The sequence below is a fragment of the Eulemur rufifrons genome, chromosome 8 (genome assembly GCF_041146395.1).
Source record: "Eulemur rufifrons isolate Redbay chromosome 8, OSU_ERuf_1, whole genome shotgun sequence".
NCBI lineage: Eukaryota > Metazoa > Chordata > Mammalia > Primates > Lemuridae > Eulemur > Eulemur rufifrons.
Genome location: NC_090990.1, coordinates 123,756,104 through 123,827,766, shown reverse-complemented (window position 1 = coordinate 123,827,766; position 71,663 = coordinate 123,756,104). Strand labels below are relative to the sequence as shown.

At 43.5% G+C, this 71,663-nt stretch overlaps 2 protein-coding genes across 3 annotated transcripts; one reads left to right on the top strand and one right to left on the bottom strand.

The window, feature by feature from the left end:
- The first annotated feature begins 12,137 nt into the window (after positions 1-12,137).
- On the top strand, positions 12,138-34,389 carry MGST3 (microsomal glutathione S-transferase 3). The gene is made up of 6 exons (XM_069479116.1): positions 12,138-12,221; positions 29,581-29,704; positions 30,752-30,825; positions 31,762-31,819; positions 33,338-33,410; positions 34,139-34,389. Exons 2-6 carry the CDS (start codon positions 29,588-29,590, stop codon positions 34,273-34,275), a joined length of 459 nt encoding a protein of 152 aa, XP_069335217.1. The 5' UTR covers positions 12,138-12,221; positions 29,581-29,587; the 3' UTR covers positions 34,276-34,389.
- A 6,852-nt stretch (positions 34,390-41,241) lies between these two features.
- ALDH9A1 (aldehyde dehydrogenase 9 family member A1) lies at positions 41,242-71,451 on the bottom strand. 2 transcript variants are annotated; one of them, XM_069480908.1, is made up of 11 exons: positions 71,236-71,451; positions 69,056-69,201; positions 61,466-61,595; positions 60,681-60,815; positions 59,122-59,318; positions 58,318-58,458; positions 51,638-51,826; positions 51,299-51,386; positions 47,769-47,910; positions 44,841-44,953; positions 41,242-43,341 (listed from the first exon to the last, which is right to left on the bottom strand). In XM_069480908.1, the coding sequence occupies exons 1-11, from the start codon at positions 71,414-71,416 to the stop codon at positions 43,247-43,249; spliced, it is 1,557 nt and encodes a 518-aa protein (XP_069337009.1). In that variant the 5' UTR covers positions 71,417-71,451; the 3' UTR covers positions 41,242-43,246. The 2 variants fall into 2 exon arrangements, with proteins under 2 accessions (XP_069337009.1, XP_069337011.1); XM_069480910.1 differs by having other exon boundaries at positions 71,266-71,451.
- Between the last annotated feature and the right edge of the window lie 212 nt (positions 71,452-71,663).

Sequence of the window (71,663 nt, the reverse complement as noted above, 5' to 3'; positions counted from 1 at the left end):
CTCCCCTGACACCAAACCTGCCAGCAGCCTGACCCTGGACTTCTCAGCCTCCAGAACTGTGTTTGTTTGTTTTTTTTTTTTTTTTTTATGAATGACCTATTCTAAGGTATTCTGTTACAGCAGCCCAAACAGACTAAGACAAGCAGCATTGATGGCCTCCAGCCAAGAGACGCAAGAGGCATCCTCCCAGTTGTGACAACCCAACATGTATCCAGACATTGCCGAATGTCCCCTGGGAGGTGAAATCGCCCTACTGTGCAAGCCACTTCAGCCCTGGCTGAAGGTGAGGGACGCCACAAGGTCCCTTGTGGGAATGGGGTGTGGGACTCGAAGCCCAAGGCAACAGCTCCCTTCTCATCCATCTGTAGCTCGACCTTGGCCTTTCCAATCTCTTCTATACTCTCAAGTAGCGAAGGCCCGAGGGTTGCAACACCAGTTTTCAGAAACCCCCTTTCTGAGTAATGCAGAGGTCCCCTGCCATTTCCCTGGGAAACAGAGAGTATTTGGAACTCGGAGTCCCGGCACCTCAGTCAAAACAGAGACGGAAACAGTCCCATTCTCACATCTTATTATGCAATTATTTTTGTCGGGGGAAGGGGGGATAAGGAGCACACACACACATCACACCCACAGTTACTAGCACAGTCTCTGCAGAGAGTATCTCTGGGAGGACTCACAAGAGACTTGAATAATTGTATTTGTATTTTTTGGGAGGAAGGGACCCAGGTGACTGGACAATCAAAGGTAGAGACTTTCACTCTTACAACTTTTGAATTATAAATCATTTCATCTACAAAGTTACTTTTAAAAGGGAAAAGAAGCCAAGAATTTAGAAAATTAAAAAACAGTTTCAGGACCTTGCAAGGAGAGACAGATTACGTAAGAAAAAGCCCATGTGAGGAGCCTCATTCTCGGCATGCGAGAAGGCCTGGCTGCTCTGTGGCCCTAGTGTGTCCTGGGGAAATACTGCAGCGAATAAAAGCAATTCGTGTAATTTTTATACAGATATCGCAGGCCCACGAGACTCTCCCTCTGGAAGATGGATTCAAACATTGATTATTCCTTCCAGAAGGCTACAAAATCAATCAATCCATTTTTCCTTCCTTCCTTCCTTCCTTCCTTCCAATATCTGAGTGCCCACTATGTGCCAAGCACTGTTCTCAGAGCTGAAGATACCACAGTGACTAAAACAAAACCCCTGGCCCTCATATATTCCAATGCAGGGAGAGGACAGAAAATGTGGAATAAGTAAGTAAATTGTACCGTGACTTAGAGGGTGGGAGATGCCACAGAGAAAATGGTAAGAGGGATACAAGGAGTTCCAGGGTGGGACGTGGGTACTGAAGCTTTAAATAGGGTGGTCAGGGAAGGAGGAGTCAATGAGAAGGTGACTAGTGAACACATTCCTGAGTTGCCGAGGGAGGGAGACTTTCACACAGGGTGTGGTGCTCAGAAGAGCTCCACACGGGGTTTAATTCTCTGCTTTCACCATCTTGAAATTGTTAATGATTTTTTAACAAGAAGCCCCACATCTTGTATTGTGCACTGCGCCCCACATGTTATGTAGCCAGTCCTGCTTGCAGATATAAGTAACTGGAGGAAGAGTCTTTCAGGCCAAGAGAACAGCAAAGAGCATAACTGGAGTTTCCAAAGAGCTAGGAGAGCAGGGTGACCAGAGACGGGGTCAGGGGTGATGTGCCCATAACGCAAGGCTATCCTGAGAGCCAGGCTTTCCTCGGGGTGAGACAGAACACAAGCTACGGGCAGAGGACCGACCCAACACATGTTTTTTTTTTTTTTTTTTTTGAGACAGAGTCTCACTCTGTTGCCCAGGCTAGAGTGAGTGCTGTGGCGTCAGCCTAGCTCACAGCAACCTCAGACTCCTGAGCTCAAGCGATCCTCCTGTCTCAGCCTCCCGAGTAGCTGGGACTACAGGCATGCACCACCATGCCCGGCTAATTTTTTCTGTATATATTTTTAGTTGTCCATATAATTTCTTTCTATTTTTAGTAGAGATGGGGTCTCGCTCTTGCTCAGGCTGGTCTCGAACTCCTGAGCTCAAACGATCCGCCCACCTCGGCCTCCCAGAGTGCTAGGATTACAGGCGTGAGCCACCGCGCCCGGCCCCAATACATGTTTTAAAAGGACCACTCTGGATTTTTCTTGAGACTCGGTTGCAGATGGGCAAGAATGGAATGAAGGAGGCCAGTTAGGAGGCTGTTGCAATAATCCAAGAGAGACATGGCTTAGACGCAGGTGTTGTTGGGGTGAAGGCAGTCAGAGTGGTCAAATTCTAGATGCATTTTGGAGACAGAGTTGGCAGCATTTGCCAGATTTTATATAGGGTAAGAGATTAAAAGAAGAGTCAAGGATGACTCTAGTGTTGCCCTGAGCAACTGGAAGGATGGAGTTGCCATTTTGAAATGCAGGGGGCTATGGAGAAGCAAGTTTTCCAGGGAAGATGAAGAATTCACTTTGGGACATCTTAAGTTTGGGATAACTATTTCACCTCTAAGAGGAGACATCCCACAGGTAAGTGAATATCTACGCCAGGAGTTCAGGGGAATGTCTACACTGACGGCATATATTTAGGGGTCATTAGCTCACATAGATGATATTTAAAATTATGAGAGTAGATGATTCATCATGCAAGTGCATAAACAGAAAAGAAGTTCAAGGTCTGAATTCTGAGGTGCCCCCTGGTCGAGGGATGAAGATGAGGGAACCAGCAAAGAAAGGTTCCCAAGGTGGTTCATACAGAAAAATCACCATCCTAATGTACACTGACCGAGAAGAATGTTTTTTCATATATTGAAAAATAAGAGAAGCACAGCTCGGCAGATGCACACAGCTTGGCACCAGTCCAGGCTCCGGTTAGAGCTCACAACTCAGACAGTCCATTGGCAAACAGTGACTGACCAGCAGGAGAGCAATAAAGCCCAAGCCATGGAAACGGCTGATTATCATTATTATTCATTTTTTAAAAAACAGAGAGAGAGGTTGGACTCGGATGAACCATTCTCATTTGCCCCAAACTGAGGGGATTCCCAGGATGTAGGATTTTCAGTGTAAAACCAGGAAAGTCCCAGCCAAACTGAGATCAGTTGGTCAGCCCCACTTGGTGACCGGTCCTTCCCTGGAACTGAGCCCTCCCAGCTAATTAACTTGTATTGTCTCATCTGCAAAAATAGGGGTGATACGTGTGGTTATTAAGATAAAGCAAGAAAACTGCCTATCAGAATGCCTGACATTTACTTATTAGGAGCTCAATAAATGATGACTGCTATTAACATTAGAAGAAAATCACTCTGTGCGCCTCAGTAAACCCTATAGACACCACTGGATTGTGGTAAGCAAAACATCTGGGGTTCACTCAATTATGATCCTGAGTTGTTAAGGAACGTTAAATTAGGATCATTACATTCCTGTTTAGCACCGTTACCCATTAGGAGGCAGGGGGTCATATCAGACTTGAAATAAAGAGAGGAAGCCCAACACAATATTTGGTTCTATGTAAATGGTATTTACACTGCTGTAATAATATTTATACTAGTTATTGAATTTCAACTTATAGAATTGAACTATAGATAAATTATGGAAAAATTAACCATAGATTCAGGACAAAGTGTAAATGTTATTAATCTGGATATCATCAAAGGAGGGCTATAGTTGACATAAGTAGGGAATGGAAATGGGGTAAAGAGGGGCAAAAAGCAGTGGGAGCATCAAGATCCAAAGTTGGAAATTAAGAAATCCTGTCCCCTGTTTGTGGAATAAGTTGAGGTTTAAAGGTGCTGCTTAAAAGATGCTTTGATTCTGGCTGGGCATGGCAGCTCATGCCTGTAATCCTAGTACTTTGAGAGGCAGACATGGGAGGATTGTTTGAGTCCAGGAATTTGACACCAGCCTGGGCAATATAGTGAGACCCTGTCTCTACAAAAAAATTTTAAATTTAGCCTGGAATCGGTGGTGTGCACCTGTAGTCCCAGCTACTCAGGAGGCTGAGGCAAGAGGATCACTTGAGCCCAGGAGTTCAAGGCTGTGGTGACCTATGATCGCTCCACTGCACTCCAGCCTAGACAACAGAGCAAGACCCCATCTAAAAAAAAATGCCCTGATTCCAAGTGGAAGAAGTGAGAATAATTATATAGTATAACCATTTTGGAGGGTGGGGAAAGAGAAGTTGTGAAAAGTGTACTTTCTCTTTCTCTCTCTCTCTCTCTCCCCCACATCTGATTTTAAACATATGCATTAGTTTTATTTATGAAAATTTAAAAATAAAAAGAAGAGAAAGGATGTGAAAGTGGTTGCCCACTCAAAGTAATTTAAAGAAAGGATATTTGGGTGCACAAAGGCACTCAGCCTTTCAGAAAACTGAGCTATTCTGAAATGACTCATTCCTTAATCATGTAAGAATACCAGGATCTTACTCCACCCAGTCCCCTTTCACTCTGAATCTGGGCCATTCTCTGTACAATGGATTCCTGTACCTTGACTGCACTTGAAAGATTGACTAATCAAGCAATCACTGAGTGTGCCACCATTTTTTTTATGAAATGAGGCTTCCCCTTGGAACAACAGCTCTCAAGTCTTGGTTGCCTAACTTGTGATATCGTACATTACTCTGTATGCAGGGTGTTCCTGCCCAATTTGGATTCCCCAAGAGCTTCAAAATGTACCCTGCTAATACAACACCATCTGTACCAGGTTTCAGAGGGTTGACATTTCTCCCATTGGTCAAGACTTTCCCAAGAGCTCATCTGCATTCGGAATGTCTGTATTTGTTTTCCTTTGCTCCATAACAAATTACCTCAAACTTGTCAGCTCACACCAGCACCCATTTACTCTCTCACAACCTCTGAATGTCAGAAGTCTCGGCACAGCATGACTGGGCTCCCTGCTCAGGGTCTCATCAGCCTAAAATCAAGGTGTTGGCCGGGCTGCAGTCCCCTGGGCAGCTGCAGGTCCTCTTCCAAGCTCATCCAGGTGGTTGGCAGAATTCAGTTCCTTCCAACTGTAGGACTGAGGTCCTTGTTTTCTTTCTTGTTGTCCGGGGATCACGCTCAGCTCTAAAGTCCACCCTCGGGTTTTAGTCATGTGGCCCCTCCACAGGCAGCTCACCATGTGGCTGTTCTCTTGCTTACAGGCCAGCAGGAGCACCTCTCTCTAACCTGTCACCTTCTTTTAAAGGGCTTGAAGGATCACTTGAGCCTGGGAGTTTGAGGTTGCTGTGAGCTAGGCTGATGCCACGGCACTCTAGCCCGGGCAACAGAGCGAGACTCTGTCTCAAAAAAAAAAAAAAAAAGAGAGAGAGAGAGCAGGACACTCATTTTGTAGAAAGTCCCTCAATTTGGATTTGATATTTCCTTGTAATTACATGTAAGTTATACATTTTTGGCAGAAATACTCTAAAAGTGATGGCGTATTCTAATGGCATCCCATCAGGAAGTATACAGTGTTCACATGTCCTACTACTGGGTATATTTTAACTTTTATAAGACAGTATCTGCCTGATTTCTCTACTGTAAAATTAACTGATAAGTATTTGGTATTAACATGTAGTCTGTAGAAATAACTTTGGAATTATATAAATATCCTATTCCTTATCAATCAGTCATCCAGTAGTTTTAGCATCAATTCATGGGTCTTGCTTGAATTTTTTTTGTTTGTTTTTTGAGACAGAGTCTCACTCTGTTGCCCAGGCTAGAGTGCTCTGGCGTCATCTTAGCTCACAGCAACCTCAAACTCCTGGGCTCAAGCGATCCTCCTGCCTCAGCCTCCCGAGTAGCTGGGACTACAGACATGCACCACCATGCCTGGCTAATTTTTTCTATATATTTTTAGTTGTCCAGATAATTCCTTTCTATTTTTAGTTGTCCAGCTAATTTCTTTCTGTTTTTTTAGTAGAGACGGGGGTCTCGCTCTTGCTCAGGCTGGTCTTGAACTCCTGAGTTCAAACGATCCACCCACCTCGGCCTCCCAGAGTTCTAGGATTACAGGCGTGAGCCACCGCGCCCGGCCTGCTTGAATTAATTGTTACTATACTGATTGCAAAATGATCCCAATTCTATCATTTCCTCTATACTTGTTAGCTGGCATCTTACTGAAAGGTAGAGTTATCCATCTTGTCCAACTACTCATGTATTTATTCATGCATATATTCCTATCAGTATAAACTCATGGATTTCTATTTTATTCAGTGGATTGTATCTGTTATTATCATTGTTTTGATGCTTAAATTATCCCAGATTTGGTCAGTGGAAGCTTCATCAAGCTGATTGCTGTGTCTTTATGAATAAAAAGGATAATACCTCTTATTATTCTTCAAGCAAAAAATATCTTCCACACTAATCTTATACTTGTTTGTTCCATATCTGAAATCAGCCATTTATTCAAGGACCCCTGGTTCCTTTCATGGAAAGTGGTATTTAGAAATCAAAATCTGGGCACTACGCATGCTCATTGTTATTAGGCTATTACTGCCTGTGGAAACTGGATTCCCAAACTTGATTGCACTTGAAAGATTGACTAATCAACCAATCACTGAGTACACCACCAAATCCACTGATTGGAAATAGCATCTTTACTATGAACGAAAATGCCATGTGTATTTAGGTCTATTTCTGGATTCTCCATTCTGCTCCATTGATATGTTTTTCTTCTCCAGTAATAGACTATTTTAATTATGGCAGCACTATCTGGGCTTTTAAAAAAATATCTTTTTGATTGGTGCAGCCAACACTGTCAGCAGAGTTGGGGCTGGGGCATGGGTTGGCATGATTGGTGGCCCCTGCTCCAAAGAATCAGCCAGTGTGGCCAGGACCACTAGGGCTGATGATTTGACCGGTGTGGTTAGTGTGTTTGGTGGGACTTCAGCCAGAATGGGTGGGGCTGGCCAAGGAGACAGTCTGCGAGGCAAGAAGACAGGTTACACACTAGGGGATTGACCGAAGAAGTAAATATAAGCTAGAGTAAATGGAATCCAAGTTTCTCACTATCTGAGAAGAGAATTACAAATATGGAAAAGCAAAGCCTGGAAAAAAGTCCTGTGGTGTTTGTTGCTTAGGAGCTAGAAATATTGGTGTGAACTCATGATTTTGAGTATGTATAGATGGACTGACTTTATAAAAAAGATTTAGGCTGTGTATACGTGTGTATGTTAGAGTGTTTGTACATGCATGTATGTATGTTCATATATTTCTGGCTCTGTCTTCTGCAAAGTTGTGAGCAACATGGTGAAACCCCATCTCTGTAAAAAATAGAAAAAGCTGGGCATGGTGGTGCATACCTGTAGTCCTAGCTACTCAGGACCCTGAGACAGGAGGATTGGTTGAGCCCAGAAATTTGAAGCTGCAGTGAGCTATGATGACATCACTACACTCTGGTCAGGGCAACAGAGAGAGATGCCTGTCTGGAAAAAAAAAAAAAAAAAAAGCAAACAGATTGAACCACAACAAATTTACTCATTTCTCTTTGACCAAAAATAAATAAATAAAGCCTAAAAATCATTGATAAACTGGGGAAAGATATTTGCAGTATAGGAAAGCAAACAGCTATCTTTAATTTACAAAGTTTATATAGGTAGACAAAATCACAAATGGTAAACTCAAATAACAAATGCAAAATGCCAATAAATTTCTGTCCTTTATAAATCGCACAGTCTCAGGTATTCTGTTATCACAGCACAAAACAGGTTAAGAAAGTCACAATCTGTGATTACCTTACTGTTTTTATTGATAGAGTCCCCTATTAAAATGTAAGTTCTATTAGTACCTGGTATCCAACAGGCACTTAACAAATATTTATTAAGTTACTGTTAAATGAGAGGATTCTGGAAAAGTAGTTTGAGAGTAGACTGTGAAGGATCTTGAAATGCCATGTTCATTCTAAAGGCATTTGTCACAGTCACTGAAGAAAAGATCTGCTTTAGAAAGATAACTGCGACAACAGTTGGTGATGAATTTTGAAAGGAAAGACAGTTAAAAAGGTACTGTAATTGTTCAGGTCAGAGGTGGCTTAAGGTCTGAACTAGGGCAGAGAGACTAGAAAGGGAACTATTTTGAGATGTCATCAACAGAATTGGTAATAATAGCAACTATCATTTATTAACTGCCTACAATAGGGCCAAACTCTGTACTATTTTCAGAACAGCCACGCAGAATTGGTGTTAACGTGCTAATTTTGCAGATAAAAAGGCAAAAGAAGTTTCATAGAACTTATACAAGTTCCCCCAAAGTCACACAGCTAAGTGGCCCTTCTGCATTCTGTTGCAGGACTGCCTGATTCCCAAGTTCAAGGAGTGAAGGAGGAGTGATGTTAAGTTTCCGGCTAAGGCAATTACTTAGATGTCTTTTGCTGAAATACATAAAGGTTTGATTGGAAAGGTAATGAATGTGGCTTTGGACATTCTGTGGGTGAGAAGCCTGTAACATGGTAAGTGTGCATAGAAAGTGACTCTAGCTAACTTGCTGAATGGGATAATTCTTGGAAGGCTATCAGGGCTCACAGACTCAATGGTAGGCTGGAGGTATGGCATTCCCAAAAAGGCTGGGAACCCAGAGAGCTCCAGAGGGATAGGCAACAGAAATGAGTCATTTATTCATTCATTTAAACAGTGATTGAGTGCCTACTCTATGGAAGGCACTTAAGAGCCCTAGGGATATAGCAGTAAATAGACAGACTGTATCTCCACCTTCATGTATTTAAATTTGAGTAGGGGAGCCAGATAATAAATTAATTAGATAAAAACTATTTCAGATGGTAGAAAATAAAACAAGGAAGGGGATAAGGAATGCCTTGAGAAAAGAGAGGGTGTAATTTTTAATGGAATAGTCAGAAAAGACTCTCAGACATGTCTGGTCCGCCCACCACAGCCGCCATAATGAATGAGACCTCCAGACATCTCCGTGTTGCTGTTAATTTTCTCAAGGATCAGTGTCTTCAGAGCAAGCATCTCACTGGCAAAGCTCAAGGCACATGCCCACCCCGTTAGCACCTGTGATGTGAACAAGAGGGTGAACTGACCCTTAGAACCTACAGTAGGTACTACCTTTAAAGAACATATAAAATATGAGGAGTTTTTGCAAGAAAGAAGGAAGTGTAAACCAAAAATAAAATCCTAAGCCCCCCTTCCCCTGCCAACTGAACAGACCCCCTCTTGGCCAAGCAGACCCCAGAAAAACCTTAAAACTCAGTTCCTGGCCACAAAGGGAAGAAAGGTGAGACAAGCCCCCTTATAGCCCCTCCCTTTTGGAGCTTAGGCTACTTGCAAACTAGACCTAAGGCCATGGCAAGGCAAGATTTAAATCATGCCTGCGGGCTATCAATTTGCTTAACATCACTTTAAGTAGGTATATTATGGCCTGTTCTCTAATTAACAGACCCCCTTATCTTAACTCAAGCATATCTTTCCAGGACTCCAAGTCTTTAGATAAACCTTTCTTTCTGTAACCAATTACAACTCAAAGAATACTAAACCCACCTATAACCTTGTAAGCCCCTATTTGAGCTGTCCTGCCTTTTGAGGCCAAATCAATGTATTGATTTATGATTTTACCTACAACTCCTGTCTCCCTAAAATGTATAAAACCAAACTGTAATCTGACCATCTGGGGACCACTTACTCAAGCCTTCTTGGATTTGTGGATCCCCCAGCTGAGGTCACTCATATTTGGCTAGGAATAAACTTTTCTTTTACAGAGTTTGCTTCCTCCCCGCCCCCCAACCCCCCATTAACAGTAGTTTGGACTCTAAACACAGGAGTGGATGCAAATGTTAAGGGAGAGTCAAAGAGGAGACTCACAGAAGAGAAAATAAAAAGAAAAAAAAGAGAGGCCAGCACTCAGCAACACACATTGTAAGCAGCAAGAGATGAAGAGGAACCAGGAAGGAGCAGTGTCTGAGAATCGCAGGATGGAGAAGAGTTTACAAGGCAAATGGTGACTGTCGAGAAAGCCATCTGAGAAGAGGTTTGGAAGCACAAGCCAGATTGTAAACAGAGAAGGAATTAATGGTGGGCGAAATAAGTAGAGTAACTTCTGAGCCAAAGTGGTCCATATCCTTACTTCATGTTGTTGTAATGGGACTTGCAAACTATAGTATCCAAAATATAAAAGGGATGCAGGAGTTTTGTGTAGCACTTTGTCCTCCTTCATTTGAACTTCACAATAACCTTGTGAGAAAGGTCTTATTCTCATTTGGAGAGATGAAGAAAAATGATACCCAACATCCAGCGTTGGAGAGGATTATAGCTCTTTTCCTGGAGTGTGTCTTGTTAATAGGTATCAAAAGACTTTTAAAGGTATGTATTCTCTGATCCAGAAATTCCTCTTTAGAGGAATTTAGCCAAAAATATATATATATATATATATATATATACACACACACACACACACACACACACAGATTTATCTACAAGGTTGTACACTATAATAGGAAAGAACTGAAAACAAGTTAACTCCAACAAGACAGGACTGGTATCTCCATGCTATGAAACGACGTGTAATCATTGCCAAATCATTTTGCAAAATGAACCATTCAAGTAAATGAAATGGAAAATGTTTTACAATTTATGAAGTGAACAGAGCAGACCACAAAACAGTATATGCAGTATGACTCCAGTGTGTAATTTTTTGTGGATTTTATCTGTATTTCCCCAAATTCTACAATAAATACTATTTTGCAAAGAGATGTTTTAAACGAAGGTCCTCAGTGGCTAAGTACTTGTCTGGTCAGAGATAACTGGGAAAGAAGAGGCTAGAATTTTCCTGATTTTTGAATCATCCCTTCTCCCACCTCAGACTGCCTTTTTTTTTAATGTACAACAGTCAGCAAAGGAAGGAACCTCTCTCAATAATGCAGAAATTCTTCTTCTCTCGAACTTCTTGAGGAAAAAAAAAATGCAGAAATGTTTTTTCCATTTGCTTCCTTTCAACGTTCAAGCAAAACGAGCCCCCTACACCCAGCATTCCAGAAACCTGAAATGTAAGGCCTTCCTGTACTTGAGGAGAAAGCATAAGAATGGTTGGAAATTGCTGAAACAGCAATAGTAAAGATTTTATGAGCCCTCAAAGTACTTCTAGATGCGTGGATATAACCACCCAGCAAAAAGGAACACCCAAGCTAGAGCCTTCTAAAACCTAGATTCCAGCCTTTCCACGCCTTGACTTGAAATCACTCGGTTCCCAAGCACTGTCCCAGAGGTGAGACACGCCCCCAAATCAGAGACGCTAAAGGAGGCCCAGGCGAGGGAACCTTTGGTAAGTCAGGGGGTGTCCGGAGGAAACGGGTGCGGGGGAGGGCACTCAAGCGCAAACTGGAAACTCTGGTGCCCTCTGAGGTCAGCTCCTCCAGCTTTTACAACTCTCAGCAGCAAGTTCTCCTACTCCGTTCCGACTCCGCCCGCAGGTCTTACCCAAAACCTCCCCACCTGCAGCCCACCGCCAAGACTGGGCACAGGGGTGTCACCGACTCGCGTGTTCACTCCCAAAGGTCTGTGGACCCCGGAGGCGGTACTGTCCGGTTCTGGAGAAAGAACCCGGGACCACGCGCGGAGGCACGCAGAGGGGGTGGGCGGGGGCGGGTGCGGCCCACCGCGCGGGCGGGGCTCGGTTCCAGCTCTTGGCAAAACTAGTAACAGTAATACTTATTAGGTAAGGAAGCTCACCGGCCCTGACATCCCCAAATCCTTTCACCCAGCTAGTGCAGCAACCCACCCAGCGCCGCCGCGCCCCGGCCACGCGCCCGCACAGCGCACTGACCCGGGCGCTCCTCCTTCCGCGCACGCGCCGTGCAAGCCTGCGCCTCGCGCTTACCCCAGAGCGCCTAAAACCAAGCTACGGTGGCTCTGCTGGGGATAAATTATTAACGTGCCGCTGTTCTGCAAACCCAATCTGACAAGTACGGACTGCTGGGACAGTTTAGGAAGGCGGCCACGAAGGCACTTGGGGAACAGATGTATGGATTTGGGAGTGAGGGTTGCAAATCCGCGGATGACCAAGAGCAGGAAGAAAATTCAGTCTCCGCCTCCCAACCAGTAGCCCGGAGTCAGCAAACTTAGCGCCCCTCTGGGCCGGGAGCCCCGCCTTGGGGGCGTGGCCGCGCGCTGCCCCGGGCGGGGGCGTGGCCTGTTCCCCGCCCCGCCCCAGGCGGAGGGCGCGGCACGCACACTGCGCTGCGCAGCTTGGGTCTGCACCAGCACCAGCCGCGGGAAGGTGATCCAGGTGAGTGCCGGCACCTGCGGGCAGCAAGGGCACTGACCCTCCGGGGACACTTCAGCTTCTGCTCTGGGCACTGCCGATATCTTGGCCACCCAGAGCTGAATAGGGACTCGCTCTCTCTCTAGCGAGAGATTAAAGTTCTGCATTTTCATCCTCCTTGCCCTTCATCTGCCCTGTATCCTCTCTTTGATGGAATGGGTTTGGGGCGTCTAAGCGAGGCCGGGCCTCGCTATCTATAACTCAGGGAGATTCTCAAGGTCAACCCTTCCTCAATTCCCTCCTTTCCTCTCTTCCTCTTCTCGGGCTGTGCAGTCCTGGGGCTCGCTGTTTCTGGCCCGACCTCGCCAACTGCAGCTCTGGTGCAGGGGGTGGGCGAGCGGGACGCTGCAGGGGGAGTTGGCTGTGCAGGCCTGATCGGTAACACTGGTTTCGAAAGTGGCCTGCGAGCGCTGAGCGCTGCGCCCGCTGCGGATGCGGATGTGTTGCTAGGGAGAGTTAGAGAGCCCCGGAGGGAATTGTTCTTGTTTTCCTCCTGCCTCATAGAAACGTTCGTCCTTTTGTATTGGAACTTGTAAGTGGATCGTTTCCCGCCGCTGCCTTCGAGCAGGAGTCACCTCTGTGGGAGTGGGGGAATCTTCATTTCAGGTCCTTCCTTGGATTTCAGAAAATGTCCCTGCTTATCTGGTGTTGACAGCGGGGAGGCCCAGGGCCACAGCGGTGGGGCAGCTGCAGGGTGGTGGAAGACGTTGCAGACTCCTTACTGAGTCATTCCTCCAAGTTGTGGCTTCTGCTAATTCTTTCCTTGGGAGTCACAAGTTCACAAGCTACATTGTAGCGTCGGGGACAAGTAAGTGTGGGAAAGGAGGTAAAGGACAGCAGAGCCGAGGGTGGGTAGGACAGGAGCAACAGGGGTTGGAATCTTAGTCCCTGTACTGGGGACAGGCGTCCTGGAGGAGAAGGCCGCTTCCTGCTCCGCAGATGTGTGCCGTGGGCCTAGGTGTGGTCATGCGGAGTGGCTGCAGGTTTTAGATTCCTCGCGGGTGGGAGCCGGAGCAAGGGTTTCTCTTGGGAAATCAGTACATCACCTGGAACCTGCAGTTTCTGGGAAGCAGCCAAAGTTATTGGTCGGAGTCACAGGCTGAGTTTTATTTCAGTAGATTCAAAAAATGTATTATCTGAGTCAGGAGATCAAGAATGTTTATTCTCACAGGAGTTAAATTTAACTGAGTTAAAACTAACATCTAAAATCCAAACACTTTCACCCCTGGGAAGACGTTTTGTTAGGCTTCCCTCCTGACACAATGTTACAGAAATAGAAAACTTTGTCAAGTGATTTTTTTTTTTTGAACCAGTGTTACTATATATATAACGACAAGGATACCATGGCCGGCCATAGAAACTGTGCTCCAGAAGCCACCTTAGAGTAAGGCTGAGGTCCCCAACACCCGGGCTGCAGGCCAGCGCCAGTCCGCAGCCCGTTAGGGACCGGGCGGCAGAGCTCCACCGCCCCCCACCCTCCGTGGAAAAACTGTCTTCCATTAAACCGGTCCCTGGTGCCAAAAATGTTGGGGACCGCTGGATTAAGGAACAGAACTGGAGAAGGGCAGTCTTCTACTTTATCTAGACTTCTTCCTGCTGGCCTGGAGTTCGGAGGAGACACGGTCCTGAAACGAAAGCTCCTCACCTGAAGGTTAGCACAGAGAAGGAACATGCATGTATTTTCCAGAGAAATGCTGAAAAGCCACTGCCCCCCCCCCCAGCAGTCCGGAATGAGGTGGACGTCATGTCAATCTGTCAAAAGTAATTTAGTGCCTACTGCACATCTAGCTGTATTTAAACATATTGTTTCCTACATTTATACTTAAATATTATGAATCTGTATTCAAAACACCACTGCTGACCACAATTGATCATGAACCGTTTAGCATTTTAAAGCAATATTTGCTTAGAAGAGTATACTCCTACTGTTTTTGCAACTGAATTTATTAATGCTACTTATGAACATCTCATCTGCCTGGACAAGAAGGTAGCAGTTAGCATCAGGTAGATTATTGCTGTGTAAAATAAAATTCCTGACTGAGTTTCCCTCACTCTCTCTTACCTTGTCTTTGTGGGGAGAAAAGCGGTAATGAGGCAACAGAGAAATTGTACTACCTTTTAAATGTATTTGCAAATGCCTTTAAGGATTTCAGCATTTAGAATCATAGGTCCTCTGTTACCCTCTGAGTGCTTTTTAGAGTTGACCTGCTCAGTAACTGGAACTTGGGTGCTAAAATTCTGGTGGCTTAGTCCACTCAAAAAAAAAAAAAAAAATGTGATATTTTATTTCTCCCACTTAAGAAATGTGAATGATTGTGCCACAGCTTCATTCTCAGTACAGACAGGCATAAAACCCCTGTTTCAGGCAAAAACTAGCAGCCTAGGTGGTTCCTTCTTTTGGAATGGCTGGTACTCCAGCAGGGATTCTGCAGCTGCTAAGAATTAACTACCGTCTGCCTGCATTTCTTGTGATGGAAAATCCAGGTGGTGTCACTGTGACTCATTCGAGATTTTTTTTTTTTCCTCTTGTAGAACTCATAGCTTAGTCCCTGATTCTAGATTCTTGTGTAATCCCGGTTAAGGGACAGGTATGTGGGAATTAAGATGTAAAAAAGGAAGTACCAATTTCTGTGTTGCTTTGCTCCTTGCAAACCTGTATGTCCTGAAAGATTGGAGGACATTTTTTTCCATCCTGTAATCAATACGTTTATCATACTGCAGTGCTGATACTTATTAAAAAGAAAAAAAAATTTTTTTGGGCTATTTTCCAAGTTTTTTTTTCCTCTTTCAATTAGAAACATCTCAGACTTTAATCAGTCACTGACTTGAAGTTAATTATTAGCTCTCTCTTTTTGTTAATATATTTTATGTTCAGGAGGAGTTCTGGAGAGGTGGTAATGATTCAGAGATGTCAGGGGTGATCAAACTTGCTCTTCAACCTTACTGAGAGGCATTATAGCCAAGGGTTGAGAGCATGGACTCTGGAGCCAGACTGCCTAGAATGTGGGAATTGGGCTTTGCTCTGTGGTAGCTGTGTGACCTTGGGCAGATTACTTAACCTCTCTGATGCTCAGCTTCCTCATCTGTAAAATGGAGTTAATAGCAGGGATGCTGTAAGGATTTGGATGAATTAATATTGATGAACTGCTTAGAACAAACAGGGTTTGACCCATACTAAACAATATGCATACTAATAATACGTATTGATAATAATTGATTTCTCCTACTACTTTTCCTCTAGTCTATTATCATCACCCTTCAGACACACTGGTCTCTTTTCTCTTCCGCATACAAGTCAGGCCTTTTCTTGTCTCCAGTCTCAGCACTTGCTGTTTTCTTTCCCTGTGTTCTCTGTCACGCATCACTGTTTATGTCCTTCAGAGCCTTTACCCCAACCTGTTACCCTCCTGTTCTGTGGTCCTGCCATGTTCTTGTTGCCCCGAGACATGCACACTTGACCATGTGTTCTGGAGGGTCCGGACCTTCCTTCTCAGTCTTGATCACCACTGTCGTCCTATGCCTCGAGAGGTGCGTGGCATTCAGTAAAGGATAAACAAGGGAAGGAATCATGTCGAGAAAATACTGAAGAAGGGGGTAGAGGTAGACTTGAGGCAAGCATTCTATTTAGGTACAATGCTTTGTCCTCCATTTATTTCATCAAATCAGTTTCATTTAATGCATTGTGTGTTTGGGGTTTTGTTTTGTTTCCTTTTGTGTCCCGTGGCTTCTCCCCATTCTTTCCCTTGCTCTCTGAAGTTGTTGCCTTCACACCGTGGGGGATATCCTGAGGGCTGTCCTTGAGATCGCATCCCCTGGGAGGCTCAGCCCAAGAGGGCTCAGCAAAGCCAAAGGCTTCTAGATTAGATATCAAAGCACTCTCACCCATGGCGCCTGCCTTATGCACCGAGGATCTGTTTGGGGAAATTTGTCATCACACCAGTAGGGGAACCTGGGATTTGTTCTGTCTTGTTACAAATCTAGTATTTTTAGATTCCCGTAGAGCAGAATTACCAGTTTTTCCCAGGGAAGAGTCAGTTCTATTCAGGCATGTGTGTTTAGTGCCTTATCACATAAAGGCAAACTCCAGAGAAGAGAAGAGCAGAGAATTTGTTTCTTTGGCCTTGTAGCGTTCGTGTCAGTACAAGCTTGTCCCCTATAACCGAGAACCATTCACTTGGACCTGAGCAGCATGCTGATCTTCTCTCCTCCACTGCCAGCCAGCGCAGTAATGTATCAAACAATTGTTTTCAGAACTAACAATTCACCAAAGTATTGGAATAAAAACAACATCTGAGGCCAGGCGTGGCTCGTGCCTGTAATCCTAGCACTTTGGGAGGCCTGGGCAAGAGGATCACTTGAGGCCAGGAGTTCAAGACCTGCTTGGACAACATAGCAAGACCCCATCTCTTAAAAAAAAAAAATCTGAAACTTGAGTATTTTATATGACCAACCTATGGCCATTTAACTATACAGCTGAATATATTTGCATCATAACACATTTATCTCTTAAAGGGACAGATTTTCTATCCTCCTAACTTATAGTTAGCTTCTACTTTCCAAATATTCTGCCAGCAACACTGATGAGGAATCGAAGAATATGAGGTAGTAGGAAAGATCTACTTTATGACCTGCCCGCTGCTATTTGCCTCACTTGAATTAATTATCAAGTGCTGGACAAATGAAGTTGTTTCTACTCAACTAACTTCATTTTTAGTCCTCGGAGCACTGTCCACTGAACATGCGGTGCAGTCGTGGGGGAACAGTTACTTTTCATCACCTGGATTTTTTATTCCTTCTCTTAAATGTCTTTCAAATCTGTCAGTCATTTGAAGGTTTGACACTCACACAGATTTTATTATGTGTTTAAAGCATTTTAAAAATGTAGTCTGAACCGAAGAAATCCCTCATCTCTCCTTTTTCTCTCCTCTCACAGAAACAGAGAATTACTTTCTTTTAGGTTTTATTTTGTTTTTAATTAACACATCATAATTGGACATATTTATGGGGCACAATGTGATATTTTGATACATATATACATTGTGTAATGATCAAGAGAATTGCTTTTGTGTAACTTCCCTCCAGGCTCTTTCCTTTCGCCATTGAGCTTTGTATGGGCTCAGGAGCGTCAGGTACCCTGGCTGAAGATAATTTTGAGGCCTGTTTCTTTGTGAAAACATCTGGAGGCAGAAAGTGAGGCCAGGCAGCTATTCGGGGAGCTGTAAGTGAGCCAGACGAACCCCCAGCACGACTTTAGAATTGTCTGAGCTGCTCTCCGGTGTTTGGGACTCAGGGAAGTCCATTTAATATGATCAGACTAGCCCTTTAAATTACTGTCCTTGCATGTTATGCTCATTAAAATGTTGGATTTTGCCACTTAAAATAAGGTACACTCTGCAGGGAAGATTGAATTAATAGCACAGGCAGCCAAATAAGGATTTTAATGAAACATTGGGGAATGGCTCCAAGTGGATCTGTGAATGCTTTGTCATTGTCCCGTTCCTGAATGCATTAAAACAGAAAAGCAGCTGAGAAATTGCAGTACAATCTGAGGAGAACAATATCACTACTGGAAGAAGAGGTTGCCATTGTCCGAGCTGGACTTGACTTATTTGGTTGGGAGTAAAAGGAGAGCTTAAAGGCAAAATCTCTCTCTTAAAAGTCTGGTTAATTGTCATTTAGTAAAAGATAAGGTGGTGTAACTTCATGACTCAGAAGTGGTAAATTATTGCGACAAGTGCCCAGAGCCATAAAGCCTGCCTTTTGCTCCACTGAGGAATGCTGATTGTGCCCTGGGGAAATTCTGTTGGACAGCCAAGAGGGAGTTGTGTAAATAGTGAAGGCGAATTTTACCCTGGGAGTGTTCCATTGAATGAAGTTACAGAGGCTTTCTGGGCAAGCCTTCCTCCTGCCAAAGGAACCCTGCTCCAGTGAGATAAGGTAAATGGTGGCAGAAGCAGGAATTAAAGGAGAGGTTGAGTGAAGCTTTGGCACTAGAATTGTTATGTTCCCAGGAGACTCTGTCAGTAAAATTGCTGGAGATAGGTACCTTGGCCAAATATCCTAATGAAACTCTCTGTTGCTAACTCAAGTCCTGGAATGTAGTATATCTTCTAGGGGTTAGACCAACATTGCCTCATTGTAAGCCCAATTGGATCACTCCTAAAGTGAGGCTTTGCAGTGGTGCCTTGTAGCTTACTTAAAACCCACTAGGCATCCCCTGACTCTGGCTACACTGAGGAGCTGTTGCCCTGAGTGTTGTTCCAACCACCTGCAGGCCTCAAGGTCCTGCTGGTTACCAGGGCACGCTCTCCTCTCCTAGAAACCCACTGTGGCCTGGGGCTTTTCTGCTGCCCCAAGTGCCATACCCCACCTGCTTCAAAATAAGCTTCCTAGTTTTCTTCCTCCAACCTGAGATGGCCTCAAAAAAAAAAAAAAAAAATTATATGTGGCAAGTAATACATTGATAAATTTAAAAGTTGCAGGTAGAAGTGCTACTGTGTTTAGAAATAATTAGGTTTCTAAAGTATTTTCAAAAGGGACATCTATGAAAACCTACCACTATCATATTTAATGGTGAAAGGCTGAATATGCCCCCCGCCCCGCCCCCACCAATATGGGGAATAAGGCAAGGGTGTCCTCTCTGCCACTTCTGTTGAACACTGCATTGGTTCTAGCCTTCTAGGGCAACAAGTCGAGAAAAAAGTACAATAAAAGGCATTCACATTGGAAGTGAAGAAGTAAAACTGTCTTTCTTTGCAGATGGCATGGTCCTGTATATAGAACATTCCAAAGATCCTGCATCTAGCTCTCCCTCCCCCTTGCCCGGGCTCTGTTTCTGTTTGTTCCTGGAGCAGAAGCCCAGGGTGTGGCAGTGCTGCTCTGAACGGACACTGCAGAGGCCCTTCCTATTGCTCCCCATGCTGGAGAAAGAGAAGATAATTTGACTCCCGGGTCAGGGGCAAACCCAGCAGTGTGCTTTAGGTGCAAAGAGCACGGACAGTGGTGTCAGTCTGCCTCCATTCGGACCAGCTGCGGGGCCTCAGGCAAGCTACTGAACTCTGTTCGCTTCTGTTTCCTCATCCGTAGAGGGAGGAACAGTAACTAATACAGGATTGTTGAGAGAACGAAGAGTGTTAATTTATCTAAACTCTGTTACCGTGCCTGGTTAAATATGTAGTGGTGATGTTATTAAATATTTCCCATTTTGCTGTTTCTGCCAGATAGGATGAAAAATTCCCTAAGAAGTTAGTCGGAGGTCCCTCTGAATCCTTAAATAGGCCTTTCGCTCGAAGTCGTGTTGCTGACTGTTCAGAATTCGAGGCACACCGCATCCGGGGTGTTGGAAGTGATGGTCCCGGAGAGCCCACCCCTAGCACGATGAGCATCGCTTTTGAAGGATGGGGAGCCTGGTCCTCTAACGCATTTCCCTAGTGGGAAACTCTGGTCTGGTGAGCGACTGTGACCACAAAGAGACATCTGGGACCCCAGTGGCTGTCACTGGTTAGGCTCACAAGTTAAAGTCTCAGGAGAGTCTAAGCTGTCTTACCTACTTGGTTGGTTTTGTTTGGGGCCTCTGTCTCAGCTGAAAGGAGAAATCGGTCTTCTGGTGGGCACACTCTTAGTGGGTAATTGTGAAGGGCTTAGCTGGCGCCTGCTCTGCCCAACAACCTCTGTTCTCCTCAGCCCCATTCTGCCCTCGGGCTGGTACAGGAGACGGAGCCCCCCAGGAGCCTCCAAGGATATCGGTGGAATATGGATCACCAAGATAAGACTGTCTTTGGTTTTGAATCAGATAAAGTCACCATCTCCCGCACAATTTCTTTTTGCCTGGAACACTGGTTCTTAAAATGTGGTCCCTGACCACAGTCATCAGTACCACCTGAGAACTTACTAGAAATGAAATTTTTTTCCTCCTCATGGGAGCGGGAAAAAAAAAAAAAAAAAACAAGGAAATTCTCAGGCTCCACCTAAAACTCTCAGAAACTCTGGGAGTGGGGTGTTTTAACAAACCTACCAGGTGGTTCTGATGCCAATGAAGTCTGAGAACCACAGACCTAGAATATAGAATTGCACTCTGTTGAGTTTGTCTTCATGCAACTTACTATAAAAAATAGAAGTAGGAGACATGATCTCTGTCCTCAAAGAGCATACGGCCCTTTTGGAGAGGTATGCCATATTCGTTGATCAGTGTTCTAGCAGCTAACTGAGGAGTGGGAGGCAAAGGGGCAGGTACTCCAAGGCACAGCCTGTGGTCCGTGAGGGTCGGTCAGGAGTTAAAGCTTCGGGGAGGCCCTGTCAATACCTGCCGTGGGCTGTGATGACAGGCGGACAGTGTGAGCACATTTGGGAGGTGGGACTGCCCGTCTCCCAGATGAATGGCCTCACGGCCGATTTGTCTCCTAACCCTCAGCACATGAGCTTCCTTCCGCCTTCTACCACGCCCCTAAAACCTGGCTGTTAGAGGGTCCTCTCCCCAAAGCCAAGGTCATATTCTGAGTCTGTTCATGCATCTTGGCAGAGGGAGGTCAGTTCTTCCCTTCCCTTTAGGGCCTGTACTGTTCTGGGTCTCTTCTTCCTACCTTGGAATTTAGGGAAAGCTACTTGCATGCTAAGAGTGGACTGAGAGTTGAGCCCACGCAGAGGGCTGTCTTGGTTAAGGGTGGCGCATGTCCGGTCACACACCTTTCCCCGTGGGCAGTAGGACTTCCTCTGCCGACTCTACGATCTCACACTTTTTCCTCCTCTACGCCTGTCGTCTTAGTTCCTGGAAGGAGAAGCAGTAACCATTAACTGCTATGTGGCCTGTACCCTCATCACCTGCATCTGTCTCTCTTACCTTATTTCCTGCTGTTCCCACCCTTTGCAGTGGCGCAGCCACACAGGCCAGCCTTTCTGTCCCTTGAATGTGCCAGGCTTTTCCTCACCACCCCTTCCCAGTTGCTGATCCCTCTGATTGGAATTTCTTTTCCCCAGAATGTTGTGTGGCTGTTTCTTCCTCATCCATGTGTCAGTGTGGATGTTGCCGCAGCGAGGAGGCCCTCCCAGTGATCCTGATCCAATAGGCCCCGCCCGGTCTCTCTGCACCGTTGCCTGCAATTTGCCCCAGAAGAGTTACCACTCTCTGGAGTTGCTTTGTTTGCATGCTTGTTGGCAGCCTCCTGTCATTCTTAGCAATGCCTTGAGGGCAGGGACCCTGTCTCCCTGCTGCACCCCCACACCTAAGCAGCAGCTGGCATGTGGTAAGCACTACATATATCGTGGTCCAGTAAGTGAATTAAGTATTCTTTGATCGATTATGCTGTCCATGCTAGGAAACGAATGCTCTTTTGCAGTCTGAAGTAGATCAGCCATTTGCCAAATTTGAATCATTTAAAAAAATATCAGAGCTAATGTCTAAGTCAAAGCACATGACTGATTTGTAGATAGATCAATCACCTCATTTAGGAACCGTTTATGTGGGCAGATATGTACACTTAACCAGTATTTACAATGTGTCTTCATATTTGGGCCATTTATTACATGTTCATACCAGGTATGTATCTAGTGTATCTCATTTAAGTCCCCAAACCAACCTGTGAAATAAGTAGGTAGTATTTTCCCCATTTTGTAGACACGTTAGATAATGTTCCAGAGCTTGCCCAGGCAGTGTGTGAGCACAGGTCTGTCCGACTCCCGGATTCCCTCTGTTTCTTTTCCTGTAGATTTTCTATTCAGGTCCACTAGGAGCAAAAAACTTTCCAAAAAGATCTCTGCTCTTAAATAAGTGACAAGAATTTTTTAATTGGGGAAAAAAAAAAAAACTACATAGATGATTCAAGTTCCTTTTAACCCTTTGATTTAATGTTCTCTCAACTGAAATATTTTGACTTAAAACTGCCACGAAACAGAAACAGAGGTAGAAGCAGCTACCTCTGCAATTGCTAATGAGGGAGAATAGAAACTTTCCTCTCTTATTTCTTCCTTTCCCCAACCTCTTTAGTTTGTTTTGTTTGTTTTTTCCCGTCATTGCTATGAAGGGAAAAATCTGGAATTGGGTACTTGTTTACTTACTTGCCTGTGTCCCCTGCTAGAACAGGAGCATCACGGGGACAGGGTGGGCACTCAGGACACTGGAATAAGTAGGTGAATGCATGGCTGGCCCGTGCCGCGGTGGGCAGTGTCCGGCTGCAGGGAGGGTTTCAATGCCTGCGGCGTGCGGGTTTCAGCACTTCCTCCTGAACGCTCCTGCTTTCCACATGGTCTGTTTTAACACGGCGAGCTGCCGAGAGTTCAGAAAAGGAGGGGGATATACGTAGTCCTAAGCTTTGCTATTTTAAAATGGCCATTTTAAATTCTAAAATGTATATTCATTATCATTTAGTCAGACCTTTCATAATTGAATCAGGTGAATGATAGTTAACAAAGCACTGACCTATATAATATAACCTGATATATCATATTGATTGAGTACTTACTATGTGTCAGGCATCACGAGGAATATTTACGGACAGTGTCTCCATTTAATCCTTACGACAGCCTTTTGGGTGGGGTTGGTGCCATCCTTATGTCCATTTACCAAATGAGGAAACTGAGGCTGCTGAAAGACGTTGAGTGATTTTCCCGACACTTAACTAGGACGTGTGAGAACCAGGTTCTGAACCCAGACAATGCTGATTGCAAGACTGCACGCTTAACTGCAGAGCCGTCTCGTGTACTGCACGTAGCAGATAAGTGACAGGATTCAAGCCAGAAGTCGGGTCTGACCCTTTGGTGCCACCATAACATCACTGCCAGTTCCCCGGTCTTCCCAGTTACTGATCATCAGGCCACTTTTTATATAACTTTTAAATATATATATTTGCTCATTTTGGAAATTATAGAAAGCTACAAAGGAAAATCTATAATCCAGCCATCTAGAAATAACTATGCTTACGATTTTGATACGTTGTTCCTTAGTATTTTTGTTGAGAAAACTAAAAGTATGATGCATATATACTTTTGCTTTCTTTTTTTCATTTAATATGCTATATATTAAGCCTGTTTTAAAATCTTTAATTTTTATGCACACGATTTTTTTGTATAATATTCTATTTTACAGGTGTGTTATATTTATTTAACTGGCCCTCTATTCTTTGACATCTGTACTATTTCTGGTCTTGCTATTATAAATAGTGCTGAAGTATATGTCTTTGAACCACATTTGTTGGCATTTGGAATATTATCTCAGGATAGATTTCTGGTAGAATTAATGAGCCAAAGGGTATGAACATTGTAAAGAATATTACCTGTTGACAGGTCGTCTTCCAGGTGGTTCTATTCTACGCTTCCCAACAGTGTGTAATAGTGCAAACTAGGTACTTTTAAACTACAGCCATGCATCGTTTAAGGGTAGGCATACATGCTGAGAAATGCGTTAGATGATTTTGTACTTATACAAACCTAGATGGTAGAGGCTCCTACACACCTCGGCTACAAACCTTACAGCATGTTATGGTACTGAATACAGTAGGCAATTGTAACACAATGGTATTTGTGTATCTAAACATGTCTAAACAAGTGATAGTAAAAATACAGCAGAAAAGATTTTAAAAATGGTACACCATTATAGGGCACTTTTCACGAATGGAGCTTACAGGACTGAAGTTGCCCTGGGTGAGTCAGTGAGTGAGTGGTGAGTGAGTGTGAAGGCCCAGGACACTACTGTAGGCTTTATGAACACTGTACACTTAGACTACACTAAATTTATTTTAAAATATTTTTCTTTGTCCAATAATAAATTAAGCTTCGCTTACTGTAACTTTTTTACTTTATAGACTTTTTAATTTTTTTTAACTTTTCTCTTTTGTAACAACACTTAGCTTAAAACACACATTGCATATGCCACAAAAATATTTTCTTTCTTTATATCCTTATTCTATAAGCGTTTTTTTATTTTTTACTTTTTAAATTTTTTTGTTAAAAACTAAGACACAGGCCGGGCGCGGTGGCTCACGCCTGTAATCCTAGCACTCTGGGAGGCCGAGGCGGGAGGATCGCTCAAGGTCAGGAGTTCGAGACCAGCCTGAGCAAGAGCGAGACCCCGTCTCTACTAAAAATAGAAAGAAATTATCTGGCCAACTAAAATATATATAGAAAAAATTAGCCGGGCATGGTGGCGCATGCCTGTAGTCCCAGCTACTCGGGAGGCTGAGGCAGTATGATCGCTTAAGCCCAGGAGTTTGAGGTTGCTGTGAGCTAGGCTGACGCCACGGCACTCACTCTAGCCCCGGCAACAAAGCGACACTCTGTCTCAAAAAAAAAAAAAAAAAAAACTAAGACACAAACACACATATTAGCCTAGGCCTACCCAGGGTCAGGATCACCAATATCACTGTCTTCCAGCTCTACATCTTGTCCCACTGGAAGGTCTTCAGGGGCAGTAACGTGCATGGAGCTGTCAGCTCCTGTGACAACAACGCCTTCTTCTGGATACCTCCCGAAGGACCTGCCTGAGGCTGTTTTACAGTTAACTTTTTTTCTTTATAAGTAGAAGGAGTATACTCTCAAATAAGGATAAAAAGTATGATATAGTAAATATTAACGCATGAACCAGTTACATAGTTTATTATCAAGTATTATGTACCGTACATAATTGTATGGGCTATACTTTTATAGGACCAGCAGGGCAGTAGATTTGTCTACACCAGCATCACCACAAATACAGGAGTAATGCACTGTGCTACAGTGTCACTAGGCAATAGGAATTTTTCAGCCCCATTATAATCTTATGGGACTACTATCATATATGCAGTCCTTCATTGATGGAAATGTCGTTATATGGTGCATGACTATATATGGTAGACGGTTTTAACTCACAGATTTTAATTGATACAACTGGTTCATGCCTAACCCAGAAAACTGCATAATGATTAACAAATGCTATCTTATAACCAAATGAATTGCAAAGTAATCTTTACCTGTTTTGGAAGATCAGCTCAGGAAGGACTTTTGAACCGTGTGCTATGTGTCTGACACCATGTGGAAAACAAAGTTTAGGGCAAAGTTCTCACTCTCACAAACCTTATCTTGATGGGTCCACGAAAGGGTTGCTGGAGACACAGAGCAGGATATAATCAATAAAATGTGGTGTCCAGTTCAAATGAGTGCTCATGCCAGAGAGCGGCTACACGCCAGCTATCAGTTCCTTCAGCTTGTCCTTGAAAGCTATCTGCTGCCCCTGGGGCTGGCACAACCCAGGGTGCGGCTGTGGCTGCCTGGGTGTGACCCCGGTAGACTGAGCCGCCATTCCTTCCCAGTGCACACCCACACACAAAGGCCACTCTCAGAGGCCTTCTCTCTCTCGTGTTGGATGGATGAGAAATGCGTTAGACGATTTTGTACTTAGACAAACCTAGATGGTAGAGGCTCCTACACACCTAGGCTACAAACCTTACAACATGTTACTGTACTGAATACAGTAGGCAATTGTGACACAATGGTAAGTATTTGTGTATCTAAACATGTCTAAACAAGTTATGGTAAAAATATAGTATGAAAGATTTTAAAAATGGTACACCTTTATAGGACACTTTCATGACTGGAGATTACAGGCCTGGAAGTTGCCCTGGGTGAGTCAGTGAGTGGTGATTGAATAAGAAAGCCTCAGAAAGTAAGGGCTTAGCAAATGATAAAGTGTTTTTAGATTAAGCTGATTCTTTCCTTAAGGGACAAGCGTTAACCATTTTTCACTCCCTAATGGATTTAGCAGCTATGACGATAGGTTTTCTCTGTGTTCTGAACTCCTCTTTCCCTAAGTAATTAATACAGCCAGTTTCTTCCATGGTTTCAACAGATACTTTTGAAGGAAGCAAAGGAAGCTCCAATTGGTTAGGTGCATACCTTATACCAGACACTGTGCCAGCTGGTGGACATTATCTCAGGGGTGGTGTGGCAGCCACCTGGAGTTGCAGCTTGAATCATTTATTCCACAGGCATCTATGAGCATGTACTCCCCTTGGCACGGAAGATGCCAGACAGATATGGCCCCTCCCTCGCGGAAGCTTAGCAGCTGTTACAGTCGGCTGCTCTTTGTGTTTTAAGTACAGGCTGTTCCGGCGTACGAAGCAGGACTCCTCACTTGGTAGGAGTGCAAGGAGCTGTCAGGGAGGGTTCTTCTCCCAGGCAGCTTTCCAGTCACTGCTCCTGCACCTGTGCAGGTGCGTCCCGGCTCCTGCAGGGAGAGCAGGCACGCTGTTGCCCTGGGCCCTCCCACTGTCCCTGTGACTGATTATGTGTCCTCTGCAAACACCATCCATCCGCTCCAGAGTGAGACTCTGGGTCCCTCTTACTGTGAATTTCCCCTGCGAAGGTCCGTAGCGTTCTGGCTCTGCTTGCGCCGGGCCAGATTCGTACTCAGCACACACCACCCTAACAAAGCACGCAGAGGGTAACTTCCACTAAGGTGTGAAGACCTAACAGGTTTAACCTTGTAGACTGCACGTATACTTTAAAAGAGGAGCTCAGTAGTAAATATTAATTTCTAATTGTAGATTCTAATCGTAGGTTGTAGATCAGTTCCTTTCCAGAGTGCTTCTTGCCTGCAACAGAGACATCTGCTCAAGAGGCACTTCTCTGTCCTGCCAGCTCCCAACCCCAACCCCTAACAAATCAGAAACACAGGTCAACGATGAAGCTACCAAGTTCTAATGTGTTGCCTGGGCTAGCTGGAGTGTTTGTAGGAGGAATTCTATTTTTTTTTTTTTTTTTTTTTTGAGACAGGGTCTCACTCTGTTGCCCAGGCTAGAGTGCAGTAGCCTCATCATAGCTCACTGGACCCTCAAACTCCTGGGCTCAATTAATCCTGCCTCAGCCTCCTGGGTATCTGGGACGACAGGCACCTACCATCACACCTAGCTAATTTTTCTATTTTTTGTAAAGATGAGGGCTTGCTATGTTGCTCAGGCTGGTCTTGAACTCCTGGCTTCAAGTGATCCTCCCACCTTGGCCTCCCAAAGTGCTAGGATTACAGGTGTGAACCACTGTGCCCGGCCTGTTCTGGGGAAGAATTCTAAAGCCTGTTTTGTTCTTAGCTCTGACCTCGTCTCCTTGAGCCTTCATTTCCTTTTCTGTAAAATGGAGCTAATAGGATTTTTGTGAAGTTTAAAAGCGAGCTGAAAAGTGCTGCAGCAACACAAGGTCATCCGCACCCAGCCAGGGAGCCCAGGATCCCGTCCAAAGGTTAGGGTCTTGGCTTGCAACTTTGACCGAATGCAAACGTGCTTCATTTTATTGTCCTTGAACAGGCAGCTCTAGCAGAGTTAGAGGCAGCTGCATTTTAAGTGGCCTGTCTGCCCCAAATGTGTCGAACTTCAAGGATAGGCTAGAAAGCTCAGTCATTTTTATTTTAAAGAGGTGTTCAGAATTCACACTAAATTTTTATTTTAATAACTACTGTAGCTTCCTCCTCATCCTGATTTTCTAAACGTAGGAAGAGAGTGAGGGCAGGGAAGCTTGGAGGGCGGCCAGGGACTCTCCTCTCTGCGGCTACACGGACAGGCGGGGCCTGCTGACCGGGGCAGTTCCGTGCTGAGCCGCGGGCCAGCCCTCCCCAGCGTGTGTCCCCTCCCCTCTGAGTAGGGCCATGGGTGCACTCAGAGCAGCTGGGGGCAGCGAACTTAGAGGGGGAAAACTGATGAAAATTATTGTGAAAGCTGGTGGGAAGGGGGGAGATTTTTAGGATTTAGGCCCCAAATGTTATTTTTCTGAGCTAAGAGAAACTTACGTTTAAGGAGCTGAGCTGCTTGCCCACCCCAAATTGCATTTCGAGAAAGGTGCTCTGATACCCCGTTAGTTTGGTGCTAAGTATTCAAGTGGGACGGAAAGGGGACGTTGGAACTAAGTGAATCTGAATCTGAATCCCAGCTCTGATACTTTGTGGTATAGACCTTGGGGACAGTGCCTAACCTCCGGGCATTCTTTGGAAATAGGGCTATGACCATCTTGTTGGTTTGTCTGTAAAGATGACTAGGCACATTTTGGAGCGGGGTGACCCTCCGAGGTTTACAGGAGAGACCGAAGCCAGACAGTTACCGGGGGTGGTAATTTTAACGCTGAAAGCAGAACAAGCACTGGAGCTGCTGACTTGCGGTGGCCTTCACGTGACAGGCAGTCTGTGGGAGGTCTCTCGAAGCATCGTGGCTGCTCCTTCAGGTCCTGCCACGCTGTGACCCCGCTTCCCTCTGCTGGTCACAGCTCAGAGGTCGGAGGGGCGGCGCTGAGGTGCTCGCGATCTCGCTGGGCTTCCTGCCCCTGCCAAGTGTGGCTCACTTTGATGCCTGGTCTCTTTGCTTCCTTCACTCCTCTCTCCTCCCGGGGGTCAGGACAGTAGCTTAAACAGCAGAAATTACCGAATACTTGAAAATGAGCAGGGATTAGCTTTTTCTCCAAACATGTCATTATGAAAATTTTCAAACATCCAGAAAAGTTCAAAGAATTGTACATTGAACATCTATATTGCTACCACCTAGCATCTGTGATTAACATTTTGCTATATTTGAATATATCATTTCTGGGGGGAGAGATCCATATATTTGGATCAAAATAGGTCCTAGATATCAAAATACTTCATGGGGCTAATTTCGAAGCGATGATTTGATGAGCAACCTAAGTTCCCAGGCGCGGCCCAAAGCATCCTAAGGCCAGGAGCCACACTCTGCTTTCAGAGCACTCAAGCAGGGCCCGGCCCTGCCTGGCTGAGATTTCTGCTGCTGTTCCAGCACATGCCCAGGATCAAAGGGAGGCCCTAAGGTTCCTGCTTTTATAGTGTCCGCCACGTCTCAGGCAGGAAACTTGGAATCACTGTGTATATGCTGTTTAGGATCCTGTTTCTTTCTCTTTCCTCTCCCCTACCTCTCCCTCCTCCTCCTCTATCTTTCCCTCCTCCCACTCTCCCTCTCTTTCTTTCTCCACGTAACAATGTATACTTTAGCATTTTGCCATGTTAAATATTTTTTCAAAAATGTGATTTTTAGGGGCTGGATAGCTCTACAGTGATGGTATAGATAAATCTCATAAATATAATGTTGATCAAAATAACCCAGGCACAAAAGAGGAAATACAATATATGATTACATACTTTTGTGTGTGTAGACTGCATACTCAAATAATTTTTAAATTCTGTTATATGATACACGGTGATATGTCCAAGGACCTCTTAGAAACGTCAGACTGACTCACACCTCTTTTTGATCTGCACGTGTGTGTTTGATCTGTATGCAGTAAAGCGTCACGCTCCCTGAGACCTCATACCACGTGGTGCCCACGGAGCTGGGGACAGTGTCCCAGCGCGGTGTTCTTTCTTCCACAGAGCCAAGATGGCGGTGCTCTCCAAGGAATACGGCTTCGTGCTTCTCACTGGTGCTGCCAGCTTTATAATGGTGGGTCACCTCGCCGTCAATGTCGCCAAGGCCCGCAAGAAGTACAAGGTGGAGGTAAGTGGGAACACAAGCTGGTGCTTTTGTAGGCTTGTCCGGGGGTTTATCCAAGAACCTTGTAGTCAGGGAGGCAGAGGTGAGGAGCTAGTAGGAGGAAGTGGCAGTTTCAGGACTGTGTTAGAAGTTCTGCTCCTTTCTGGAAGGAAAGAGGCAAGGCCTACGGGCCCCTGCTGGGGGGTACTTTCCATCTGGTTTGACTTTCTCTCTTCCGTAGAAAGACTAGGGATGCTGGGATTAGAACAGCGTGTTTTGGGCCGGAGCTATTTGCTGGGAAGCTTTGTTACTGTATTTTCTACAGAGGATTAAATGGTAACATTGTTTCCTGGTGTGCCACTTTAAAAATGATGTCTTAAGGTGATTTTCCCGTTTTCCAAGTAGAAAAGAAGTACGTGGTGCTGAGGTTAGCCTGGACTTAGACATAGGAAAGGGGTCTATTAAATACTTCCTTCAGTTCCAGCTGATCTAGAAGGGATAATGACTAAAGTTGTCCCTGGTGAGCAATTTTAAATGTCTATTTCTGTTTAACAACTTATAATTAAACTCCCTCACTAGAGAGAGCTTCTTTTAAGTTTTCATATCTAGTTTCTTCCTTTTTTTTTTTTTTTTCTTCCTTCTAATGGATGCTTCCATTAAAATTCTCACACGGTCAATTTCTGTTCTTCCATTAAGGAAATCTTAAAAGAATGTGGTATTTGATGACCCTTGGGAAAGAGCTATTTCCCTATAGTGTCTTTGTAGTACATCTGAAATCTACCATTGATACATAACATCAGTGAAAAGCACTGAGTTTGGCACAAGCTGCCTCTACCTTGTGCAACTACAACACAGACATACACTCTTCTTACTGGATGTTTTCTAGAAACATTGAATCTGCTTCTGAGAATTGAGACCTTTGTCAACTGTAAATATTTAAGCAGAAATAGAATGATCATCTGTTAAGAGTATACGTGATACTTTGGGATATACTATTTTTAAGGTTAATTTTAACTTTCAACACTGAATGTTACTCTTGATCATTTAATCAACCTGTGCCTTGTTTAACAGTACCCTACCATGTACAGCACAGACCCTGAAAACGGACACATCTTCAACTGCATTCAGCGAGCCCACCAGAACACGTGAGTGTCCGCCCTGCCGGGCACCAAAGACATCTGCGGAGTGGGTGTTTTCTGTGCAACACCTGGTCCACTAGTGCTCTGCGTTTCCTCAGTAATAGTGATGTTGACAACTTCTTAACCTCATGAAAAATTATGTATGGGGGCCGGGCGCAGTGGCTCACGCCTGTAATCCCAGCACTCTGGGAGGCCGAGGCAGGAGGATCGCTCGAGGTCAGGAGTTCGAGACCAGCCTGAGCAAGAGTGAGACCCTGTCTCTACTAAAAATAGAAAGAAATGATCTGGACAGCTAAAAATATATATAAAAAAAAATTAGCTGGGCATCGTGGCGCATGCCTGTAGTCCCAGCTACCCGGGAGGCTGAGGCAGGAGGATCGCTTGAGCCCAGGAGTTTGAGGTTGCTGTGAGCGAGGCTGACGCCATGGCACTCACTCTAGCCCGGGCAACAGAGCGAGACTCTGTCTCAAAAATAAATAAATAAATAAATAAAAAATTATGGGAACAGATTGAATATTAAGCAAACTTAAGAGTTGTTAGAATGCTGGGATTTCTGGATAATCTTTTTAAAAATGTCTTTAATGTTGCTTTACCCTCTACAGTGTTTGAAGCATGTCCCATTTAAACTAATGTTGACTCTCCCAGCCCTGGGGAGTGAAGAAGTTTTGACTTCTGTAAGGAAATCCACTGTAATTCCCCAAGCTCTTCCTCCTCAGTTTGCTAGATGTGAGGTCCTTTCACTCAGCATGTTCTGAGTTACCTCTAATCACATGCAAACCAGAAGAAGGTGGATATTAGCGACCAGGTCTTCTCCCTTCACCAATATTTATTTTTGCCCTCAAGTTTCTAACTGGGCAAGAGAGAATGTAAAGGACTCTTAGTTCTACGTAGGCACACTTAAATGGGGAACTTTTTTTAAAAGTTTCTTTCTGTCTGTCCCAGGTTGGAAGTGTATCCCGCCTTCTTATTTTTTCTAGCTGCTGGAGGGGTTTACCACCCGGTAAGTTTTTCCACAGAGTGTTCATCTATTTGGATTTAGTTCACTGAGCTATTATCGGGGAAGGAAGAAGGAAATAAACATTTAATGAACATCAGTGTCTAGGCACCATGTATTTAACAGGATTTTATTCAATTATTTCTTACAAAGTTCTTTAAAGTAGCTGGGATTTCCCCCCCCCCCTTTTTTTTTTTTTGCAGATAAGGAAAAGTCTCTTGGATACTATTTAACCTTCACCAGGTCAAATAGGTACAGGGTAGCAGAATCAGAATTTGAACCCAGGTCTGTCTGATGCTAAAGGTTTCATATCCATGAGAGTTTTAATTTGCCATATTCATTCATTCATGCAACAGACATAATGCACCACCTAGGGTTCCAACAGTGAACGGAACAGGCAAGGACACCTGGTTCCCTAGAGCTTACCTTTTAGGTGAGGTCACAGATAAAAGGCAACGTGGGTAAAGTACGTAGTGTGTTAGAAGCTGGTGAGTGCGTGGAAGAAAACAAAGCAGGGAAGGTGCAGAGGGAGCGTGGAGCGGGGACAGTTCTGAATGGGCTCGCCAGGGCGGAGGGCCTTGCCTGGAAGGTGACAGTCAAGCAGAGGAGGTGAGGGAACAGGTGCCGCGCATGTCTCCAGACATCCAGGCAGAAGCAGCCAAGAGCCAGGCAGGTGCCTGCTGGTCTGTGTGGTGAGCAGTGAGGAGGCCACTGCTCCTATTGATAGTTAACTTTACCCAAAATCAACTCCAGCAAAATCCCTGACGCAGTAACCTCCCCGGGGGTAGCACTGCTAATCAGGACCGGCACTGGGGAAGGTGGCCTTCTCGCACACTCTCTTCTCTGTTCTCCCCTTGCTCCCGTGGGCCAAAGGGGTCACCCCAGCACGGTGCCCAGCAGGAAGGATGTTTCACCTTACATGAGTTTTGACTCTCTCTTCTCAAGGGTGTTGGGAACAGGGAGACTTTTCCCTCCAAGACCACATATTCTGGGGTTCACAACTTGACACCCTGTCCCGCTCTGTCCGGCGGAGCCCACCGGCGGTGCAGGCTGCAGCGCCGCCCGCTCACAGCCCTGCCGGCGGGGAGCTTCACAGCAGCTGGAGTTGTTAGTCAGCCTCGTGCTCCGAGGCCCACTGGAGCCAATGGGGCTCTTCCTCTGGCCATGCCTTGGGGACAGTGTCCTCTTCTGGCTCAGCCCGAGACCCCAGGCCTGCCTGACCTCCTCTGTGCTCTAGCACAAGTCCCCCAGGATGCCAGGGCGAGCCCGGGCCCTCTCTGTCCCACTTCTTTAGGGAGCCAGTACTCATCCCGGGCCTCACGAGCTGTTCACAGAAGAACCACAGACCTTCGATTTTCTTGACTGAAACAAATAACTTAATTCTACCTAATTTTGGTGGGGAGTAGCTTAGCAAATCCATGAAATTGTTAACTTTTGCTAACATGTTGTGTAATCAACCCTAGGTGTTAATGAAGGTTTGCCTGTTTCTTTCATGCAAATACTAACGTAGCCCTTTCATCTTAGCGCATAGTTTCTGGCTTGGGCTTGGCCTGGATCGTCGGACGAGTTCTCTACGCGTACGGCTATTACACGGGAGGTAAGTACGTACCCACATCTGCCGAGGAAACACACTTAAAATTCAAACCTTGTGCTACTATATTTTTCTTCCTGGGGCTTTAAGAAAAGGGGAATAGCTTGATATTTAGGTGAGCGATCAGTTATCTTTTTTTTTTTTTTACTAACCTTTGAATAGTAACAAAACTCATTTTCACTGAACATTTTCTTTGTGCCAATTGCTATTCTAAGAACTTTGCATGTGCTATTTAACCTCACAACAATTCTGTGATAGAGATACCCCAAACTGAGGCATAGAAACATTAATGGTCTGGGTCATATAGCTACTAAGTATAAACTAGTAAACCAGGATTCAAACCTACACAGTCTGACGCCAGAGCCTAATTGCTACTGCCAATTGGTGTATCTGAGAAAGAAGGGAAAAGAGACATTTTTGGCTATATTTGCTTCTTGGAAAAAGAGAGAAATACTGCTAAAGATCCTGGAGCAAAGCTGATGTAGTTATCACCCCATAATTTTCTAAGGTCCAACCAATTCTACTGGGACACATTACTTAGTGTCCCTTACTGACAGCTTTAGTATCTGAAGTTGTCAGGAAGTACGTGACTTGAGGCTAAGAGTTGGTTAACCTCACGAAGTCAGGTTGTCTAACGTACAACCCCAGATGCCATGATGGAATAGCTCGTGAATGTTGACAGCGTCACAATTCTGGACCGTTCCTGGTAACTCCTGCTCTTTCTCACTTTTCAGAACCCAGCAAGCGGAATCGAGGAGCCCTTGGGTCCATCGCTCTCCTGGGCTTGATGGGCACAACCGTGTGCTCTGCCTTCCAGCATCTTGGTTGGGTCAAAACTGGCCTGGGTCGTGGGTCCAAATCCTGCCATTAAAGAATTGTAGGGGTATAAAAACTCTAATTCATTTTGAAAGACTTACCTTTATTTCCAGTTACATTTTTTTTTTTTTCTAAATGTAATAAAAACTTATCTGGCATCAGCCTCATACCTAAACCTCCTGATTCGTATCATTTATTTCCTTTTGGGTCTCTGTCTAAAATCAGTAGCCTGTTTGTGCTAGGTGAGAGAGGAGACACAAGTATTAAGGACCTCCCTCACCCTGCCAGGGGATGCTTACGTAGTATGTGAAGACGAGAAGGTGTCTGATTGTGGTAATATGTTCATAATCTTGCCACAGTGGTAAAAAATTAAGCACAACCTTTTAGCTCTAGTTAGGATAATAGTATCACTTGCAACTAATACTTAGGATAACTGTAAGCATTTTTTTAAAAACTCTCCATTTAGAGATTGTTTCTATTGCTTAAAAACTGAAGCAATAGACTAAATTTAAGAAGATGAAACTTAACATTTGGATACAAAGATTTGATTGCATATATGAAAATGAGGAAGACTTAGAAGGTTTTAGTTGATTTTGAAAACAGTGCAAGTTGGCAGAGTGAGATAGTAGCTCCAAAAACTAATGTGGGCCATGTGTGGTGGCTCACACCTGTAATCCTAGCACTTTAGGAGGCCAAGGTGGAGGGTTGCTTGAGGCCAGGAGTTCAAGAGCAGCCTGAGCAAGAGTGAGGCCCCGATTCTACACAATATAGAAAAATTAGCCAGGTGTGGTGGTGCACACCTACAGTTCCAGCTACTTGGGAGGCAAAGGCAGGAGGATCGTTTGAGCCCAGGAGTTTGAGGTTGCAGTGAGCTATGCTGATGCCACTGTACTCTAGCTGGGGTGACAGAGCGAGACTCTGTCTCAAAAAAACAAAAACTAAACAAAAGAAAACCCCTAATGTGGCCATAAACTGCCTTAACAGAAATACAGTGACTAGACCTGTGCTGTATGATATGGTGGCCACTGGCCCCATGCGATGATTTAAATTTTAATACAAATTAAATAAAACCAAAAAAGTCAGTTCCTTGGTTGCACTAGCCACATTTCAAGAGCGCACTAGCCACATTTCAAGAGCTCAATAGCCTATGAGGATTAGAGATAGGATTTGAATCCAGGCCTGACTCTAAACTCCATGCATTTTCCGTTGTACCACTCTGTTGCTTGAGCCCTGAAGATGAAGCATGTGAGGGTAGAGTGCCACGAAAGATGGTCAGCCTTGGCCAAGTGACGTCCTGAAGCTCTCGGGGCACGGGATGAGGAGGTTGGACTAGATCAGCATGCACTCCAGTGTTAGTTTATGAAAAATTTTCACCAGTGGAGAGAAAAGCATGGAAAATGACAGTTTTCCATAAAGCTTTACACCTGGTATTCTTTTTTTACATTAAAATGTTCCTTTATGAAATGATAGTGATGATGAACGGTAGGGGTATTTTTGGTCCTGACTTGAAAAAAATGATATAATGAAGAATTTATAATAAGCTAGGTTGTTTGTTGGTTTGGGTTTTTTTTTTTGTTTGAGACAGAGTCTCACTCTGTTGCCCAGGCTAGTGTGCCGTGGCATCAGCCTAGCTCACAGCAACCTCAAACTCCTGGGCTCAAGCGATCCTCCTGCCTCAGCCTCCTGAGTAGCTGGGACTACAGGCATCCGCCACCATGCCTGGCTAATTTTTTCTATATTTGTAGTTGTCCAGTTAATTTCTTTCTATTTTTTAGTAGAGATGGAGTCTCACTCTTGCTCAGGCTGGTCTCGAACTCCTGAGCTCAAATGATCCACCCGCCTCGGCCTCCCAGAGTGCTAGGATTACAGGCGTGAGCCACCGCGCCCGACCTTGTTTTTTGCTTTATAAGAAATGCACCTAAAGAGGCTGGAGAACTTGCTGCGGTCTCCTTCCTCATTGCACAGGTAACAGGCGGCAGGGAAGCAGGCCAGGGCAGACCTGCAGAGGAAGCTGGCGCCTCACCTTTGTTTGGAGTCTTAACACACTTTTCAAAGTACAGACGCTCCCTACTTTTTAATAGTTTGACTCATAATTTTTCAACTTCACAATGGTGTGAAAGCAATGCACACTCAGTGGAAACTGTACTTTGAGTACCCATTCTGTTTTTCACTTTCAGTATTCAATAAATTACAGGAGATATTCAGCGCTTTATTAGAAAATAGGCTTTGTGTTAGGACAGTGATTCTGCCCAACTGTAGGCTAGTGTAAGAGTTCTGAGCACATTTAAGGTAGGCTAGGCTGAGCTATGATGCTCAGTAAGTTAGCTGTATTAAATGCATTTTCAATTTAAAATATTTTCAATTTACGATGGGGTTATCAGGACGTAGCCCCGTAGTAAGCCAAGGAGCATCTCTAATATGATCCATATTTGTCATTTTGCTATTGCACAGTGGGCTCGGGCGGAGTTTTATGAGGAACCCCAGTACGTAAGGGGGGCCATGGTGGAAGGGCAGAACCCAGAGCTCCGCCTTGCAACCCCCTCGTTCCCACTAACAGCACTTCCAGGGAACCCCGGGGCCTGGCCGCATCCAGTTGGTAGATGGCTGCTGTAGAGAATAACACTCTCTGGCAAGCGAGTTTCTGTTAAATTCTCTTGTCTTGTGGAGAAAAAACTGGCATAAATACTGCTACCATTAACTACTACTCTATTGGCAGTGTACGTTCCAAAGAGTCGATTTACTTCTATAGGGAAACACAGAGTTTTGTTACAGGTGGAAATTAGAGAACCCTGCCAGCCAATAAATGCCTAATTGATCCGTACCGAACCTTAAGTATCCCCAGCTGCAGGTGACCATGTGCCCGTGGGCAAGTTTATCAGCCTCCCCAAGCCTCAGCGTGCCCAGCTGTAAGTTGGGGATAATGAAAGTATATGCATGACGTTTGTGAGGCTCAAATGATAACACGTGCGCGGCCTGCCACGGGCTCTCGTCACCAAGGCTGGGCTCAGGCGCCACCACAAGCTGTGGCTGGAAGCACAGGGGCCACCTGCTGGGGTGACTCACTTGACAGAAGTCGGCAACCGGGGTATCCATGTTCGCAGGACCCCACGGTTTGCCCCACTTCCCATTTCAGACCTAACAGCACTTGCCTCCAAAGATGCTCTCCTTACTCACAAACGGAGGGTCTCCCCATTCCTTCCCTCTTTAGCAACACTGTCCAGTAGAACTTTCTGACACGATGGAAATAGTCCCCATCTGCATTGTCCAACAAGGCAACCCCTACCCTCGTGTGGCTATTAAATACATGAAATGTGGCTACAGCAACTGATGACTGAGTGTTTAATTTTAATTAATTTAAATTTAAGTAGCTACATCTGGCTTGGGCTGCTGTACCTGGGTAGCACGGCTGCTAAAGCAGAGGTTCTCAACCGTGGCTGCCCATTAACTTCACCTGGAGACCTCTTAGGACTCCAGGTGCCTGGATCATTAAATTAGAATCTTAGTCCTATCAAAGGTGTCCCTGGGCACCTTTAATTGTTGGAAGTTGAAAACCATTGCTCCGAAAGCAGCGCTTGGCAGACTCTCGTACTTACGATCACCTGAGGATCTTGTTAAAATGCAGATTCAGATTCACAGGTCTGAGGTGGGAACTGAGGGTCTGCATTTTTTTTTTCCTTCTGTTTTGAGAAACGGTCTCTCTTGCTCAGGCTGGAGTGCAGTGACCTGGGCTCAAGTGATCCTCCTGCCTCGGCCTCCCAAAGTGCTGGGATTACAGGTGTGAGGCACCGTGCCCAGCCCCTGCATCTCTAACAAGCAGATGCTGCTGGTCCCTGGACCACACTGAGTAGTGAGGCTTGAACCCAGCCTTTCTACTCACTTATTCAAACCTTGAGCACTTGCTGTGAGCCCAGTGACTTGATATTTCTTGCTTACAGGTTTCTAGTTGGGGAAGATATAATTACCATGCAAACAATTTCGAATAGCAGTAAATACTCTGAAGTAAATAAAGTAGGGTAGTGAGATAAGGGGTGTATACGGTTACTTTAGCTTTAAGGAGACTGAAAGGTGAAGATCTGGGGAAAACGTGCTCTAAGAGGAAGAGGGAGCAGCAAATGTGAGGTCCCTGAGGCAAGAGTAAGCATAGCCGAGTAATCAACAGGTGAACGGGGAGAGTAATCAGAGAGAGTGATGTAAGATGAAATCAATGGCCGGGCCGCAGTGGCACATGCCTGCAATCCTAGCTCCTGGGGAGGCTGAGCCAGGAGTTCGAGGCTGCAGTGTGCTACATCACACCTGTGAATAGCCACTGCACTCTACAGGGTGTCGCCATATGTAAGGAAAACAGGAAACTGTAGCTAAATGTACCTTTACCTACAAAATATTCATTACAAAAGTTTTCCTTTGCATGGAAACTACAAAGGAAAAATTTTGTAAAAAAGTTTCCTGTTTTCCCTATGGATGGAGACTTTTGGGACAACCTCTAGTCTGTCACATAAGGAGTTTTGATCTTATACTAACTGCAATTTTGTTTTGTTTTGTTTTGTTGAGACAGGGTCTCACTCTTGCCTGGGCTAGAGTACAGTGGCGTCATCACAGCTCACTGCAACCTCAAACTCCTGGGCTCAAGCGATCCTCTCGCCTCAGCCTCCGTAGCAGCTGGGACTACAGGTGCATGCCACCACACCCAGCTAATTTTTTAATATTTTGTAGAGAGGGGGTCTTGCTCTTGCTCAGGCTGGTCACAAACTCCTGGACTCAAGTGATCTTCCCACCTCGGCCTCCCAGAGTGGAGGATTACAGGCGTGAGCGGTGCCCAGCCTACTAACTGCAGCTAAAAGCCATAGTAGGGTCTAAAGCAAGAAGTGTGATGTAATCTGATTTACTCTGAAAAGATGGCTCGTTACTGATCTGAGTTTTTGATAGTTCTTCACAGCATCATCTAACTGCTGAGTTGTGTCCTTAATTCCCTTGGCCAACTTATTGCACCTCAGACCCTGAAACAAGACAGGTCTTTAGAAAGAAAAACCAAGGATTCATCTTTACTTCAGAGGAAAGCCCGACTCAGACCTAGGCACTTCAGAGAAGCTGGGGTGGAGACCCTGCACTGTAAAAAGCAGGCAAGGTCTCAGGGGGCTCCCGCTCTAGAAGTTTCTGCTGGATGGCTCGGAGGGGTGGGGTTATGAAACTTCAGCCAACTTCCATTCTGCCGCATTCTTGCCTCAGGCAGCAGTAGGGTCTCTGTGTGAGGAATAAAGTGCAGCAGAGAAGAAAGGGCTCAGTGGCTACCTTTTATATGCAAAAGACCTTCCGGAGTCAGGGAGGAGTCAGGGGCTGCTTCTCCACGGGGTCACTAAAAAGCAAAGTCAGAGATCAGGATTCTGAGCTACTGCAAAGAAGCAAACCAACATGAGACTTCTTTGCATTTTTTTTTCTTCTTTCTTACATTAAAACAATTCCAAACCAGGTGTGGTGGTCCACATGTGTAGTCCCAACTACTTGGAAAGCTGAGGCTAGAGGATCACTTGAGCCCAGGAGTTCATGGCCAAGCCTGAACAACATAGCGACAGAAAAAAAAAAAAATCCCCAAAAAACTTCTATCAGTACGTTTAGCACAGGAATGTATCAAAGAAATCATAAATGCATATAAAAGAATATGAGTTGGGGACCATTTACATGCACTCTCATCAGGATCCAAGGTAACTTAGCAGTTATTCCCCCTAAGAAAATCCTAGGAAAAACGTGCACCCAAGCATTAACAGCAGTTACTTCTAGGTGGTAAGATCAGGTGGCGGAGGAAGCGAGAAGGGTACCTTCTGCTCCTTAATTCTCAAAAGTGTATCAAAATAGTAGTGGAGAAAAAAAGAAGACCCCAGGAAAATTTGACTCAATGACACAACTTCCAAATCAGAGGAAGGCCTTGGCCTCTTGATTAAGTCAATGTTTCTCTAAGTTATGTTCTGTGATATTATTGCTCTCATAAGATGCTTCATTAACTGATTTTTTGTTTTCAGGTAAAAAAAATTTTGTTCCAATCTTTGTTCAGGTAAATTTGAGAAACACAATAGCTAACGACGTCCTGGAACATGCTTCGGACCATGCTGGGTGTGGTAGGAATGATGCCCCCCACGTGTCCAAGTCCTAATTCCCGGGACCTGTGCGTGTTCCCTTGTTTGGCAAAAAAAGGGACTTGCAGACATGACTGAGTTAAGGAACTTGAGATGGGAAGTTATCGTGGACTGTCTGAGTGGGCTCTGTCCTTAGGAGTGTGTGACAGAGGGAAATCTGACTACACAGAGAGGACGAAAGCAATGGGGGCAGAGAGAGGTTTGAAGATGCTGAGCTGCTGGCTTTAAAGACAGAGGAAGGCGCTCTGAGCCAAGGAATGCAGCTCTAGAAGCTGAAAAAGGCCAAGGAAAGGATTCTCTCCCAGAGCCTCTGGAGGGAGTGCGGCCCTGACAACTTGGTTTTGGCCAAGTGAAATCATTTTGGGCTTCGGACCTTCAGAGCTGTAAGATAATGAATTCGTCTTGTTTTAAGCCGTGAAATTGCTGAAAGTTCGTTACAGCAGGCATAGGAAACTAATGCACTGGGTTAAGTTCTAGGAACCGGGGAAGGGTAGCAGAAATTGACGGCCCACACCTGCTTTGAACCTGCTCTTCAACTCGTAGACTTGCTGAATGTTGGAAAAACTCACACCGTGTTTTTCCTCTGCTCTCACACAACAATCAAGACTTCTGTGACCATTCACTGTGGGAAGGTTTCTCCCTACACACCAAGCAAGTTGTCGGTTCTGCAGTGACACCAGCGGAGTGTCCTCCAATTCAATTCTGACTCTATCTGTTAATACCTGGAGAGAGCGTCAGATGCCATGGGCCGAGGGCTCAGTCCCACAAGCCATGAGCCTGCCCCTCACCCCACCACTCATTAAGTTTGGGCTTCTGGAACTTAGGACCAACAGGCTTCAAGTTGGGGTTCCCGTGATCCCCTCTTTGGGTTTAATTTGCTAGAGTGGCTCACAGAATTCAGGCAAACAAGTTTACTGGTTTATTACAAAGGGTATTTTAAAGGATACAAATAAACAGCCGGAGGAAGAGACACACAGGGCGAGGTCCCAAGCACAGGAGCTTCTGTCCCCATGGAGTTGGGGGGTGCCACGCTGCCAGCACATGGATGAGTTCTTGTTCACCTTGTAAGCTTTATGCGTTCAGCAATCCAGAAGCCCCCAAACCCTCTTGGGCCTTGTACAGAGATTCACTAGACAGGCACGATTAACCATGCGCGACCATGGTGAAGGCGACTGACAAAGGGTACGATCTAACACAGACTGGGCAGGGGAAACCCAGCAAGGCCCGTCTGCTCAGATTCTTTCTGGCCTCTCTGTGCAGCATCCCTTCCTCCAGGGGCATGGGGCCTTAACACTCTCCGGAATGACCATAACCAGAAAGGTGGGGGAAGATCAGAGTCCTCCCTTGGGCAGGTGAAAGGAAGGTAGAAGGTCAGAGAGAGAGAGAGATTCTGTTTTCTGAGGCCTAAAGCACCCCAACCTTATAACAAAAGACTGTAACAAGGGCGATGGCAGTTATGAGCCAGGAACTGTGGATGAAAACCAATGTATGTACCTCATCACACTTGCCTAGGACGAAGACTCCAAATCTGTTTCTTCATTTGAAAATCAGGGATAATACCTTCCTTAGGCTTATTGTGAGCACTAAATGAGAAGTAATCTAGGAACACGGTGAGTACTCAAATGTTGGTTTCCTTTCCCCTGCTGTTTTCTCTTTAGAGGGACGATCAGACACTTGCCCTCTCCCAGGCGGTGCCCACTGTTACGTTGCACAAGGCTCCCCTGAGACACGGGGTAAGAGAAGTCTGTTGCCTGGTTCAGGACCACATGTGTCTTCTACGCAAGTAAACACCAAGAAAGGCTGATTCAATTGTTCTCGTGCTCTGAAACTACAGTACTTGCCCATCATAATACATAATTAGATTCGGGCCCGGCAACGACTGTCCCTTACCTGACTGCTAAATTAGTTATTATTTATAAACTATTCCCCTGCAAGAAAGAGAAGGGGCAGAGCGAGGCGTCACTGTGGTAACCTGCACAGTCACACTGGCCTGACAGCTCTCCAGAGACAGCACTGCTTATCGAGGTGGGGACAAACATGGGGCTTAAATGCTTACGTGGGCTATAAAAGGTTCATTACGGCAACTTAACCTGCCCTTTGGACTCCCTACAAAGATCGAATCCCTCTGCCCGTGCTTTTAACTCTAGCCCTCCTCTGTCCTACTATAACCGTCAGACGTGTTTAGTTTCAAAACGTGAATGTCAAAGAAAGCGAAAGTAGTTTTAAAAGCAATGTGATTGAATTTCACTATACAACATTGGCACACAAATAACCGGTACATTTAAAAGGCAACTCTTCTGGTGTGAGAGAGCAGGCTGTGGTTCAAGAACCCGAGATAGCTTTTCTCTATCACAGCATCAAATGGAAACAAAAGTGCTTATTACTACAGCACGTCGACATCGCACAGAATTTGACCTATTATCTAATCCCTTCCCCGTCCCGGTTGTCAGTTTTCGTAATGGAATGACAAGGGGACATGGCTCTAAAAATGTCAATGAGCAGAAATCATCTCTACTGATTCTACCAGGAACCTATGAGGGAGCAAGTTCTCTAAAATAAGCTAGAGAATTAACACTGTCAGTGGGCCGAATGTGTGGAAAACATGTAATCCTAGTCCTGCTCCCTGTTCTCTGGAAGTGTGTTATTGGCTCTTCAAGACTGCACAGAAATTTGCTTTGAAGAAAATCACAACTTTCTTGATTAGTATCTAGAAGGCACTTAGGCACATTTTCAATTAGGCAAGTGACTGAGAGAAGCAGAGTAACACTGAACCATCCATGCTCCTATCCTGAGTGACCAGACTCCTGGATTTCAGATGGCATCAGTGGGCGGGCCTCTGTCACGCAGGTGGATGCTCATTATTCCACAGCCTGGCATGGCGGCGGGTGTCACTGCGGGTTTTCAAAAAGCAGATTCCACATCTCCCATCTCCACACACACGGTCTTTAGTTGTGAATAATACTCGATTGTCACACGGCCATTCTCTCTGCCAAATCCTGAAAGGAAGACAAGGGATCAGGATGAGCCATGACTGCAAGTCCAGAAAGCCTCGGTGACGCTCACAGACAGGCAGGGCTTAGGGCTGTGGAAGAACAGAGACCCGGATGTTTGCAATAACGTCCTAATCCATGTATTAGCTGCGGAGCTAGGCTTGGGGAAAAGACCCTCTGGCCAGCCTTTGGGGACAGGGACAGTGTACAGGTCTCATTTCTTACCAAGAGGAATCTTAACTTGAGGCATCTGCTATTTTTGGTTCAGGTCTGAAAATGTTCAGATTTCCGACCATGTGTTAAAGCCGTCTCTGCAACAACCAACCTGACAGCCTTGAAAGTTGGTGCTAATTTAAAACTTAACTCTACATAATAGGTTTATTAAGTATTTCTTATATTAAATCTGTAGGAGTAACCTAGTATTCACACCCTCCCCCTCATGGGAGCAAAGGGGATACCGTGGGTCGCCTCTGGCTACTCAGAGTCCAAGGCACTGCCCAGCGACTAGCAGGTGAGGGTACTGTGCCAGGAAGACAGCATCCCACATGTGGCCTTTCCTGTGCAGCCCACACTAGACCCGGGTAGGCTCTGCCTTCTAGGGGCGAGGCCAGGTCTCCAAAAACGCACATTTCCAGGGGCGCCATCCGGAAGGTAACGTACACAAAGGTCCTGGCAAGACCTAGCTCTGCCTCTCGTTCCTTTCGAATCCTCTAAGGCTAGGCTGCCAGGCCAGGCGCTGCCCTGCAGGTCTGGCCACCTCTCTCTCTCTCTCTCAGCCCATACAGACAGGTAGGCCCGGTCCGAAGGGAAGGGAAGACCGACTCTGGAGTCCCCCAAGGCCTATGCTGCGGATTCCCTGCACTGAAATGATTAATAAAACGGTGCGTTTGTATCTGCGTGTACAGCTCCTCTGAGAGCTTGCCCCCCCCACAGGGACCAGGATGATCACTGGAGCACGATTAGGGAATGCGAGGGTAATACCAACCTAAATACCAAACGAGACTGTCAAATTAACACCCGTCATCTAGTCAGTATTCATCAGAGTTTATACATTTGCCAACACCGCAATGGCTACAAACAATTGCCACAGAGACTGGAGGTCAGACTCTTAGAATGGTGCCTCTGTGAAATCCGATCCAATTTGCAGTCTAGAAGAACAGCGTGGGAAGTTAATGAATGTTTACAGGCAACACACTCCAAAGAAAGAACCTCAAAGTTACAGCTGTATCCCTGATGCTTCAAACCTGATAAACGAGCAGTGGCTTTGGGACAACATTCCCATCTGCTATCAAGTGTAATGATCAGGACTATAAGTGACTGTTAAATGATACAAATTAAAATATTTTGTTAATTTGGCATAATAAAGACAACAAATTAATATAAGCTTTCTGAGGTATTACTTCAGAGACACTTTACCTAAACTGCATCTAAAAACCCCACAGTGGATGATGAATTAGGACAGTATCCCGGAGACCTGGTTTGCTCTCACACTTCCAGCTCCTCACCTGACTTCTTGTACCCCCCGAAGGGCAACTCCACGGGACTGACGTTGTAGTTGTTAATGAAGCACATGCCAGCCTGCAGCTCGGCCACCACCCTGTGAGCCCGCTGGAGGTCCCTGCGGAGGGAAAAACTGTGTTGGTTATTCATGGCTCCTTACGCTACCACTTTAACAGGAAAAATGAGACTGCCAGTTCTAGGGCTCTCTCAATCTTACTAAATTCTTATTTCTTCAAAATGTTTTAAAATCTTTTGTCAGCCAGGCAAAATGATATGGATTGGGTTTTATAGTCTCATCTGAAAGGCATCTACAAAATAAGTTGCAGCAACAAAGGTGCCAAAACAATTCAATGGGAAAAAAAAAACAGTTTTTCCAACAAATAGTGCTGGAACAAATGGAGAGCTACGTACAAAAAGATAAAGAGGGGTCCCTTTCTTACACCACACACAAAAATTAACTCAAATGGATCACAGACCCAAAGTGTCACAGTGAAGACTATAAAACTCTTTGAAGAAAACATAGGAATAAATCTTCATGACCTTGGATTACACAGAGACTTCTTAGATATGACAATAAGAGTAACAGACAAAAAACAGAATAATAGGACTTGGCCAAAATTTTAAATTTTGTGCTGCAAATAATACTATCAAGAAAGTGAAAAGAAAATCCACAGAAATGCAAATCAAAACTACAATGAAGGTCATGCTTGGTGCCTTGAGCCTGTAATCATAGTACTTTGAGAGGCAGAGATGGGAGTATCGCTTGAGGTCAGGAGTTCAAGACCAGCCTGGGCAACATAGCAAGACCCCGTCTCTACAAAAAATAGAAAAATTAGCTGGGCGTGGTGGTTTGCACCTATAATCGCAGCCACTCAGGAGGCAAATGCAGGAGGATGGCTTGAGCCCAGTTTTGAGGTTGCTGTGAACTATGATGATGCCACTGCACTCTAGCCTGGCAACAAAGTGAGACCTTGTCTCAACAACAACCAAAAAAACCCCAACAACCACCACCTACGGTAAGATTCCATGTCACATCCACGAGAATGGCTAAAATCAAAAGGACTGACAGTAACAAGGGCTGACAAGGATGTGGAGAGATTGGAACCTTTATACATTGTTGGTGGAGATATATTTAATAAAATGGTGCTACCACTTTGTAAAGCAGTTTAGCAGTTCCTCAAAATGTTAAACATAAAGTGACCATGTGACCCAGCAACTTCACCACTAGATATATACCCAACAGAAATGAAAACATATGTCTACACAAAGACTCATATATGTATGTTCATAGCAGCATTATTCAAAATCATCAAAAAGTGGAAATGACCCAAATATCCATCAACAGATGAATAGATAAACAAAAAGTAGTATATATCTTGGCCCAGTGCAGTGGCTCACACCTGTAATCCTAGTACTCTGGGAGGCCGAGGTGGGAGGATCAATTCAGCTCAGGAGTTCAAGACCAGCCTGAGCAAGAGGCAGACCCTGTCTCTATTAAAAATATAAAAAATTAGCTGGGCGTGGCGCTGTGCAACTGTAGTCCCAGCTATTTGGGAGGCGGAGGCAGGAGGATCGTTTGAGCCCAGATGTTTGAGGTTCCTGTGAGCTAGGCTGACACCACAGCACTCTAGCCTGGGTGACAGAGCGAGACTCTGTCTCAAAAAAAAAAAACAAAAAACAAAAAACTGGTATATATCCACACAATGGAATATTATTCGGGAATAAAGTACTGATACGTGCTATAGCATAAATGAACCTTGAAAACATTATGCTAAGTGAAAGAAGGACACATAGTATATGATTTCATTTATATAAAATGTTCAGAATAGACAAATCCATCGAGACAGAAAGTAAACGAGTGGTGCCCAGAGGCGGGGCGGGAGTGGGAACGGAGAGAGACAGTTAACATGCACAGTTTCTTCTTAGGATGAGGAAATGTCCTCAAAATAGATTACTGTGATGGTTGCACAATTCTGTAAATACACTAACAACCACTGAATTGTACAATGTAAATAAGTCAATCGTATAGTGTGTGAATTATCCCAGTAAAGCTGTTAAAAAAAAAAAAAAAAAAGCATATTGGAGTTATCTTCTTTCGTCACTGGACTTTGTCTGCATTGGGTGGCAAAGCAAAGAGCACTTAACCTACTCTATCCCCAAATCAAAAAGTAGGTCTTCAATCTTGTCTGCAGAGCTCAAAGAGAAGCGAACATCAGGTTGTCAAGGGAGACTCTGACCTTCCTTCCCAGGTTCCTGACCACCAAGCTACAAAAAAATTTAACTTTGCACATCACCTAAGAAACAGCATAATCCTAAGGGTAACAAGCAGCCTTAGAAAACTGCCTGCTACTGCTAAAGACTAATCAAAATTTGTATAAAACCAAGCAATCTGCAATCGTTTTCAAACACCCTGCCTTCCCATTTTTACTTCTACAAGTTGTTAAAATTTATGTACAGAGATATTAATCACAACGTTACTTACAATAGTTAAAACTGGAAACAACATACTAAACACCCAACAACAGAAAAACGCCTACACGAGTCTCAATGCATTCCAATTAGGAACTACTACAATGCTCCTAAAAATCATGTTTTTAAGAATCCTGCACACCAGTTATATGCTTACAGGTTTCTAAATTTCGTGACATGTATGTTTTCAATAGACACCTAACTCAGTGCTTTACATAGATCAAACTTTAAGTATGTATTCAATGAACAGTGTATAGCACAATTTAATCTCAATAGCCGGTTTCTCCAGCCATTCAGGGCAAACTACAAGGATGCTTTGGCATCTTCGAACTCAACTTGCAGCAAACAGAAAATGCTGGTGGCTCCCATGAGGGCAACCTCCAGTGAGGGAGGAAATCAATTACCTATCTAAGCAGACGCTGCAGCCCCATTCCTCCAAACTGCTCTGGGAGTCCCCCATGTACCTGGTAAAGACGCCAGCCGCTAGTCCAAAAGTGGTATCATTGGCTCTTTCCAGAACCTCAGCTTCGGTGTCAAATGATAAAATAGACATGACAGGCCCGAAGATCTCTTCCTTCACACAGGTCATGTCATCTCTGCAATTGGCTGCAAGCATTAAAATGAAACCAAACGTCAGTGAAGAGATTATTACTCCTGACGCTTGACAATGTCTTCTTATTCACAGTAAACAGGAAATGTTATACATGGCTTACAAAAATTCAGTGAGACACTGACAGTATGAATATAATTGAAACATCATTTCTTTGTGGCAATTTAACACGTATTAAAGAGTCATAGCTTTTGTGCAATTCTAAATCCATTTTTTAAAATTCATCATAAGGAAATAGCTAATGAGGTGAATAAAGATTTATTTACAAGGATATTCATCCAACATTATTTATAATAGTGAAACTGGAAGCAAAAAATTAAACATCCAAAACAGATGAAATGGTCACATGAAATATACACATCCTAATGATGAACTGTTTTTTATTTTTTAGAGATGGGGTCTTGCTATGTTGCCCAGGCTATCCTCAAGCTCCTAGGCTCAAGTGATCCTCCCACCTCAGCCTGTCAAGTAGCTGGGATTACAACAGGTGTTTGCCACCACACCCAGCTGTTACCTAATAAATTTTTATAAAGCTTCTAAAAGTAATGTTTTTGAAGAAAACTTAATAAGTAAATGTTCATGATAAAACATTCACTGATAATGATACAAGACTGTATATGATACTGTCCCAATTTCTGTTAAAATGTTACATATATAATTGTTTTCTTATAGTTTTCCAAATTTTTTTAATGACTGTGGTGCAATTAGAATTATAAATAATGTTATAAAAAAAAGAAAATCCAATATAGAAACATGAACTTAGAAATAAATAATTAAGGGTACTCACTTTATACTTTAAGCTTAGTTCCCTAAAATGATTTAATTCATACTTGACATTTTTAAATACGCCTATCTGAAGAAGGTCTCCTACCCAACATCCAACACCGAACCCTCGGGACTCCCGGATGGAGGTGTGCATTCACCCGCACTGTATCTGAAGGACAGTCACCACGACAGTCACTGCATGGCGTGACAAACGTTGCCTGTAAAGTCGTGCCTACATGTAAATGATGTGCGGCAGAAAAGAGCTTGAGAGCCTCACTATAAACACCAGCTTTTTTTTTTTTTATCCAAAGTCTAAAACCAACTATTCGCATATCTACAAATACGGCAGTTCTAAAATCTCTTAAGAGTGTGTGCACACAAAGAACAGCACGCTGATCACCTGTGGGTTGCACTGTACTTTGGAAACACCTAAACCATCTTCAAAGACGCAGTAAGCAACACTTAGGTGTGTTTAAGGATAGTTTATTATGTTCTGATTCTTTGAAAACTAGTAACCTACATATAATTTTGGGGAGGAAATCATTAGCCAGAATACTCACTCAAGACAATTTATCACCCAGCAGTCCCAGAAAATATTTTATTATCTTATGCAGATTGACAATACATTGTGGGTCTATGTGCAGTGAGTTCTATGTTGGAAAGTCAAAAGAGATGAAAGTATGAAGTAGCAGGTGACATATAAGAAAAGGAAAGGTTCCTGCCTGAACACATTACCCACTATATGTCAGCCCCCAAATTGTTTTTTGTTTATTTTTGTTTTCCAAACTCCTGGGCTCAAGGGATTCTCCTGTCTCAGCCTCCCAAGTACCCGGGACTACAGGCTCCAAATCTTAAGTAAATAAATTAATAAGTTACACTCTGGAATCATTCCCAAATTTTAATGTGCATAAAAATGAACTGTGAGCTTACTAAAATGCAGATCTCTAAGCCCCATCCCCTGAGAGTTATATTCAGGGATCTAGGGCAGGGACCAGGAACCTGCCTTTCTAACAAGTTTTCCAAGCAATATTGCAGTGGACCACACACTGGGCTTTCAGAATCACTAGAATAAAGTTAAGATAGTCAGGTCCCTCTTCTTTGCCTAGCTTCACAGCTTGTTTAAAAATAATTTTTTTTTTCTTCCAGGCGTGGTAGCTCACATCTGTAATCCCAGTACTTTGGGAAGTGGGAGGATTGTTTGAGGCCAAGAGTTCAAGACCGACCTGGACAACATAGCAAGACCCCATCTCTACAAAAAATAGAAAAATTAGCTGGGTGTGGTGGCAGGCACCTGTGGTCCCAGCTACTCGGGAGGCTGGCAAGAGGATCACTTAAGCCCAGGAGTTGGAAGCTGCAGTGAATTATTCTGACACCACTGCACTCTAGCCTGGGCAACAAGCAAGACCCTGTCTTAAAAAAAAACCCAAAGAAATGAAACTTTTTTTCTAATTGTCAAATACATGTTCTCTGTAGTAAGTCTGTAATATTCAGAAATGCACACAGTATGATAAAAATCACCTTTAATCCTAGCATCCAAAGAAATGTACTATTAATATTAGGATGCATACTCCATTCCTTCTTTTTCCTATGCACATATTTGGTTTTTAATAGATTTGGGATAATACCATACACACTATTGTATAAGCAATATTTTAATTTAATATATTATAAGCTTTTCCTATTCAATAAATATTGACTTAATAACTGCAAGCTAATCCACGGCATGGACATTAGGTTCTGAGCTTTTAAGCATCAGTGGATCTCTAGGCAAGGCTTGAAGGTTCAACTGCATCAAATAGCAAGTGTTAAAAACTAACACCACTAGCAACCTTAGGAGCAAAAATTAGCTTAGTTTATCTTCAAGATAAAATGTAAGGAATTATACATGATTCAACATATATAATTTTTTAAAGCCTACAAAACTAACAGTATTTTTATAGGGCATATTAACATACATTGTAAAGTGATAGACAAAAGCATGAGAATGATAAAAACAAAATTTATAATAGTGGTTAGCTCTGAGCTAGGAGGGAAATATTAATAGATGGGTGTGAGTCAGACGACCATATATACTTGATTGTCCAAACTAAGAGATTTTTTAAGACTGAAAGTGCTAAAAATTATGAAATTACATTGTTTTTAAAACATTACTATGTTATCTAATAAATTAGTCCTCTTATATTAAAAACTAATAGTTCTACTGAAAAAAATTCTTCATTTTCTTGAGGAATTAAATTCATTACTCAGGCCCCTGTGCACTTAACCCTCTTGCTGCAGGGTGCACATGTGTGGCCGCAAAAAAAATAAGTAAAAATTTTTGAAAATGCATTACTCACTTCTTTATCAAACACGCATTTTCCTTTTTTTCAATTCCTTACTTGCACAACAATAGGTGTTGCCCCAGGTAAACGAATACATATGGTTGCCCTGGGTGGGGGGGGGGGGGCACATAAAAGGCTGCGAAGGGAATAGAGTGCTCCTACTTCTTAAACCTGGGTAGTAGGATCACATAGTTTGCCAACCCTTGCTTTACGTCATATACATATTTTATAAATATTCATTTCTATCCTTTCAATATTTAATTCAAGTCACTTAAAAGCAAACAAGAGGAGGACATACTTAATATACAAGGTCGCATGTAATACCCATCCTTTAATTTGGGATCATCAGGTACGTAGACATCTCCACCACATAACACTTTAGCACCCTGCCAAAAGGAAAAAAAAAAAACCACATATTTTGTATGAAACATACAACCCCAATAACATTCCTAAAATGTTAAGTGACCTCTGAACAAATGCACACTTAGTCTCCCCACTGCCAGTACAAAAAATACAAAGCAGAACATTGCTAGGGACGCTAATAGTCAGATGAATGTTAACGTATGAATACACGGCAAGTAATTTAGGAGTACTGTAGCCCTCCCCTAATCCCACTCCCCCAGTACTTATTTCTTACCTGCTCCTTTGCCAGTTTAACAAACCCAAGAACTCGCTCCAGGTGTGGTCGGTTGATGAGCGGACCCATCCTGGTATCTTCCAGAAGAGGATCTCCAATTTTTATTTTCTGGGTCTGTTTCACCACTTCCTCTGTAAATTTATCAAGAATTTCTTTTTGCACAAATACTCTTGTGCCATTACAGCAAACCTAAAAGATAGACACAAGACATAAATCTCTATGTGTGTAAGGGGAAAAAAGGTTGTGTGTAAGGGAAAAAGATAAATAATCTAATAGCTTTAAACTTAAAAGAGGCACTACACATTTTTTTAAAGGACAGTTCCACTTCTGAAAATTGTCCCCATTCCGAATAGAAAGGATCACACACGTAATTGCAGACATACCACCCCCCACTTACAATCTGACCTTTGAGATAAAAGTTAGTTCTTATTTTGCTGGTTTAAATTTTCCTAAGGCCATCACTGGATCTGCACGACCCACAGGACCTCTCCTACTTCCTCAGCTGCACAATCTGGCTGTCTATTTTAAGAATGGGAGGTGAGAGTGGTGGGAACTGAAGAGTAAAAATAGATTAAGACTGTTCTATTACGTGAAGTATCCCAAGAATGGAAAAACAAGCACCACATGCAAATTGGTTTCCCTGATCATCACCTAAGTGCACATCTGGGAATAACACCAATTGGGTGGGAGACTGAGGTGGGGGGTGGGGGGAGGGGATGGGTGTATACCTACATGATGAGTGCAATGCGCACTGTCTGGGGAATGGACATGCTTGAAGTTCTGACTCGGGGGGATGGGCGGGACATGGGCAATATATATAACCTGAACTTTTGTACCCCCATAATAAGCTGAAATTAAAAAAAAAAACAAAACTGTAGTCTTAAACCTAATTTTTCAATTAAGCATTTAAATCAATGTCTCTAAAAATACAAATAATCACTATTTAGACCCTCCTAAAGACATGAACATAAATACTGTTCAAATGCTGTAAGAAGAGTAAAATAGAAAAGAAAGTCCAAAAATAGATCCAAGTGGCTCGTGCAAATTTAGTTTATGACAAAGGTGAAATCTCAAACCCCTGGGACACAGATGGACTAAATGGTGCTAGAACAAATGGTTAGCCATGTGGAAAAGATAAAATAAGATACGTATCTTACATCACCCACAAAAATAAACTCCAAATGTGTCAGAAATCAAAATATAAAATATGAAACAATACAATAACTAGGAGAAAATATAGGTCATTCCTCTATAACCTAAGTATAGGAAAAGGTTTGCTAACTATTACACAAAATCTAGATACAATGAAAGAAAAAAATGATAAATGTGACTACATAAAAATAAAAATCTTTTGCATGGCAAAATATGCTAAACTAAGCCAAGACAATTGAAAAACTGGAAGAAAATATTTGCAACATTTATCTCAGATAAAAGGCTAATGTCACTAATACTTAAAGAACCCTTAAAAATTGAGGGAAAATCAAATCTCATAGTACAATACACCAAAAATGTGAATTTTACTGTATGTAAATAGAAAAAAAAGATGTTCAATCTCATTCATAGAGACTTGAAATTAAACTACACCAAAATGCTATTTGTCACCTACCTAGTGAAAATTTAATACACTGTACATCAATGTTCACAGCAGCATTATTCAGAATAGGAAAAGAAGTGAAAACACCCAAGTGTCCACAAAAAAAGAATGTATAAACAAAATGTGGTATATGTGTGTTTATATGTATAGTACACACACACACCACGGAATATTACTCAGCTTTAAAAAGGGAAGAAATTCTGACACATGCTACAACATGGATGAACTTTGAAGACATTACACTACGTGAAACAATCTAAACATAAGCAAATATTAAATATTATATGATTCCACTTATAAGGGGCACCTAGAATAGTCAAATTCATAGAGTTAGTAGAATAGGAGTTCCAGAGCATGAGGAGAGAAAGAAATAGGCAGTTATTATTTAATGCGTACACAGTTTCAGTGTGGGGTGAAGAAGAAAAAGTTCTAGAGACAGATAATGGTGATGGCCGCACAACAATGTGAGTTGTACTGAGTACCACTGAACTGGATACTTAAAGTGGTTAAAATGGGAAATTCTATGTCATGTATGTTTTACCACACAAATAATCACCGCATATAAGGAACTTATACAACTCAGTATCAAAAAAAAACCTGATTAAAAAATGGGCAAAAGGCCTGAATAGACAGTTTCCCAAAGACATACAAATGGCCAACAGATACACGAAAAGATGCTCAACATCACTAATCATCAGGAAAATGCAAATCACAGTCACAATGAGATATCACTTCACACCTGTTAGGACGGCTACTATTACAAAGATCAAAGATAAGTGTAGGCAAGGATGTGGAGAAAAGGGAACCCTTGTATGTTGCCAGTGGGAATATAAATTAGCACAGCCATTATGAAAAACAATATGGAGGCACCTCAAAAAATTAAAAATAGAACTACAGTATGGGCTGGGCACAGTGGCTCATGCTTGTAATCCTAGCTCTCTGGGAGGCTGAGGCGGGAGGATCACTTGAGGTCAGGAGTTTGAGACCAGCCTGAGCAAGAGCAAGACCCCACCTCTATTAAAAAAAAATAAAAAATAAAAATAGAACTACAATATGATCCAGCAATCCATCGTCTGGCTATACACCCAAAGGAAATGAAATTGGTACCCTGAAGAGTATCTGCACTCACAGAGTCATTGCAGCATTATTCACAATAGCCAAGATAAGGAAACAACCTAAGTGTCCATCATCAGATGAATGGATAAAGAAAGTGGTGCATACATACGATGAAATATTATTCAGTCTTAAAAAATGAGATCCTGCCATTTGCAACAACAAAGATGAACCTGGGGGACATTATTTTAATATAATAAGCCAGACACAGAAAGAAAAATAATGCATGATCTCATGTATGTAGAATCTAAAAACACCTACCATATAGAAGAGAGTAGAATGTTGGTCACCAGGGGTGGGGACGAATAGGGAGATGTTAGTCAAAGGGTACAAGGTTGCAGCTATGTAGGATGAATAAGTCTAGAGATCTAATGTACAGCAGGATGACCAAGTTAATAATACTGAATTGTATACTGGAAATATATACAATTTTTATTTTTAAAGATAATCACAAAAAATTACATATACATTTACCACTTCTAGCCATTTAATCTGCAAATGTATCTCCAACAACATGAAAATACACATGCACAAGGTTATCCATCGCAGCAGTGTTTATAATCATAAAATACTGGAAACAACCTAAATATGACCTATTCTTGTGATTAAAAATAAAAAACCTGAAGACTGAAATGAAATGGAACTAGTTCCAGGATGTATTAAGCAAAGAAAGCAAAGTGCAAAAGAGTACATGCTACTTTTTGGGTAAGAAAGATGAGGAAATAAGAAATAGACAAATACCCATTCATTTGCACAAAAAGAAACACAGGAAGGAAAAACCAGAAACCAGGTAGACTGGCTGCCTACAGGAGATGGACAGGCATGGTGGGAAGGAGGTCACAGGAACAGGGCAGAAGGGATGGGCAGGAGCAACTCTTCTGAGTGTGCCTTTTTGTAAAATTCTGACATTTAGAACCATGTTAGTGTTTCTCTGATCAAACTAAACTTAAAATCAGCCATGATGGGGAAAAATAAAACCCAAAGGAAATACAAATAGAAACGAATCTGTTATTTTAATATCTATCATAACCACACTGAAGGTGGGGGAAGGCAGAGGAGGAACTGACCCGAGTAACTTCTGAACACAGTATTTTGACTATACCCTCAGGCTAAATATAAAAAGAACTATAAAAAATCCTGAACTCTAATTAGAAGGTTTATTTTCCACAGTGATATGGATTCCCAAAGTATGTTCTAGCACTGAGCAATTAAATAAATGCATTGTGGATAATGGAATCCAAATTTCTTACTATCAGGGAAGGAAATTACAGATATATAAAGGATGAAGGCCAAAATGAACCCTGTGGTATTAGACTATAATTGGAAATATCTGTATGAATTTGTGGTTATTAATGTAGATAGCAAAATACAGAAATAGATGTGTGTATATACACATACACACAAACACCTATTTCCTAGTACTGGTCTCTGAGAAGGCCTAGAAGCAATGATGCCCCAGTAGCAATGAGTACATCTGGCACTCGGGTCTTGGTTTCTAAATACCATTTACCACTAACTGGAACCAGCCCTTCTTAAGTGAAATGGCTGATTCCAGAGCTCAGCCAGGGAAAGCACAAGATGAAGCAGAACACCTTGCTGTTCCAGAAAGTAATGAAGTACTCAAGGAATAATGAGGACCTATCAAGAGGTCACAGAAAGGGGTTCCCACTAGTCAAATCTGCAATTATGTGAGCACCAAAATAAATAATGATAGCAATGGATTACAACCCACAGAATGAAATAAGAATCTATGGGTCCATACGGACATAAATAAGTGAATGAAAGACAAACAGGAGAAGGGCAAGTTCTCTCTTACAGTAGAAAGTGAACTAATCAATGCAGAAGGAATGATGGAACTGGAAAATCATCATTTGCATCCACCACAATAAAAACTGTTTTCGGCAAGAATCATCAGTAGGTGGTCGGGCGTGGTGGCTCACGCCTGTAATCCTAGCACTGAGGGAGGCTGTGGCGGGAGGATCACTTGAGGTCAGGAGTTCGAGACCAGCTTCAGCAAGAATGAGACCCCCGTCTCTACTAAAAATAGAAAGAAATTAGCTGGGCAACTAAAAAATATACAAAAATTAGCTCATGCCTGTAGTCCCAGCTACTCGGGAGGCTGAGGCAGGAGGATCGCTTGAGCCCAGGAGTTTGAGGTTGCTGTGAGCTAGGCTGATGCCACGGCACTCTAGCCCAGGCAACAGAGTGAGACTTTGTCTCAAAAAAAAAAAAAAAAAAAATCACCAGCAGGTAATAAAACTATTTTGGGTGAAAATTTGATGAGGAACTGGATAGTCTCAAAATACCTTCTACAAGATACTTATTAAACACAAAGGAAAACAACAGCGACTTCATAGTGAAGACTCACTTTAAGCAAGTGATCAAAGTTAAATCTCACCACCAAGAAGGATACATCATGTTCGCGGTATTTTTTTTTTTTTTTTTTGCCAAAAATGCACAATATGCATCTGACAGGAAATATCAGACAGACCCAAAATAAGGAATATTCTACAAAATAAATGGCCTGTACTCTTCAAAAATGTCAAGATCCAGAAAGATACAAATAACTAAAGAACTGTTCCTTTTTAAAGGAGATTAAAGACAAGACAACTAAATACAATGCATTATCATTGATTGGATCCTGGACCAGGAAAAAAAAATGCTTATCTTCTTTTGCTAAGAGGACATTAATCAAGCAAATGGCAAAATTTGAATAAGGCTCTATCTACATTAACAGTACTACATCGATGTTGAGCCTAAGAATACTGATTTATAGAAATGCCCCCTGTATTTTTAGAGACAAGATTTGATTTCAGAAGTCAAGCAAGGTTTTGCCTTAAAGAAAAATACAAGCATGTTAGTTCGCATATCAAAAAGCTGCCTCGCCTCAGGAGGGCGTCTCAATGGTCACTAACAGCTGCATTCAAAGTGACAGTCGTAAGCTGGGCCTTATGGTTCTCACCTGTTTTGAAAGACAAGGCAGGTCTTACCTGGAGCCATAGGTTGCCAGAGCTGATCAACAAAGACAGACCTCCCCGGGAGGAGAGCTGATTATGAAATATGCTGAGAGCTGATTAAACAGATATATTGCCCGGGCCCAGACGAACCATGCATTTAAAATAAGCAAAATAAGGCACAATTCATGTTGACTTCTGAAATCTGTTTTAGCTCAAAACAACCAGAGCCATGATGTCTCTGTTTTTGCTAAAGTAATAGCCGTATCATAAACCTAGAAGTTTACCCTAAGAAGATTTAACTCATTGTTTACCTAGGTAGAGTTAGTTGAATGATCTGTAGTAGCCTGTTAGGTGACTTTTGACCCTGAATCAAGCTATCTATCATTGAGTAAATCCTGTTGCCCTTGGCAACGGGAGCCTGTATCTGCCCTGTACATACCTGTGTAAAAATTCAGTCGTGGTTACATTCTCCGAGGGAGAAACTGTAATCTTCCCGACACCCTCCTTGTCTGTCTTCATAAACCTTTACTTTATAAACTGTATCTTTGGCTCTGCATATTATTTTTTACTTCTGTTTCCTACTATTTTTTCATCCTTTGCGATGATCCCTGCCTTAGGGACCCGACACAAACCCCTTTGCGGGGAGTGTAGCTAACTCCCCGCACATCAATGTTCATTTTTTTATTTTGGTAATTGTATTGTGCTTATGTTAAAAGCACACACTTATTTCTAGGAAATTGAAGTATTTAAAGGTTAGGGGCCTTGTGTTTAAAACTTACTCTTAAAAGTTCAGAAAAACGTAATAATATGCATATGTATGTACAGACAGATAAAGAGAATGAGAAAGTAAATGTGTTAAAATGTTAATATTTGAGAAATCTGGCTCCAGGGTACATGGGAATTCTTTGCACTATTGGTGCAACCGTGAGTCTGAAAGTAATTCAAAATACAAAGCTCTAACACACGCTGTTGGATGAGGGGTGGGGATTCCTCCTTTCCCGGGGACAGGTGCGTACCTCGCCTTGTGTGAGGAAGTTGGCCATCAGCGCACCCTTCACAGCATTGCCCATGTCACAGTCTGCGAAGATGACGAGCGGAGACTTGCCTCCAAGTTCCAGGGTAACAGGTTTGATCCCTTTAGCTGACATCTCCATGATCTTACAGAACGAGAACAGAGCATTCAGAAGAAGTTTAACACAAACTGGACTGCAAGCTGGGTCCACAACACCCTGACCCTACAGAGTCATCTTGAACTGTGTGTGACCTGCAGCCTTGTCCTTGTCAATGCACTCTGCCCTCCATCTATTAAAATATTCTCGTCCAGAAGACTGAGGACCCACAGAACTGCAGCTGACATTCTGACGAGGGAATTCATTTTAAAAATACTGTCACTTCACAGGATTATCATGGCCATAAATTCCTCTGTGCTACTGTTACTGTGTTTAAGGCTGACAGAGCTCAGAGCACAAATTAAGGTTAAAATAATGAATCTGAAATAACCTGAGAAAATACCCTCCTTTCATACAAGAAATTAAGTCACCACACGATACAAGTGGCAGCCCAGGCGCCTGCCCACTCATACCCATCATCTCCTCGGGCAGGAGATGGTAACTTCCACCCCCTTGGACTAGCACAAATCACACCAGGTGTGCTCTCCTCCCCCTTCACACTTTCATAGGCAACTTCAGACCTTTGCCCAGTAAAATCTCCTACCCTGTTCCCAATACCAGCTGGGTAAAATCACATGGGAAGACTCCAAAATATACTCAGGGTGGGACTGGCTTTGCCCTATCTAGATGCAATACTGGTTTCACCCTCACCTTCGTGCCAGTGGGCACGCTCCCTGTGAAGGAGACCTTGGCCACGTCGGGATGGAGACACAGAAACTGGCCTGTGGCAGCCCCTCCTTGCACCACATTGAAGAGCCCGGGGGGCACACCAGCCTCCGCGTAGATTTCAGCCAGCAGCAATGCAGAAACAGGTGTAAAGGGAGAAGGTTTGAAGACCATGGCGTTCCCTGCATAAACCCAAGACACAAACACAAAAAGACTTTCTGAGCTGGAGCTCCTCTGAGGACAGGACCAGAGGACGATTCAAGAATGATTTCAATTACTTCCTGTTCTCCCATCAAATGCTAGATCAAAAATGTTATTAATAAGTAAACGTATCTTGTCCTTTCCACCTTGGTTTCTCTCATTAAACAGACCCCAAACCACAAACTTGCCCAGTCTCAAATGATAATACCTTACACTCGCACACCTAGGCCTTTTCATGTATATTATCTCATTTAACACTTGTAACAGCAGTATGAAGTACGTTTGATTAGCCCCATTTTATAAAAGTTTAAACTGAAGGCCAGAAAGCGTCATTTGATGAGAGTCCCCAAAGCTAATGACTTAATGCTAAGACTATTAGTCCTCTCTCACAGCTGTCTCTCAAACAGAAATGTGCTAGAACAAGAATGTGCAATGGTAACGGGACAGAATCTGCATTTCAATATAATGTCCTAACAGTAATGCTTTTTTAACATAAGTCTTCCTTTCCCACAGATTCTCCCCTTAAATAGTATACTAAAACTGTTTTTAAGTCAATCATCCAAAGCTCCTCTAATGGAAGCCTTGTTTATCTTTTTTTTTTTTTCTTGAGACAGAGTCTCACTTTGTTGCCCAGGCTAGAGTGTGGCGTCAGCCTAGCTCACAGCAACCTCAAACTCCTGGGCTTAAGCGATCCTCCTGCCTCAGCCTCCTGAGTAGGTGGAACAACAGGCATGTGCCACCATGCCCAGCTTATTTTTTCTATATATATTTTTAGTTGGCCAGATAATTTCTATTTTTTAGTAGAGACGGGGGAGAGGGGGGTCTTGCTCTTGCTCAGGCTGGTCTCGAACTCCTGACCTCGAATGATCCTCCCACCTTGGCATCCCAGAGTGCTAGGATTACAGGCGTGAGCCACCTGAGCCACCGCGCCCGGCCTTGTTTATCATTTCTCTTAAGACACAAATGAAGAAGGGAGTTCATCTTCTGCTTCCTAAATGAAGTCAAATCCCTAAGTGCTACCTCCTATATAAAAATTCTTGCCCCAAAACGAAGAGAACTTATGAGTATCACAAATCTAATTCAATTTAACAGGAAAAATTAACTTTCTTTCCATATGCAAAAATCAGTTAGATAAATAAAAAACGGAAACACCTAGGCCTGATCTGCGTGTAGGGCCCAGCTCTTTGAGGGGAAAGGCGGGGCAGGAATGCAACACGCCCTGGGAGGCTCCGAATGCTCCAGGGCAGGCCCGTCAGACTGCAAGCCTGTGTTTGTGGAGGGGGAGGGGGAGAGAATGGGGAGAGAACGGATGGCTCACAAGGGGAGGAGTAATTCATCCTTACCGCAAGCTAGAGCTGGCGCTGACTTCCAGCAGGCGATCTGAAAGGGGTAGTTCCAGGCTCCTATTCCCACGCACACCCCAAGTGGTTCCCTTCTGGTATAGCCAAAGGAGCCACCTGGCAGCTGAATATGCTCACCTGCGGGAAAACAGGCGGACAGCAGAATGCTGGTCTGCGCTCCCAGGGTATCCCCCAGGCCTGTGCCAGTCCGCCAGCCTCCTCTCTCTCCCAGCACAGCGGGCTCACCCCGCTCCCGCCTTGTGTTGGTTCCAGTCGTTCTTACACTGGCTTCCGCATACTCTCTCCACAGACAGAACCCTACCTGTCCTTCAAGCACATGTTCATCCAACTGATTTAATTCTCCAAAAATTTACTGAACCTCTACGAGGTAACTTAGATGAAATGAAAGGGAAAGGAGGGCAAGGCTCGGCAGCAGGGGAAGATTCTGAGCCTAAAACCTCAGCCTCCTGGCTCCCCACAGCCCCCCTGGGCCCTGCCAACCACCAATATCAACTGTTGTAAACTTTCTGCTGAGTAGGTAAAACTGGCAAATACTGAACCGGTTTGGCAGAAACTGGGTCTGAAACTCCTTTACATGCATTAGTAAGAAGGCAGAGAGTATTATCTCCGGCTGAGATAAGGAAAGATAAAGTAATTCCCAGGCCACCCAGGTGGAAAGTGATGAAGCCAGGACTTTAACCCAAGTCTGTCTTAGTTCCAACAGCTTTGCCCTTCACCACCGGGCTCTGCTCCTGTCAGCTGGTCACGGCGGCCGGGCGGGGACGTACCAGCCATGGAGCCAGCCAAGCCTGCATAGTACTCCAGGCACTGCCAGGAAGTGTCGATGTCCAGGCGGGCCTCAAAGACGGACTTGCCATTGTTGATGGTCTCCACAGTGGCAATCTCATCCCTCCGTTCCTTGGGGTAAAACAGGAGACTAGATTTAAGACACATTATGATACATCTTGACATAGTCAACGCTTAAATAGAATGCATCGCTGGATGTTTAAAAATAGAAACGGCCTGCACTTTAAATGAAAATAAAGAAATGGCAATGTTACGTTTGAAATAAAGACAAAAGCTTACTGCTGAACAGCTCACTGTTCTTCCCCACAAGTTAACTGACAAAGATTTAAGATCACAACTCATTTCAAGATCAGTTAGTAAAAAAACATTTTGAGAAATGAATGTTATATGTACAAGTGTATAAATATGTATATGTTTGTGTATATATAATAAGAAAGAACAGTCCTTAGGGAAATTATAAAAAAATATCCTAACACACAATTGCATTTAAGAAGTTATAACACACATTACTTTAATTCACTCAAAGAAATGCAGCATATTCTTTTTTTTTTCTTTTGAGACAGGGCCTTAGTCTGTTACCCAAGCTGGAGTGCAGTGGTATCATCATAACTCACGGCAACCTCCAACTGCTGGCTTTAACCAATCCTCCTGCCTCAGCCTGAGTAGCTGGGACTACAGCCATGCGCCACCACACCCAGCTAAGTTTTTTATTTTTTGTAGAGATGGGGTCCCACTATTGCCCAGGCTGGTTTCGAACTTCTGTCCTCAAGGGATCCTCCCCATTTGGCCTCCCAAAGTGCTAGGATTATAGGTGTGAGCCACTATGCACGGCCCTTTTATCTAATACTTTCTAATACTCAGCACTCATCAATACTGTTTTCCAATACTGTTTCTAGTTCTGGCCTCTACAACTTACTAAGGATAAAAGATTCTAGAGGCTGGTCTGATGGTACTGGGTTATCAGAACTCACTAACATTAGTGTCACTAAAGTTGATATACACTCCCCCACTGCTAAATGGACTGGCTTTAAAAAAAAAAAAAAAAAAAAGATTCTAGAGATGGTCCAGGGATGAGCGTAAAGGTTTAGGAAAGTAGACCAAAAAAGGAAAGACAAATAATGCTTTTCTTTGGCCTAAAGAAGATAAAAGAATTAAATATGTAAGAAATATCAGTAAGTATCATGGATCCAATTTAAAGTAAACAATAGAATAAGTATCAGAATGTATATAAAAGATGAATCGAGTAATTGATAAGAGGGAGCATTCTCTTATTAAAACTGATAGGCAGTAAGGCTGACCAGAAGCAAGATGGAAAGCAACTGAAACTAACACAAACTTATCTACCCACTGAGTACAAAGCTCAGAAAAGATGGAAGGAGGAACATGGAAATCAACATGAAATACGGGAAGGACAGTAGGGTCTGGACATGTATTTCTATAAAGACCAGAGGTATAAAGCATTTTGGCTCATGCATTTCACATTCGTCACTAGGAAAAAGAATACTGATCCAGTCTTTGCGTTCAAGAGCTCACTTCTAACAGGGGAAGTTAGTAAATTTTAAATAAATATTGCAATTTCTGAATAGGCATGTTCCTTCAAAACAGATCATTTTTTCACATTCAAACATGGTCTACATTAAACTCTCTTGACCAGTAATTCACCTTTTCCTTCCCTGATCCTATACTCACCAAAACCAAGCGTTTAACAACTGACTTGTTTCCTAGTATACTAATACTAGAAAGAGGGTACGGAGAGGACCACAAGCATTAATTCTTAAACCGGGTATAAATTATTCCCCATTCTTGAATTTGTAGAGTATGATTAAGATGAAGCAGTTTTCCAAAGGTGTAATCAACTACGAGTAGCTTAAATTCTGTTTCCAGAATGCAAAAGGGAAACTAGAGAGGAACAAAGTACCAGCTCATCAATCAGCTGAATAAAGTGATTAATCAGTACAGAACATTTCAGATACATAAAGAGATATTACACTGGCAATAGTGAAGCACTTCTGTTTCCACTTTAGGACAAGAGTGAACAAACAGGAAGTAATCTGTGACTATCGCTGCTAAGCTTTGGAATGTTTACTAACAGAGTAGAAAGTTTTACTCTCAAGATTTTTTCTTTTTTAAAATAATGGTTAGGCAAGTAGCTTTGGGGACTGTTTCAAGGTTTCAACTCTCAGAGGAAATTCAATTTTCTAACTGGCCTTGGGAAATTTTTCCTGTCTTATTTTATTATTCTCCATCCTATAAGAAAGGTTATGTACTGAAGATCATGAGATCTTCTGACATACCATGCAACGATCATCAAAAAATGTCCCTGACAAAAATTACCAAGGAAGCAAGTGCAGTGTTGCACTGTAATCCCAGCTATCTGTAATCCCAGCTACTCGGGAGGCTGAGATGGGAGGATCACTGCAGCCCAAGAGTTTGAGACCAGCGTGGCAACACAGCAAGACTCTGACTCAAAAAAAAAAAAAAAAAAAAAATTTACCAGGGAGTCCAAATGGTTCCTTACTGATAGGTAACATTGGTTTAGGGGAAATGGGATTCCTTTATCCTCCTGAAGCAAACAGGGCACAAGGAGAAGGGGAAAACAGCATGAATTTTCTTCCTGCTACTATTGCAGGAACCACCACAGGATAAAAATTTTCCACCATAACAACATACTGCTATGGGTACTTCTCAGGAAACACATGCTTTGCATCTAACCCTGTTCATCCTCTATCCCACCCTGCTTCACAACAGGACTAGACCGGGGGCCCACTGGGATGAAGGGGCAGGTCCCTCATCTTTCCCTTTCACCTCAGACCCCTCAGCAGGCCTTAAAGTCTAGCTTCTATAGGAGCCACACCAGGAGACATAATGCATTAAAATCCTAACAAGCCTTGAGCCTCTCCTTCCTTCAACGGGTAGGGCGAGTACAAAAAGTCACCAGCTTCGCAGTCCAACAGACTAGCTCTAACCCTTACTAGTTATATGATCTCAGACAAGCTGTTTAACCTTTCTGAGTGTACCGTCTCATTTGTCAAATAGGTAAAATAACCGCTACAGTTTAAGATGTTTTGGATAGTTAAATACAATTATGTATAAACAGCACCTTGCACAGAAGGAAAAAAGGGATGAAGGCAAGGATGAATTACAGCACAGCCCATTAAATGCTGAGGATGTAAGTACAAGAGGCAAGAAAAACAAAGGAATAGCATCAAACTCAGCGTCACAGCACGTGCAGAAGCACGCGTGTGGGAGTGCACGCATGGCCAAGGAGCAAGGGCCGGCAGGGCAGGGGAGGTGGGGTGACAGTGCGCCAACAGAGAAAACGAGGCCGGCCTTCCCTGGGGGCCACGTTATGGAGGGGCCACTGGCAGTTTTACCCCAGCGGGTACCATGGTCGAATGTGCCCTCGCAGGAGGGCCACGCTGGTGGCAACGTGCAAGACAAACGGACCAGGGCCCAGGCCGGAGGCAAGCAGATAATCTACATGCACAATCTTTATGTAAATAGTGTTGTCATCATTTTAAAGAACATCCTCCCTCTCCTTTTAAGCCAAACGATAGTCACTTTTGTAAGGAGACTCCAGCTGAAAAATGGTCGGGTCCCACAGACAAGATCTTTATAATCTGTTAAAAGTACCAGAGGATTCGAAGTAAAAATGACAACATATGACTAATAAACATACGGAAAAAATGTTCATTTCCACTGGGAATCAGTGGGCTTCCAGCCAAGAGGGAGTAACAGCAACCAGATGTACTCTGCCACCTTAAATCACTACAAATACCAGATAAAACACATGAACAATAATTTCCAGACATCAGACATTAGGCGGCTCAGGGCGGTGACCACTGAGAGAGGGAAACCAATGAGGTGAGCCCTCCAGCTGCGCCGCTTACCACCTGGAGAGAGCTCCCAGGCCCAGAGCAGGGAGGAGAAGCCCTGAGTTTCTCCTCAGGGCTGGGGCTGGCAGATACCCTGAGTTAAGGAGACAGGCTGGGAATTGAGGGAACACACAGTGGCTCCAGGCTTCGCAGCTAAGTATGGAAGAGAAGACAGCTGCACAGAATGAAAACCCCAGAAATCTGCGGGCAGTCTCTTGTGAGTACCAGTGAGCGGAAACTACCCAAGGCTGGGAAAACCACCACCAAAGAAGAAAAGGTGAAGAAAATCCCCAGGACTCACACAGGGCTGGGTATCGTTCATGCTCCCACCGGCCAGGGTGAGAAAAACTTCACTAGTAGACAGAGCACAGAGTTAAGCAGTCAGAGAGCATTCAGAAATGGGGCAAAATTAGCTGATCTAAAGCAAGCCTTGCAAGGATCAAAACTGATTTCAAGCAACTTCCCTGTACCCTAGAACAAAACTCAAGGATATTTTTTAAAGTACAAGAATATTCATCACCCAACAACATAATATGCTCTAGTGATTCACTAGAGATCAAATATCTAGTGATTGAAAATTACCAGGCATGCAAATAGTAGGAAAAAAACCAACATTTAACCAGGAGGCAAAACTGATCAATAGAAACAGATCCAGAAATAACAGATGATAGAATTAGTAGACAAGGACATCAAGTTACTAAAACTGTACTCTATATGTTCAAGAAGGCACAGGAAAATAGGAGCATGTTAAGGAGAGACATGGAGCACACCCCAAAAAAGACCCAAATTAAACTTCTAGAGATGAAAAATACACTGGGTGAGATTAACAGCAGATTAGACAATATAAAAGATGGGTGAACTTGAGTCATAATAATACAAATGATTTGAAATAAAACACACACACAAGGGGTGGGAGGAAGGGTCAAGGGGGAAAAACCACATACACACACAAACTAGGGAAAAAATGAACTGAGCCTCAGCGACTTGTGGAACAGCTTCTAGCAGCCAAAAATATTTGTGGTTTGAGGTGAAGAAGAGGAGATAGAAGAAGGGGCAGAAAAAATATTTGGAGGAGTGATAGCCAAAATTTTTCCAAATTTAATGAAATCATAAATTTACAGATTCAAGAAGATCAATAAACCCAACCAAAAGAAATAAGAAGAAAACTGCACCCACGGCCGGGCGCGGTGGCTCACGCCTGTAATCCTAGCACTCTGGGAGGCCAAGGCAGGAGGATCGTTTGAGCTCAGGAGTTCGAGACCAGCCTGAGCAAGAGCGAGATCCCGTCTCTACTAAAAAAAAAAAAAAAAAAAAAAGAAAGAAATTATCTGGACAACTAAAAATATACAGAAAAAATTAGCCGGGCATGGTGGCGCATGCCTGTAGTCCCAGCTACTTGGGAGGCTGAGGCAGTAGGATCGCTTGAGCCCAGGAGTTTGAGGTTGCTGTGAGCTGGGCTGACGCCACGGCACTCTAGCCCGGGCAACAAAGTGAGACTCTGTCTCAAAAAAAAAAAAAAAAAAGGGAAAGGAAAAAAAAGCACCCAAAGACATCATAATCAAATTGCTTAAAACCAGTGATAAAGAAGAAAAATCTTAAAACAGCCAGTGTGTGGGAAACACACTACACACAGAAGAACGAAAAAATAAGAATGACAACAAATTTCTCTGCAGAAACAATGTAAACCAGAAGACAGCAGAGCAACAACTTTAAGGTACTGAAAGAAAAAGCTGTCAACCTAGAATTCTTTCAAAAATGAAAGCAAAATAAAGAATTTTTTTGAAAAACAAAATCTGAAAGAATACCAGCAGCCCTGCACTTTACGAAATGCTGAAGTAATTTCTTCAAGCTAAGGAAAAATGACAGAAGATAGAAATCTGGGTCTATACAAACAAATGAAGAGCGCCAGAAATGGTAAATATGTGGGTAAATATAAAATATTTTTACCTTATTTTAAAAATCTTTTAAAAAGATAATTGACTGTTTATAATTTAAAAATGGAAAGAGCAAATAATTGCAGATTGATTAACTAGAAAAATCACTACAAGAAATAACTGAGAGCTAATATAATTGCAGGTTGTGGTAAGGAATTTTATCAGTTATGAAATAATTTTGGGTAAAGGCAGATCCAGAGTATAGTTATCAGACCAGAGCTTTAAAGAAAGGTAGTAATATCTTTTTGATGAATAAAATACATAGGTATCAAAGGCAATGGGAGGAAGAGGAGAAAGGAAAAAGAAATTAATTAGCAGACTAGATTTCAGATCAAAACATATTATTAGATATTATTCAGGATTAATAAAAGTCATCTCATAACAAGAAAGGAACCAATTCTTAACAACCCTACATGCTCGTGCACTAGGAAAAAATGGGGGACAAATTAAAATAATAAATCATGAGTTTTGTGTTATCACCTTTGGTCTATCAAATTAAAAATAAATTTTTAACAATAGGGAAAAATGCTTTGTTGGAAGAAAATTCTCTATGAACGTTTTGATATTTCTGCACGGTCCAGGTTTTCTGAGCAAAGAATACTGGGAAGCTGACTGAATAGCACAAGCCTTAGAAAGCAGAAATGGTGTCTCCCTGAAGATACAGACCTCCGGGGAGATTTGGAGTTGTTAAAACTCTCTAATTCCTGTCCCTGGAAGCATCTGCTTACATTCCAGGGTAATAAACATCGTCCCTCTCGACCCTGGAGATCTGCTTAACAAGCAGTCTCTCCTCTCTCTCCAGAGGAGAGGATGGGCTGATGTGCCAGCAGCCCCGATCTGAGTCTCACAATTTTAGAGTTTCTCTCCTGCGGTGCAACTCACCGCATGCACAGGGCAACGCCTGGCTCTTACCACCTCGCCCGGTGGAGACGGGAGCTCAGAAACCTAGTGCTACGGTGTTGGTCTGGCTGCTGCACTTGGCTGTGTATAGAAGCCATCTTTTATGTGATTCAAAAAGCCTCATGCCTCTTTTCAGAATATATATACAGAATATGTACATATATACACACATGTATGGAGTATGGATATATACATATACAAAACATATATGTGTATATATGTACATATTCCACCCTTGCAAGTAGAGTAACTCTCAGACCCTTAACAGTTTCTGACTTAACATACATGACAAAAAGTCACCATAGTCCTACCACTCAAAATATATCCATGATTCATATTTTGATGTATATTCTTCTGAATTTTCTAAATTTCTGTAATGAGTATCTAGTACTTTTTATTTTTAAGACTATAAAAAGTTTAACTTTTTTTTTTTTTTTTTAAAGGGAACATACATGAATCTATGAAATCTTCCTGGGCAATTAAGGTAACAAAACCGTATCTGAAACTTTATCTGAAAACAAACCTGAAAGAGAAAGGTAGAGTTGAGAGTTACCAAACGAAGGAGTAAAACGGAAATAAGTACACAAACATGATTTAAAAAAAAAATAGAGGAGTACATTACAACTCAAAACAAAGACAGAAAAGAAAACCTGCCAAGGGAGATGTCCAAGGGGCGATCCAGGTGGGAATCACTGAATGAAAGCTTGTTTTATATACCAAGGTGAGCATGTGGAAATGGTTTTCTATTTCATAAAAACCTTATAGCCTAACATTGCATCAAAGTCTAACTGCAAATCATCACAAAGAACCCTTAGAGCAATGTAATGAGGAGTTTTCTGGAAGGGAGTAAATTACAACCCACCCTTATTATCCTGGCAGCCTCCAAAAGGATTCGGCAACGCTCCATGCCAGATTTTTTACTCCATATTTTAAAAGCAGCCTTTGCATTTTGAACAGCCAAATTTACTTCCTTTTCTCCTGAACATGTGAAAGTAGCTATCACACGGCCTGCAAAGAAGGGAAATGTCAGTGTTATTTCAAATTATTGCCACACATTTAAATAATATGTGTCAACATTCTTTTCCGTATCCCATTCCTGTTTTTAAGTATGGTTTAGATTTAGTGACCACCTCTACAGCACCTCTTAACTATATTTTGTGCTCACTAACCCCTTTTAAGAGTCTGATAAAAATCGCAGACCTCCCTCCAGAAAAATGTACTTAACCACATCACAGAATTACAGAGATCACGTTCCCTAAACTCACCATTGATTAAGGGTTAAGAATCACTGCCCTCCACTATAGTTTGATTTACTAATATTAACTCTCTATAAATCATTTTGCAACATTCTATAACATTGTCCCAGAATCTCAGGGGTCTTGCAAAATCAAAGTGGAAAGTAATCAGTCTACTGGGTTATGAACTCATTTTAATATAAAAACTTGTCTATGTTCTATGCAGCTTATATCGTACTACTGATACTTGACAAGTACGGTTAATAAGCAATAATATCAGGATAACATATCCCCAAAAGAAGATTTTTTTCTCAAATAAAAAAATCTAGGCTCTCCTTTTTTTACTCTGACTTTAAATTGCATGTCCCTATTTTGGGGCAAAATATGAAACAGCCAATTTTTCCAGACCCATATCCCAAGAGTTGTACTGATGCTACCAACAAGCATTCTTTTAAGTATGTCAACGGTTCCTTTTCACAAGAACTCCTGGGACTGTGCTTTTTCCAGAGAGATTTCACAAATCTGCAATTTCTCTTACACTTGAATAGCCAGTTAGTTGGTAAAGGCAGTGACTGAAGATCAAATACACTGTAGGTAATTAAAATAAAGAGCAATTTTTCTTCCTTTTGTATCAACATTGCGGGAGGGGGCAGAGCTGTTTCTTCAAATGTAATGGAGAGCTGTGATGATGTCTATGGCCCCTTTCAGTTCTGACAAGTCATCGCTCTGTGGTTTAGTGTGGATGGTCAATCCTAAATTCTCCAGTCCCTTGCAATCCAGTTCTATTGCTCTGGCTACATTCTACACAAAATATTTACATTTTTCTCCCCACAGATATTGCATAAAACCCAGCAAAATAAACACAAGAGAAAAACAAAAATCCTCTTCCTCCTTAGCTTGGTGATCTTTGCAGTTCCCAGAATAAATCCAGTGCCTAGCACAGTGCTTGACACACATTAGGCCCTAGATTAAAAAGTCTGGATTAAGCAGGATGAAAAAATTGTGGAGATTTCATATACAGCATGGTGCCTACATAATACTGTACTATATATTATATATAGAATTATACATTATACATATAATACTGTATTGTATACCTGAAATTTGCTGAGAGAGTAAATCCTAAATGTTCTAACTACCAAAAAAAGTGGTAACTATGTAGAGGTTATGTTAAGTAGCCTGATTGTGGTAATCATTTCCCAATGTATACATACATTAACTATCATGTTTTACATCTTAAATATATACAATTCTTATTTGTCAATTACATTTCATTAACCCCTGGGGGCGGCGGGGGGAGCGTGAGTACTGGATAAAGGTAGGGCTTTTTCCTTTCCCAATTGTGATTCCTGTACGGAAAATACTAGAAGATGGCGACAAAGTCCTCATTCTTTTTATTTCCCCCCAGCGTTCTTCTGGAAGTCCTCTCCTGGGCACACAGTTGAAGACATTACGTAACAGTCCCAGCTTTAAAAATGAACAAACAGAGGCACAACTTCACGCACCGGGACTTCGTGGCCCCTGTTCTGGCCGCTGCAAAACTACTCACGACGCCACCACGCAACTCACCAGCTATTCCTCTTCCTCCCCTCCCGTCCCTGCCCAGACACGCTCGTGTTTCCACAGAATCCCAGCTGCCTGCACACACCCTTTGTGCAGTGACTCCCCACTGTCACTGTCTGCGCTCGGCAAACCTCTGCTGAACCCACGAGCCGAAGGGTGGCAGTAAAATCCGTGCCCCGCCGCGGCGGGGGAGGCTCGGCCCGCGCCCGCCGCCCGCCCCCCGCCGCCCTCTCCGTGCGGTTACCGGTTGCCGGCTCGAATGCCTTTTCCGTGCCGGAGGCGTCCACCGGCTCCGCACGGGCTCCGCCGCGGTAATTGAGCGGCTGAGACACGACGAAGGTGCCAGTGCTCATGGCGGCGACAGGGGCGGCCCAAAGGGTGCGGAGAAACGAAGACAGTGCGACCCCGCCGGCTCTGGGGAACATTGGGGCGCGCGCGGCTCCCGGGCGGAGATTCGAGGGCCGCGTGGGAAGGCGGGGCCGCGGGAGGGGCGGGGCCGCGGGAGGGGCGGGGCCGGCGGGGAGGGCGGGGCCGCCGGGTTGCGGGCGCGGGGAGGGGCGGGGCGCGGGGAGAGGGGCGGGGCGCGGGGAGAGGGGCGGGGCGCGGGGAGGGGCGGGGCCGGCTTGCGGGTGCGGGGAGGGGCGGGGCCGCGGCGCAGTCCGACCCGGATTT

Excerpts from the sequence above, each read along its gene's own strand:
- MGST3 (XM_069479116.1), top strand. The coding sequence starts at position 29,588 with ATGGCGGTGCTCTCCAAGGAATACGGCTTCGTGCTTCTCACTGGTGCT. Across the intron at positions 29,705-30,751 it reads GCAAGAAGTACAAGGTGGAG|TACCCTACCATGTACAGCAC; the intron begins GTAAGTGGGAAC and ends CTTGTTTAACAG. Across the intron at positions 30,826-31,761 it reads CAGCGAGCCCACCAGAACAC|GTTGGAAGTGTATCCCGCCT; the intron begins GTGAGTGTCCGC and ends TGTCTGTCCCAG.
- ALDH9A1 (XM_069480908.1), bottom strand. The coding sequence starts at position 71,416 with ATGTTCCCCAGAGCCGGCGGGGTCGCACTGTCTTCGTTTCTCCGCACC. Across the intron at positions 61,596-69,055 it reads AGGCTGCCAGGATAATAAGG|GAACGGAGGGATGAGATTGC; the intron begins GTGGGTTGTAAT and ends TTTTACCCCAAG. Across the intron at positions 47,911-51,298 it reads CATGCGACCTTGTATATTAA|CCAATTGCAGAGATGACATG; the intron begins GTATGTCCTCCT and ends TAATGCTTGCAG.